We start from the raw sequence: 72,089 nt of genomic DNA, 5'->3' as shown, positions 1-72,089 counted from the left end.
AGACTTTTACCCAGTCATCAGTCACCTGACTGGGTCTCAAGGCATAAAAGGCCGCCTCCCCCGCCCTTGTGGCGTTAAGCCCTGAGGTATAAGGGCTGAGGAGACGCTGTTTGGATGTGGCGAGTGACAGTAGTATCCAGCAGAGAAACCAGCAGAGGAGAGAGAGATCCCAGGAGCAGTTAAACAGTGTCCTGAGAGGTGCGTGTGCCTGTGCCTTTTAGACTTTTACCCAGTCATCAGTCACCTGACTGGGTCTCAAGGCATAAAAGGCCGCCTCCCCCGCCCTTGTGGCGTTAAGCCCTGAGGTATAAGGGCTGAGGAGACGCTGTTTGGATGTGGCGAGTGACAGTAGTATCCAGCAGAGAAACCAGCAGAGGAGAGAGAGATCCCAGGAGCAGTTAAACAGTGTCCTGAGAGGTGCGTGTGCCTGTGCCTTTTAGACTTTTACCCAGTCATCAGTCACCTGACTGGGTCTCAAGGCATAAAAGGCCGCCTCCCCCGCCCTTGTGGCGTTAAGCCCTGAGGTATAAGGGCTGAGGAGACGCTGTTTGGATGTGGCGAGTGACAGTAGTATCCAGCAGAGAAACCAGCAGAGGAGAGAGAGATCCCAGGAGCAGTTAAACAGTGTCCTGAGAGGTGCGTGTGCCTGTGCCTTTTAGACTTTTACCCAGTCATCAGTCACCTGACTGGGTCTCAAGGCATAAAAGGCCGCCTCCCCCGCCCTTGTGGCGTTAAGCCCTGAGGTATAAGGGCTGAGAAGACGCTGTTTGGATGTGGGAGTGACAGTAGTATCCAGCAGAGAAACCAGCAGAGGAGAGAGAGATCCCAGGAGCAGTTAAACAGTGTCCTGAGAGGTGCGTGTGCCTGTGCCTTTTAGACTTTTACCCAGTCATCAGTCACCTGACTGGGTCTCAAGGCATAAAAGGCCGCCTCCCCCGCCCTTGTGGCGTTAAGCCCTGAGGTATAAGGGCTGAGGAGACGCTGTTTGGATGTGGCGAGTGACAGTAGTATCCAGCAGAGAAACCAGCAGAGGAGAGAGAGATCCCAGGAGCAGTTAAACAGTGTCCTGAGAGGTGCGTGTGCCTGTGCCTTTTAGACTTTTACCCAGTCATCAGTCACCTGACTGGGTCTCAAGGCATAAAAGGCCGCCTCCCCCGCCCTTGTGGCGTTAAGCCCTGAGGTATAAGGGCTGAGGAGACGCTGTTTGGATGTGGCGAGTGACAGTAGTATCCAGCAGAGAAACCAGCAGAGGAGAGAGAGATCCCAGGAGCAGTTAAACAGTGTCCTGAGAGGTGCGTGTGCCTGTGCCTTTTAGACTTTTACCCAGTCATCAGTCACCTGACTGGGTCTCAAGGCATAAAAGGCCGCCTCCCCCGCCCTTGTGGCGTTAAGCCCTGAGGTATAAGGGCTGAGAAGACGCTGTTTGGCTGTTTGGCGAGTTAGGCGATGGATCCATCAATTCTGGTTGCCTCAACAACACTAAGGACTCGAGCTCAATTCAAGCGCGTGGTCCCGCTTGAACCTCCAAAGCCCCCGGCGAAAAAATGCCATCAGAAGCAGGTGAGCCAATATTTTTCATGTAACTCGCCCACAGACAATTTTGGTCACCTGAAAGAATCCATTCCCCATTCATATGATAATGACAATGTGTTCATTGGCCCAGCCGAAGTAAAGTCTTATTCGAAGTCTCCTGGATCCAACTCCCACTTAAACCCTGACGTTACGTTGGATATCTTGCAGGTTACACATCATACACCCAATTTGGCTCAGAAAAGATCTAAGACGCGCCGTATGTCAAGCCACGAACTACTACCGACGTGTGATTCGCTTGAAAAATGCAACCACGCCACTGTGGACTTACCGGTGGGATCGGATCCCTCCCTTGTAGGCTGCGATGAGGCGAGCGAATCCCCTCGGGAGTCGCGGAGTCCAATGGTGGAGATGATGCGAGGCGCCCCCTCCCTGGAGGCGCGCTCGCGGGCGCCGGCGGTTGCTTCCGGCGAGTTCGCCGTGGATGAGGGGCGGTGCCGTTCGGTGGCTCCGGAGGAGGAAGCGGAGGATGTCGGGGACCGTGACTCTCTAGCGGAGGCTGTGGATTCTGCTGATCTAGCGGAGGCGAGCCCCAGCAGTCGGGTCGTTGCGGAGCCTGGTAAGTGTTCGAACTGCTTCAATGAAGGCGAAGGACTTTCTGTCGCGGAGGCACATCGTGGTAACGACGTGTTGGTGATTAATCATGAAGGCATACTGCCCATAAAGTACAATCAACTACAATCGAACACACCAACACTCTCGCTAATACGCCCACCCGCAATCAATCCGACTGATGTTGGATTGACTGATGTTCAAGCTTTGACTGTTGACATCCTATCAGGTGACAAACTATGGGTCGGCGACTCGGTGCCTGCCACCTCAGACAGGAGAAACTCGCTGGAGGTGGTATCATCAGTGTTAAAGAACCTGATATTAATGAACAAATCGTACTCAAATAAACATTCTGTCACATCCACCCCTAAGTTTGTTGCAATGTCGGAGACTCCCCAGGAAAGGTGTCGTCCGAACATCACGACTTTAAATAGTCGTAGTTGGGAGTATGGCAAGAGTATGAATCACAAAGTCCTTGACCTTGTAACCCCAGATGAGTCAGTCTCGCCAATGCAAAATATAATAGCAGACTCACAAAAAAGACTCCCGATGCATGGTGGATCAAATCCTAACCCCAGACAGAATTCCCAGCATCAAATCACAAACGAGTCAAACAATGAAGGCTCTGTGAATGATTCGACTACAAAAGACTCCTCATTTATTGAACGCCCGTTTCCGAAAATTAGACGGGAAAGGAATCGACATGGACACGTAAAACGTAACACACAAGGAAAAGGCAGGGAGAATCAGCCAGCCCCATGCGTGCATGTACCAGCAAATGAGCTTTTAATTGCCCTAAATTCGGCAATGGCGATTTCATTAACACCTTTTACAAAGTTATATGAATCACTAAATGAAAATATAAAAGATATTTCGACCCTAACAGCCATGCTGAATTCAAAAGTGATGCACCTGGAGTCATTACAGTCCGCCCAAAAATCTAAATACGAGGAACAAAATCACACCATATTAGTGGGACTAAAGTCCTTAAATGAAGTCAAACTAAATGATAACATCGATAAAAAACTCTTTGCAGAAGTTGCAAGGGAAGCCTTGTCTCTCTTTCGAAAACCGGAAAGTGGACAAACCTGGGAAGTGCAAATTCCGGGAAATGATATAACACAATCAACAAAGTCAAAGGAAGGCTCTCGTGAAAAGGATAAATTCAATTGTGACAAATTATCCAAAAAGCCGACTTCTAAAAGGCAAGACTCCGAAAGCCAAGCAGAAGGATCTGGAGAAAAAGAGAAAACAGCCTTGCCCCCTTTGCGTGATGTAGGTTGTTTCCTAGTGGAACCGTTGGCCGGGCCCCTAGCCAACTGCACTACATCGACAAGAGATAAGCCGGATGATGCTAATACCCTGATATGTCCTTTAACACTGCTTTTCTACAATCGAAAAATATTACGAATCCAGCGTTACTGGACGCCCAACAAGCTTCCAGTTCCATGCAGCCCGCGTCTGAGGTGTCACAAGCCAGTGACCCATGTATTCAACCTCCGTCCGTGGTGATGCCGGGCATGCTCTTTCCAATTTTTAGGAGTCAGGATGCAGAAACGCACTTGAAATCCCATGTGACCGCAAAAAAACCACAAGCTTGTTTGGAGAAAAAACAGAAGAATTTGCCGGCACGGAAAAAAGGGTGCTCGCAAATTCTTACGTAACCTAAACATGTTCAAACTGGTGGATAAGGCTATTACCTCGAGCTTGAAATTAGCCGATACGATTAATGAGAAGGTACTCGTACGCTCAATCGAAACGGTAAAGGAACCTGGTACTATTGAAAGCTTATCATGCCAAGAGGACCACTCAATTCAGATTGAGTTATTGGATCTTTCCACATATGAGGAGACTGATCCAACAAGTGACTCCGGTCCAAGTGAGCCGCCAGACATTGAAGTTCCACAGAAAGGAAGTATCACTGGTTTAATGATTGCTCCAAAATGTGACGTTCCTCATCGACAGAATGATACTCAAATATCGCACAAAAGTTGCGCTGTCCCTGGGAGCAATAACCCGCTATCGTGTCCATTTGACCTCTCAAAACTGAGGCGATGCGAGATTATTCCTAACATAACTGGAGACGGGGTAAGGGCCAGTGTACCCAGGAGTCCGGTCTTTAAAACACTTCAAGAGAGACGGGAAGGTCAGCGTATGAATAAATCACAGAATACGTTCGTGCCCAGCAAAATCAACCGCATTGGCTTGAATGGAGCCAACCAAATGGAACGAAGCGGTGTCTCCCTCCCTACTTTCGCCACTGAATTCCGATGTCCTCGACTGGAAATGTCCTTCGATCACCTTCCATTGCCAAAAAAAAGCGATTCTATGGCTGAACAAAGGCAAGAACAAATGGGTGAGAAAGAATCATCGATTCTAGTCAAACTAACGTTGGAAAGTCTATCTAGTGGAGATAACTTAATTTTGAATAGATCTAACGTATTAAAATTATTACACCATATTCCCCGTCTTCGGTCGCTTGATTCAAAGGACATACAAACGGTAGAATTTCCAGATGAGATCCGTACAGACCTAGTGATCCTTCATTTAAATTCCCACATAATAGCGAATGAAATTTTGGAGGCTGAAGAAGACCTGCTATCGATGGGTTTTGATTTATATAAAGTGGAGGACGTCGAAAGCAGTGCAAATGAACAGAGACTGAAAGGCCCCCGAGATGCACGGGCCCCTCAGACAGATACACAACGGCCCAGTCTAATAGTACGAAATGCAAAGGTATCTAATTACTCTCAACGGCTGCCGCAGAAGCAAAACGAAAAACTGCAGCCGCAGAGGCAAAATGAAGAACTCCGAAATGTTTGTCACAAGGAAGTCATAAACCTGAACGATGAGCTCCTCGAGGAGAGTGAGCCAAAGAGAATGACCCCGATGGAGAAAATCAAAATAACAATAGCAAACAGAACTCCAGTTCCTGGGGTAATGGCCCTGAATACAAATAATCAGGTAGAAAATGAGGCCCCGCAGGAATGGTCTTGGTTAACTTCAGCCCTGCATATTGAAAAGAACAGCTAACGTTCGATCCTGAATCAGGCTCAAGACTGTTCGTTTGCATCTTGGAACACTCGCGGCTTTTTTCATCTGTTTAACACCCCATGGTCTGACGACCTACAGGTGATATGTCTGCAAGAAACTTGGTTGCGCGAATCTACATTGTTACCTGATTTTGAAGTTGCACTGAATCCAGCCTCGAAGGGTGAAAAAGGACGCCCGGTAGCAGGGTTATTAACCCTGATCAAACGATTGTCCGGTTACCGCCTAATTAAATCAACAAACCACACGCCCTACATCCAAGTATGCGAGTTAAAGAAATCCACTGACAAATCTTCGTCAGATGACACATTAAATATAATTAATATTTATTGGAATCATCAAGCGGCGGGGACTCATTCTTTTATCGATCAAGTTTCCGTAATAATCGACAACTTGCGGGAATCTTCAAGTGGTTCAGGCATTATGCTCTGCGGTGACTTAAACATCGACTTTTTTACACCGCAGAGCGAAGCTAAAAGACGCCTCGCACAATCTTGGTTGGAAGAACTGAATATAAGAGGGTTGGAGATGTTAAACGGACACATACAGGGAGATACGCCACCTAAAGCCACGTGGCAAAATGGAACTCAACGTTCAATCATCGATTACATTTTTGTCTCTGATAAACTTCAGGATCGAATAAAATCTTTGAATGTCTGTAAAATGATGAACAGCGACCATGACATGTTGGTAACAAAATTCGACAACAAACTTGCAACACAAAGACAAAAATGGGGTTTTAACACCTTAGTCGAACCGAACAGACTACGCTTAAGACTAGAAGAACAGGATGTCGCCAAGATTTATACTCAATTTAAATCGCACCCAACAGACATCGAATATGCTCCGATTTTGATGCAATTCAAATCTAAGATCAATGGAATGAAAAATCGCAGTTTCCAAAGAAATCACTCCTTTGATTTAGCAGTGTTACTACGAAAGAGATCAATGCGAGCAGAAATCAGGAAGAACAATAAAGGTCCAGCAGAAGAAAAATCGCTAAAAAACAAGGCAACTATACAGCGCTACAAAAACTGGATTAAATCCCACCGAGCCATTCTATATCAAAATGACGCTGAGGCAATGTTACGTACGTTATTATCCAAGAACAGCAGGGATTTCTGGCGAGTAATAAACGAATTGGAAGCACCACAGAAGGCGTTAGTTACATGTCAAGTAACGGAAGAAGACTGGATCAAGCATTTTACCACGTTATATGCTAAACCTCGCACTCCAGAAAGGCTACCACTATCCACACTATTAAAGTGGAACCTGACTTTTTCAAAAGCTGAAATCCGGGAAGTCATAATGAATGAAAAAACTCAAGAGCACCGGGACCAGATGGACTGACGAATCTTATGATTAAACAGTTCCCTGCCAATGGACGGATTTGTGCTCCGATTTGTTCATACGAATAAATCTAGAGAAACGAGTGCCGACTTCCAGGAAAACTAGTATCATAGTACCAATATTCAAAAAGGGGAACAGAGCGCTACCAAACAACTATCGCACTTTGGCACTGCTTGGTGTGTTAGGTAAAATATACGCATCGTTATTGCAAAAGAAATTGATTAAATGGGCTCAATCGGCGCAAAAAGTCGATGAGAGACAAGCGGGGTTTGTGAAACAAGTAGGGTGCTCATTGAATTTGCTGATCTTGAATCTGCTAAAGATGGAAGCTCTGAGGACAAACACTAGAGTCTACGTGGCCTTTGTTGATTTCTCGATGGCGTTCGATATGATTGATCGCAATGTGCTGTGGCAGAAATTGGAAACCTGGGAGTGTCCAGAAGATCTTCTCGCAGCGATCAAAGAACTTCATACTGACACTTCGATCGCCATTCGCCTCGATCAAAAAGGTGCTTTATTGCCCAACATCAACACCTATAACGTGGTCCAACAATACGTAGACAAGAACCGTTTAAAAATCAACCCGTCAAAAACAGAAATTCTGGTGTTTGAAAATCTACGATCTAGTCGGAATCAAAAGAGACTAAAATATCGGTGGAGTGTAAATCAGGTCAAGCTAGAGTCATCAACCTCCGTAAAATATCTGGGAATGATCCTTAACTCTAGCATTTGTGATGACCCGTGGGTAATTGACTCCAAGAGGAAATGCGGGCAGCTGGCATGTCAAGCACTAGTAATCCACAAAAAATATGGCCGCCTTTCCATACGTCCAGTGAGGAATTTTTACGAACAAAAAGTGGTCCCTATCTTGTCTTACGGTGCATAAAATGCTTTTGGCGGCCCTCCATCTCATTGGGCCTCTTTAGAACATATGTTTTGGTCAAAAGCACTGAGTCTGCCAATAGGCATTTCTACATCGTGTATAAGATACGAACTTGCTCTCGTGTCACTACACGCACGGATCTGTAGGAACCAACTGGTGTTGTTACGAAAATCTAAACCCGAAGTTGGAATTCCCCAATTCAAGATCTTCCATAAAGCAAGCGATGGTGTTACCAACATATGGTCGCAATGGACAAAACGAGGTGAAGACTTGTTGTCTGGGTTTAACATCAATGCACAATCTCTCTGCGTTAACCCAGCTGGTTCCAAAGTAAAGATCTGGCGCGCAGATTGGATAACAACAAGTAACGAGCGCCTTTCCGCAAGTGCGATGAAAGATGCGCCGGCTGAAGCCAGAAGGTATAATTCGTTGCTTCCCTACATAAGTCTATTCCCAAATCCAAATGCACGAAGACTTTACATGCTATTTAGGCTGAACGCCTTCCTAACGAAGGATCGACTCAAACTGAAAGCAAGAGAAACTGACGTAAATGTAATCTGTCGTATCTGCGGTAAAGATATGGAATCCCTGAAACACCTCGTCTTATTCTGTTTGGCTCTAAAAAACGAAAGATCTATTCATCTGGGAGAATGGGCTTCAAATCACCAAGCATTGAGTGCCGAAGATTGGTGGCAGAAAATGTGGAACGGAAAGGACCGGAAACTAATCATGCCCCTGACCTCATTTTTGTCAGTAATCGAAGAGTTGCTAAAGAAATTTATGCCAAAAATGTAAATGAATTCATGTGATTTTTAGATTTGTGATTAGTAAGAAAATTCGATTTGTCATTTAAGCCAGAGAAAAAGACAGAGAAATGGACGAAGGCTACAGGGGCACTTTTAAGTAAAGCCGTGATAATTGTAAAAGTGTGAATGCGGAATCGTTGTGAAAACATTTTAAAGGTTTGATTTTCAAACCAATAAAAAATAAAAAAAAAATAAAAATATCTGAAATCAAACACTCAAGGGCAGCTGTGAGAATGAGCTGTCTGCTGCCCCCCCCACACCCTTCCAATCACTCCCCTTGCATGCAAGTACTAAACCCCACATCAGGATTTCAATTGCCTAAAAATGTATGCATATGAATACAAACAGGGGTATCCTGTGATTCCCTCGAATATAAAGCATCGAATGCAAAAGCCTCGAAAAAAAATGCATCGCAATATTTTTTTCTGTAGGTAAAGTTTTTTTTAAATTAAAATGGGTTTTAAGGGGTTTTAAGGGGTAAAAAATGGGCGAGACCCCCCATTAAAAAAATGAAAAAAAATAGCATTTTTTCGATGCATTTTTTTCGAGGCATTTGCATTCGATGCTTTGGATGTCGAGGCTGTGACTAGGAACCGAATACAGGTGCTAGCAATGAAACGCAGCCCAGGCGCCCTTTAACATCGGTGCCCTGCTCTGTCCGGCCATAGCTCACTAGGTCAGCCAGGTCTATTCAGCATAACCCAACATTTTGGAGTTTGGAGGGAGGAAGTGCAGGTGTGTAAATGTGTTCCCTGAATGAGAGCACCTGAAATAATCCAGGTTTTGCCCGGTGATTCCCATTAGAACTTTAAAAAAAAAAAAAGAATGGGTTGAAACTACATTTCACAGCAGAAACGTCGGAAAAATGATTGGGTAAAGGTTTGGAATTTACGCTCCGCTCTGCAGGGAACACATGGAGCGCTCCAAGAGAAGCCTGGGCGCCATCAGCGCACGGGAACATTTTGTAACAGGTGTAGATGCTGGCTGACCCCAAAGAAAAAATAGGGGGGCTCTCAATATAGGCCAGCATCGCCCCACTTTCAAGCAGGTTCTGCCCAAACCAGGTCATGATGTTTGTCTCCTGTCAGTCCCAACAGCACAGGCCATCATTGCCCGTGTAAAAACACGTCTTCATGCTGCTGGCGCTCCAAAAAAGCCGTTTCTCAACAATATATGCATGTGCTGCCTATCCTTCATGCTGCTAGTGATCAGTGCTGCCTATCCTTCATGCTGCTAGCGATCAGTGTTGCCTATCCTACATGCTGCTAGTGATCAAATGAAATCCTGCTGTCTGTCTCAATATATGGCTGTGCTGCCTATCCTACATGCTGCTGGTGATCAAATGAAATTCTGCAGTCTGTCTCAATATATGCCTGTGCTGCCTATCTTACATGCTGCTAGTGATCAAATGAAATCCTGCAGTCTGTCTCAATATACGACTGTGCTGCATATCCTACATGCTGTTTGTAATCAAATAAAATTCTGCGTTCTGTTTCAATATACGCCAATGTTGCCTATCTCAAATGAAATTGAGCAGTCTGTTTCAATATACGCCTGTGCTGCCTTTCTTACATGCCGTTTGTGATCAAATGAAATTCTGCAGTGTGTCTAAATATACGCCTGTGCTGCCTATCTTACATGCTGCTAGTGATCAAATGAAATCCTGCAGTCTGTCTCAATATACGACTGTGCTGCATATCCTACATGCTGTTTGTAATCAAATAAAATTCTGCGTTCTGTTTCAATATACGCCAATGTTGCCTATCTCAAATGAAATTGAGCAGTCTGTTTCAATATACGCCTGTGCTGCCTTTCTTACATGCCGTTTGTGATCAAATGAAATTCTGCAGTGTGTCTAAATATACGCCTGTGCTGCCTATCTTACATGCTGCTAGTGATCAAAAGATATCCTGCAGTCTGTCTCAATATACGCCTGTGCTGCTCATGCTGCTAGTGATCAAAAGATATCCTGCAGTCTGTCTCAATATACGCCTGTGCTGCTCATGCTGCTAGTGATCAAAATATATCCTGCAGTCTGTCTCAATATACGCCTGTGCTGCCTATCTTACATGCTGCTAGTGATCAAAAGATATCCTGCAGTCTGTCTCAATATACGCCTGTGCTGCTCATGCTGCTAGTGATCAAAATATATCCTGCAGTCTGTCTCAATATACGCCTGTGCTGCCTATTTTACGTGCTGCTAGTGCTCCAAAAAGGTGTTTCTCAACAATATATGCCTCTACTGCCTATCCTACATGCTACTAGTGATCAAATGATATCCTGCAGTCTGTCTCAATATATGCCTGTGCTGCCTATCTTACATGCTGCTAGTGATCAAATGGTATCAGGTAATATTATCCCCATATATATATATATATATATATATGGTCGCCGTAAATAATATCGCCGGGAAAAGGTCGCGGCGATATTATATGGGTGACCATATATATGGGGACAGGGGCAAAAAAAAAATTTAAAAAAAGAAAAAAAAAGTTTGAGAGTTGCAGGGGTGTCCCCCGCATGTTCCATGCAATAATGTAGTGGCGACATCATTACATGGAACCGATCAAATGAAATCCTACAGTCTGTCTCAATATACGCCTGTGCTGCCTATTGTACGTGCTGCTAGTGATCAAAAGATATCCTGCAGTCTATCTCAATATATGCTTGTGCTGCCTATCCTACATGCTACTAGTGATCAAAGGATATCATGCAGCCTGTCTCAATTTATGTTGGTGCTGCCTATCCTGATCAAATGCAATCCTGCAGTTTGTCTCAATATATGCCAGGGCTGCCGATCTGACACGCTACTAGTGATCAAATGAAATCCTGCAGTCTGTCTCAATATATGCTGGTGCGGACTATCCTACATGCTGTTAGTGATCAAATTAAATCCTGCAGTGTTTCTCAATATCTCTGAGATCAATGTTTCTCCTTCTCCTCTTTCTCTCCCGACATTCATGATAAACTATCTTCCTGCCTTTCTGCTATCAAATCCTGGATGTCCTCTCACTTCCTTACTCTTAACGCTGATAAAACTGAACTCCTCTTCTTCCCTGCCAATACTCTTCCTCCACCCTCCCCTCCCGCCTTCATTCTCTTTCCCCCCTCCCAGCTCTCCTTCTCTCCACATGCCCGTAATCTTGGTCTTCATATTGACTCTCTCCTCTCTCTATCTCACCACATTTCTCTTACTGCCAAGTCTTGTCGCTTTCACCTCTACAACATCTGTAAAATCCGACCCCTCCTTACCTTTCATGCTACTAAACTTTTAATTACCTCCCTTATCTTCTCCAGACTCTTCTATTGTTCCTCCCTTCTCTTTGGACTCCCCTCTTCTCACCTCGCCCCACTCAAATCCAACTACCTGTCAGCCATCCGCTCCCTCTGCCTTCTCTCACCTCTTGATTCTATCTCCTCTTCTCTCACCTCTTTAGGCTGGCTCTCTTTTTACTCCCAGCTCAAATTCAAGTTCCTCTGTCTTGTTTTCAAATCCCTCTATGGTCTTGCCCCCCCTACCTCTCCTCCCTTCTCACTTTCTATACCCCTTCTCGCTCTCTCCGCTCTGCTAATCTCTTCCTACTCTCTCCTCCACCTCCTCCCTGTGCCTCCTCCCGCTTCCGATCTTTCCAACTCCTTGCTCCCTTCCATTGGAACCTCCTCCCCCTTCAAATCTGCTCTTCCCCTTCCTTCCCTTCCTTTCGCTCTTCTCTCAAATCTTATCTTTTCCACTCACTTCCCTAACACCCTTCATTTCCTCTCGCTCTTTCCCCTCCCCCTCTTTCATCACCTCCTACCACTACTCTCCCTATCCCGCCCTACCTCCTTCCCCCCACTTCCTCCTCCCTTCTAGTCCTGCTCTTCTCTCTCCTCTTCCTCTCACACTCATACATTCCCTGTTGCTCCTGATCTTACCCCGCTAACATCTCCCTTTCCCTCTCTCTCCTCTGCCCCTCCATACTCCCTCCTCACCTCTGCATTATTGTAAATTGTTCTTTACACTGTTTTCAAGTTATGATTCAATTTCTATATTATGCTTGATGTATTTTGCGTGTTGTCATGTAAAGTACTTTGGATTAAAGGGCTATATAAATTCAATAAAATACAAATACAAATACAAATACAAAATATGATTGTGCAGCCTATCTTACATGCTGCTAGTGATCAAATGAAATCCTGCAGTCTGTCTCAATATACGTCGGTGCTGCCTATCTTACATGCTGCTAGCGATCAAATGAAATCCAGCAGTGTTTCTGAATAAATGCTTGTGCTGCCTATCTTACATGCTGCTAGTGATCAATTGAAATCCTGCAATCTGTCTCAATATATACCATTGCTGCCTATTGTGCATGCTACTAGTGATCAAATGAAATCCTGCGGCCTGTCTCAATATATGCCTGTGCTGCCTATCCTACATGCTGCTAGTGATCAAATGAAATCCTGCAGTCTGTCGCAATATTTGCCTGTGCTGCCTATCCTTCATGCTGCTAGTGATCAAAAGATATCCTGCAGTTTGTCTCAATATATGCTTGTGCTGCCTATCCTACATGCTACTAGTGATCAAAGGATATCCTGCAGTCTGTCTCAATTTATGTTGGTGCTGCCTATCCTGATCAAATGCAATCCTGCAATGTGTCTCAATATATGCCAGGGCTGCCGATCTGACACGCTACTAGTGATAAAATGAAATCCTGCAGTCTGTCTCAATATATGCTGGTGCGGACTATCCTACATGCTGTTAGTGATCAAATTAAATCCTGCAGTCTGTCTCAATATTTGCCTGTGCTGCCTATCTTAGATGCTGCTAGTGATCAAATGGAATCCTGCAGTCTATCTCAATGTACGCCTGTGCTGCCTATCCTACATGCTGCTAGTCATCAGTGCTGCCTATCCTACATGCTGCTAGTGATCAAATGATATTGTGCAGTCTGTCTCAATATACGTCTGTGCTGCCTATCTTACATGCTGCTAGCAAACAAATGAAAACCTGCAGTCTGTCTCAATATACTTATTTCCTGCCTGTCTTACATGCTGCTAGTGATCAAATGAAATCCTGCAGTCTGTCTCAATATACGTCGGTGCTGCCTATCCTACATGCTGCTAGTGATCAAATGAAATCCTGCAGTCTGTCGCAATATATGCCAGTGCTGCCTATCTTAAATGCTGCTATTGATCAAATGAAATTCTGCAGTCTGTCTCAATATACGCATGTGCTGCTAATCTTATATGCTGCTAGTGATCAAATGAAATCCTGCAGTCTGTTTCAATATATGCCTGTGCTGCCTATCTTACACGCTGTTAGTGAACAAATGAAATCCTGCCGCCTGACTCAATATACACCGGTGCTGCCTATCTTACATGCTGCTAGTGATCAAACAAAATCCTGCAGTCTATCTCAATATACGCCTCTGCTGCCTATTTTACATGCTGCTAGTGATCAAATGAAATCCCACAGTGTTTCTCAATATACGCCTCTGCTGCCTATCTTACATGCTGCTAGTGATCAAATGAAATCCTGCAGTCTGTGTCAATATACGCCTGGCTGCCTATCTTACATGCAGCTAGTGATCAAATAAAATCCTGCAGTCTGTCTCAATATATGCCGCTGCTGCCTATCGTACGTGCTGCTAGTGATCAAATGAAATCCTGTGGTCTGTCTCAATATATGCCTGTGCTGCCTAACTTACATGCTGCTAGTGATCAAATGACATCCTGCAGTCTGTGTCAATTTACGCCTGTGTCGCCTATCTTACATGCTGCTAGTGATCAAATGAAATCCTGCAGTCTCTCTCAATATATGCCTGTGCTGCCTATCCCACATGCTGCTAGTGATCAAAGGAAATCTGGCAGTCTCTCTCAAAATATGCCTGTCCTCCCTATCCTACATGCTACTAGTTATCAAAAGATATCCTGCAGCCTGTCTCAATATATATTGGTGCTGCCTATCCTGATGAAATTAAATCCTGCAGCCTGTCTCAATATATGCTATTGCTGCCCATCTTACATGCTGCTAGTGATCAAATGAAATACTGCAGTCTGTCTCAATATATGCCTGTGCTGCCTATCTTACATGCTGCTAGTGATCAAATGAAATCCTGCTGTCTGTCTCAATATATGCCTGTGCTGCCCATCATACAAGCTGCTAGTGATCAAATGATATCCTGCAGTCTGTCTCAATATATGCTGGTGCTGCCTATCGTACATGCTGCTAGTGATCAAATGAAATCCTGCCATCTGTCTCAATATATGCCGGTGCTGCCTATCGTACATGCTGCTAGTGATCAAATGAAATCCTGCGGTCTGTCTCAACATACGCCTGTGCTGCCTATTTTACGTGCTGCTAGTGATCAAATGATATCCTGCAGTTTGTCTCAATATGCGCCAGTGCTGCCTATCTTACATGCTGCTAGTGATCAGATGAAATCCTGCAGTCTGTCTCAATATATGCCTGTGCTGCCCATCGTACAAGCTGCTAGCGATCAAATGAAATCCTGCAGTGTTTCTGAATAAATGCTTGTGCTGCCTATCTTACATGCTGCTAGTGATCAAATGAAATCCTGCGGCTTGTCTCAATATATGCCTGTGCTGCCTATCCTACATGCTGCTAGTGATTAAATGATATTGTGCAGTCTGTCTCAATATACACCTGTGCTGCCTATCCTACATGCTGCTAGTGATCAAATGAAATCCTGCAGTCTGTCTCAACATACGGCTGTGCTGCATAGCATACATGCTGCTAGTGATTAAACAAAACCCTGCAGTCTGTCTCAATATACGCCTGTGCTGCCTAGCTTACATGATGCTAGTGATCAAATGAAATCCTGCAGTCTGTCGCAATATATGCCGGTGCTGCCTATCTTAAATGCTGCTATTGATCAAATGAAATACTGCAGTCTGTCTCAATATCCGCATGTGCTGCCTATCTTACACACTGTTAGTGATCAAATGAAATCCTGCCGCCTGACTCAATATACACCGGTGCTGCCTATCTTACATGCTGCTAGTGATCAAACGAAATCCTGCAGTCTATCACAATATACGCCTCTGCTGCCTATTTTGCATGCTGCTAGTGATCAAATGAAATCCCGCAGTGTTTCCCAATATACGCCTCTGCTGCCTATCTTACATGCTGCTAGTGATCAAATAAAATCATGCAGTCTGTCTCAATATATGCCGCTGCTGCCTATCGTACATGGTGCTAGTGATCAAATGATATCCTGCGGTCTGTCTCAATATACACCGGTGCTGCCTATCGTACGTGCTGCTAGTGATCAAATGAAATCCTGCGGTCTGTCTCAATATATGCCTGTGCTGCCTATCTTACATGCTGCTAGTGATCAAATTACATCCTGCAGTCTGTGTCAATTTACGCCTGTGTCGCCTATCTTACATGCTGCTAGTGATCAAATGAAATCCTGCAGTCTCTCTCAAAATATGCCTGTTCTCCCTATCCTACATGCTTCTAGTTATCAAAAGATATTCTGCAGTGTGTCTCAATATATATATGTGCTGCCTATCCTGATGAAATGAAATCCTGCAGCCTGTCTCAATATATGCCTAGGCTGCCTATCTTATATACTGCTTGTGATCAAATGAAATACTGCAGTCTCTCTCTATATATGCCTGTGCTGCCTATCCTACATGCTGCCAGTGATCAAATGAAATCCTGCAGTTCCTCCAAATATATGCCTGTGCTGCCTATCATACGTGCTGCTAGGGATCAAATGATATCTTACAGTCTGTCTCAATATAGCCCTGTGCTGCCTATCTTATATGCTGCTAACGATCAAATGAAATCCTGCAGTGTTTCTCAATATATGCTTGTGCTGCCTATCTTACATGCTGCTAGTGATCAAAAGACATCCTTCAGTTTGTCACAATATATGCCTGTGCAGCCTATCCTACATGCTGCTAGTGATTAAAAGATATCCTTCAGTTTGTCTCAATATATGCCAGTGCTGCCTATCCTACATGCTGCTAGTGATCAAATGAAATCCTGCAGTCTGTCTCAATATATGTTGGTGCTGCCTATCCTGATGAAATGAACTCCTGCAGTCTGTCTCCATATATGCTAATGCTGCCTATCTTACATGCTGCTAGTGATCAAATAAAATCCTGCAGTCTGTCTCAATATATGCCTGTGCTTCTTATCTTGCATGCTGCTAGTGATCAAATGAAATCCTGGAGTCTGTCTCAATATATGTCTGTGCTGCCTAGCTCACATGCTGCAAGTGATCAAATGAAATACTGCAGTGTTTCTCAATATATGCCTGTGCTTCCTATCTTAAATGCTGCTAGTGCTCAAATGAAATCATGCAGTTTGTTTCAATATATGCCTGTGCTGCCTATCTTACATGCTGTTAGTGATCAAATGAAATCCTGCAGTCTGTCTCTATATACATATGTGCTGCCTATCTTACATGCTGCTAGTGATCAAATGAAATCCTGCCGTTTGTCTCAATACATGTCTGTGCTGCCTATCTTACATGCTGCTAGCGATCAAATGAAATCCTGCAGTGTTTCTCAATATATGCTGGTGCTGCCTATCTTACATGCTGCTAGTGATCAAATGAAATCCTGCAGTCTGTCTCAATATATGCCTTTGTTGCCTGTTGTACATGCTGCTAGTGATCAAATGAAATCCTGCGGTCTGTCTCAATATACGCCTGTGCTGCCCATTTTACGTGCTGCTAGTGATCAAATGATATCCTGCAGTCTTTCTCAATATATGCCTGTGATGCCTATCCTTCATGCTGCTAGTGATCAAAGGTTATCCTGCACTCTGTCTCAATTTATGTTGGTGCTGCCTATCCTGAAGAAATGCAATCCTGCAGTTTGTCTCAATATATTCCTGGGCTGCCTCTCCTACATGCTGCTAGTGATGCAATGATATTGTGCAGTCTGTCTCAATATACACCTCTGATGCCTATCTTACATGCTGCTAGTGATATGTGTGCCTCTCCTACATGCTGCTAGTGACCAAATCATATTGTGCAGTCTGTCTCAGTATACGCCTCTGCTGCCTATTTTAAATGCTACTAGTGATATGTGCTGCCTATCTTACATGCTGCTAGTGATCAAATAAAATCCTTCACCCTGTCTCAATATATTGCTGTGCTGCCTATTCTACATGCTGCCAGTGATCAAATTAAATCCTGCGGTCCGTCCCAATATACGCCTGTGCTGCCTATCATACGTGCTGCTAGGGATCAAATGATATCTTACAGTCTGTCTCAATATAGCCCTGTGCTGCCTATCTTACATGCTGTTAGTGATCAAATGAAATCCTGCAGTCTGTCTCAATATACGTGTGTGCTGCCTATCGTATATGCTGCTAACGATCAAATGAAATCCTGCAGTGTTTCTCAATATATGCGTGTGCTACCTATCTTACATGCTGCTAGTGATCAAAAGATATCCTTCAGTTTGTCACAATATATGCCAGTGCTGCCTATCCTACATGCTGCTAGTGATCAAAGGATATCGTGCAGTCTGTCTCAATATATGTTGGTGCTGTCTATCCTGATGAAATGAACTCCTGCAGTCTGTCTCCATATATGCTAATGCTGCCTATCTTACATGCTGCTAGTGATCAAATAAAATCCTGCAGTCTGTCTCAATATATGCCTGGCTGCCTATCTTACATGCTGCTAGTGATCAAATGAAATACTGCAGTGTTTCTCAATACATGCCTGTGCTTCCTATCCTACATGCTGTTAGTGATCAAATGATATTGTGCAGTCTGTCTCAATATATGCCTGTTCTGCCTATCTTACATGCTGGGAGCAGCGTATACGTCTTGAGGTGCCTTTCCTTGTATCCAGACAGTGCATTGGTTGTTTACTGCCTTTTTCAATGGCTATTGATTCCTGCTATGTAGGGTTGCGGATAAGCCAAAGAGCTTCTTGTACTTCTGTGTCCCTGCAGTGGATGGTTGCCGAAATTCATTTCTTAAAAAATCTTTTAGAATAACAGAAACTAACATGATTGATTCTTTTTTAAAATTTTTGTGCTTCTTTTACGCTCTTTTCTTAATTTGTATCTCTGTATTTTGTAATTTTATTGTGTTTTAAAAATATGATTTATATTTTGTTAAAGGTTACTTGTTAACCAAATAACAATAAATAAATAAGTCTCAATTCTTCTACAAATTGCTGTGTGGATCTAATTGGATGTGAGGTGCCCTAGTGCCAGGAATGATAAATACCATTTTCATTGGATAGGAGAATACTAAAGACTGGCATTTTGCACGTGGTTGGTTCATGGACAGGTGGTGGGAGCAGTGCTCAAGGTGAGGTGTCTGAAAAACAAGGCTAAGACTTACCAATGGTAACTTGTTAGCCTGACCTGTGGATCACATAATAGAGGAACCATAATGTAAGTGGCCCGTAAGGCTTTGAGAGAATATGTACGCCAGCGTGGTGTGAGTGTGTAACCCGCTTGGTACTTACCCTGATGGTCGTGTGGATATAGTTCAGATCGAACGTAAGTGTTGGTAGAAGATAGCACTCCTTTAATGGAAGCTGTGGAAATTGACATTGACATGATCATAGATTCTACTAAAGGTTGGTGCAAGCACAGCGTGGTGCCGGAAAGAGGGAGATCAGTTGGCCATTGTCATTCCGCCTACACTAATTATGCCGATGTCTCATAGGCAATGAGGGTGAGTGTTGAAAATAAATAGTGTTAGTGACTATTAGGGTCTACAAGATATGATTGGCATGATCCCCACGTGTGTTTGCAGAGTCGATGATTGGGGTGCAGGGCACTTTTTTCTTTGCATATAAATGTTATAGTGGTATTGTTAATATATGACCTTGTTTGTTTCCCGCATTAGAGCATTAATGGAGTGTTCTACAATAGAACAGTGCAAATCGCAGCTGGGTCTGGCGACAGCAATTACAGCACAGGTACAACACAGGTACAAAACAGTACAATACATTGCATTACAATATATTTCTTAATAGGTTTCATATGTTAGTTCCTATAGTGTCATAGTGACATTGCCAGATAGAGAAAATATCAAAAACCCAATTTCTCAGTTGATATCATATCAAAAACCAGAAATGCACACATATATTGACTCCTGGAATACATTAAAAATATCGATAATGGCAGCATATTGACGCAAGTGGTGGGCATTGGACTGAGAACAATCAATTGAAAAATATAACTTTATAAGAACACATTAATTTCATGCTCGGCATTCAGGCCATCCTTGGTGGACCTGTATTTACAGGTACACTTGGATTACATTTGTCGTAGGAATAAGGTATGGTTGCCCTCGCGTTTGTTGCATTTGGCTCTCATCAGGCCTATGAATTTGATCTCTCTTTTATCTGACAGTTGGTGGCAGTGCTGTGGTAGGGGCAGCCTGGGATCCTGGTTGGTGAGAGTTGCCGGGTGTTCCCTTATTCTGATTCTTAGTTGTCTTACGGTGCTCCCCATATAGAGTTTCTGGCATATGCATATGATTGCATAGGTCACATAGGTGGTATTGTAGTTAATGAATTCCCTTATGATGATTTCTCCAGCTTGCTTTGGAATAATCTGTCACAATTCTCATGTGCATATTTGCACATGTTGCATGTTCCACAGAGATGGAAGCCTGGTAAGGTTCTCAGCCAGTGGGTGCCTTTCACTGTATCAGAGCTTTCGCTACACAAATGAAGGGCAGAGCAGATTCCTAACAGATGGTGCTCTGGTATACACGGATTTCAGCTTAAGATTGATATGGTTTAGTACATCTTTGTCCATGCATAGGAGATACCAATGTTTCTGTACTATTCTGTACACTGTGCGGCCATCTTTCTAGTACGGTGTTATAATATCCGTGATGGTTTTCATGTTAGGAAAGTCATGAGGTCTCGGTTGCAATAGCTCAGGTCTTGTCCGTTCTTTAATCTTGTCAAGGGATTTCTTAACCAGAGCGGGTGAGTATCCTCATTCCTGGAATCTCATGGACAGCAGTGCACATTCTGCATCTGCGTGTTGCACCTCACTGCAGTTCCTATGGCTTCCTATAGCTTTCCGAAATGTTCTTGTCTGTATTTTGTTTTCTACCATGTAGATATGTAAGTCTAGGAAATCTACTGCTGGTTCATTGCAGTGCCCCGTTAGGCGCAGCCCAAAGGGGTGTGTGTTTAGGTGTTCTATATAACTGTTGAACAGTATTGGTGTGCCATTCTACATAATTAAAATGTTGTCAAGATATCTTCTCCAGAGGATTACACATTGTGTAAAGTAATTGTTGTTGAGTGCATGCGCATCCTCATACTGAACCATAAAATTGTTTGCAGGAAGGGGGCATATTTGGCCCCCATGGCAACACTTTAATTTGGGCATATTATTCTTCGTTAAACAGAAAGATGTTGTTGTCAAGTGTGACTTGGAGAAAGGATTCACACTTGACAACAACATCTTTCTGTTGTACTACGTGGATGTAAACCAATAGTGGCTTGTTTAACGTGCATTCTCCCAATCAGGAGTACTGTCATGTGTCATGTGTCTGAGTGACTTTCACCGTGGAGTGGTCTCTTTTCGAAACAGAGACTGAGCCTTCTCAGGGCCGGTGTGAGATGGCTTGCCCATCCCCCATTGCCCAGCCTCCTCCCTAGAAGCTGCAGCCATTTGCCCAGCTGTTCTCTTGCATGTTTCATTTTGCCTGCTGTTGGTCTGTGGGGATGTCTGGGGTATACGGCAATAATGGTGAGCTGCTGCTTCATTTGTGCCTGTGTTTGGTCCATCGTACAATGCAATAACACGGGCCATAGGGCTACATGGTGGCATTTGCTGGGTGTTTTCTACAGCCCTGGCAGACAATGGTAACAGTAAAATGTTTTTACAAGCAGATCGAAGCCTGCGTGTTGTTACTTTACGTTTTGACCGCAGGAAAAACAGGCCTATGGAATGAACAGAATGGTGTACGATACAAACAACCTTGAATTAGACCCGGCTTTTGACCGGAAGCCAGTGACGCTAGGCCAGCAACAGGGCAGAATGAGAAAGCTTGGGCATGCCCAGTGCCAAACGAGCTGCCGAGTTTTGAAGAGTCTGGAGTCTCAGGAACAAAAAATCAGGCTGTCCCAAAATAATTCTGTTACAATTATTCCAGAGAGCCCATAATAAATGATGTGACCACCGTATAGCGGTAAGTATGCAACAAGAAAGGCATAACCTTCCTCAGCATTTTCAGCCTATGAAAACTAGGGTTACAAACCAAGGCAATCTGAGCCTTGCATGAGCCAGAAGAAAGAAAGTTTTCCCTAGGCTTTTCATGCAGGCATTAGGCGCCGGACACGGGCCAAGAGAGTGAAGCCAGAACTCAGAGTTCCAAAAAAGACTAAGGAGTTTTGGTACCAAACACAAGGACCTCAGTATTCTCCCCGTTTAACTTCAGCCAGCTCTCCTTTGTGATTTATGTAGAACTCCCAGATGAGAAATGGTGGGCATCATGAAAAAACATGGAGGACGTTATTACAATCAGTTCATACAGGTGGCACTTACATTTTCCAACCTACAAGCACCGGCACAAGCAGCAGACGTATGTTACGCTCACATGATATCCCCGGGGGCGTCTGGAAGGCTCTGAGATCTGGAACCCTGGATGCATAGTTGCCCAGTACTGAATAATGAATCTTAGTTATTTGTAGGGTGAGCTATCCGTCCTGCGTTTCTTGTGCAGGGGCGCTTGACATTTGTTGGTGAGCTGCCCGAGTTGCTTCACTGGTGCAGTATGCCTTCCTTGGGCCCAGGCTTGCTGTGACCCCGAATCTGCTGGTAGGCAGGTAGGTTTGTTAATTTTAAGTCTTCTGTTTATGGTGGGAATTCGTTAATGTCTTTATCGCCTTCTTTTCAGGTGCGAAGGTCTTGATGCTGGTGTGCGGGATGGAGAGTCACGTTTCTAGGTAAGAGAAAGCGCGAAGCGCAGCGCCTTTATTGTATTTTAAAGCTAACCTATATTTTCTTCTTCTTCTCCTCACAGGCCGCTGTGGTGCTGCGAGTGGATGAGAGCGCGATGAAAAACAGGCCCCAGAATCCGTTAAGGTAAGTACAGTGCTGTGCGGTTGTTTAATATTGAAAGCAAACCTGAATATGTCTCTTTTCCTTTGCAAATGTTGCTGTGGTGCTCTGGATGGAAGCGTGACGTAGCGCAATGGAATTCAGGTAAGACTGATGGAATTCGATGTTTTGGAAGCGCGCATTCTAATATTGTTTTTCCCTTTCTCGTTATTTCAGGTCGCAATGTTCGAACAGCAGCTGTGGTAGCGGTTCACCGGAAGTCCTTAAGCCAGTACTCACAGGTGAGTGATGTTTCTTCTTCTCTCGGTTTCCACAGATTGCAGCCCAGTTGAGATGCTGAGTGCTGGATGGTGTTTCCTCAGGTAAGACAGAATAATCTTGTTCTTGTTCTTGCAGGACTACAGGAAGATGCTGAAGACCAGGAGCTGGACACGGTGAGCGTCACGCTGCTGGTTGCAGAATAACACAAAGCGTGTTCTGCAGTCAGGGTGTGGTTTATATAGCCCAGGTAAAGTAGTACCAGGGAAAGTAGTTCCAGGCCTGCTACACCCAAAACACTAGACCGCATGGCTTGGTTCTTAGAACTAGACTGTGTGGGTGCTTCCATGTTGGATTTAAAGGCTCATGTACATAAATGGGACTTAGTTTGAACAGCCTTCCTTCCTACAAATGAGCCTGGTGCCAAAGGCGCCAGGACTGGCTCCAGGAGCACGTTTGCAGTGTTTTAAGGCCCTCGGGGTTCTGGTGGGAGCCTGCTTGTGGCACAACTTGTGCCCCCTCACAGTGGTCATTACAACATATGACCGTTTCTCGGCATGGCCGGTTACTGCACACGCTACATCCTGCACTATGCGTCCCTTTCTGAGCCCCTGAGAAGATTGCTGCAAAAAAACTCCACGTTTGAATGGTCAAAGGACTGTCAGAAGGCGTTCGACTCCATCAAGATGGCCCTAGCTGAAGCGTGCCGCCTGGCATACTTTGACCCCAATTGGCACACGGAAATAATGGTCCTTAGATACAGGGGTCTGAATTTTCTGAGTGACTCTTGTCTGATTGCAATGACACTTATGATTCTCTCTCTCCCTGTTCATCATTTGTTTCATAATCCATGTTGTGGATCTCAAACATAAACAACAGTCTTAGAGGCTAACAAACAAGGTCCGCCCATGGGATGCGTAATGACAATAAGAGAGTGGGCCGGGCTTCCCAATACGCATGTGCCTGGTAACGAGCACAGCGTGAAACACATGCGCAAGTACGTGCACAGTCCTGAGGTATCCACAACCCCCAATCGCGGCACCCCGCTCTGACCTGGATGGAGGGGCCGAGGCGTCTGCCTCCTGGTGTGCGGAGCAGGCGGCTGGATCAGCTGTTAATGCACCGCTCGAAACTCCCACAGGCAGGGACGGAGCAGCGCTTCAAAAACGTGGAAGCGCTTCTTCGAGAAAACGTGGCCGTCTTAATAAAATAAGCGAGGGTGGCGGTCAGAACACCTGGGTCATCCTCGTCGCCAGTGTTAAATGAGGCATGACACCAGGAATGACTTTTGAAAGGTTTAATAGAATATGCCGCAACAGGCAGCAGACGCACCCATGTAAGACAGATGCCCTACGACTCAACTGACAAATCCTAAAGTAAACATTCTAAACAGAACACATACATAACTATGTGCTGACGAATGTGATTACATCATATGAAATTGTGAGCCAGAGGGACTCTGCACTCACTGAGAATATACTACAAGCACAACAACTTGCTTTCATTCACTGCTTTCCCGCAACATGCCTCAAATCAAGAGATTATATTTAAGTTTGACAGGGTTTCTTTTGCAGGATTAATCCTTGCTGCTGAAGCCCTTGACCGCCTTGTGCATGCTCACGCCTCGTTGTTGGGGTGCGTCATATGCGTGCGTAAGATAAGCGCGTGCGAGAACGTGCATGTTTGTCAGAAAGGCTGGAGTTTTTGAGGTGTTTAGACCTTTTGCTGCAGTTACTTCCATGACCTCTATGCAACCCTGCCCTCTGCCTGTGGGTTAGTGTCATAAGGTCAACAGGAGGAGCCATATGTCAGGAACGGTCTGAAGGCCCTTTTCATCATCTCTGAATACTAGGCCAGGTGTGTGGACTGTCTGAGCTGTGAAATGCGAACATGCTTTGCAAAGTCCTGCAGCCAAATGGCTGTTATGTCCGCCTTGCGTCCCTCTACGCGGTGACGCACGGCGTCCAATAAAAGCCCCGCCCCCGCTCCATGGATGCAGTTCCGGGGTAGACCATCAGCCAAGTTTGTCCGTGTTTTCAATGCTCCTGCCGGAGCTGCGCAAGCAAGGCCTTCCTGCGCGGGGCCCTTATCCCTGTCTCTCGCCGACGCTTTGGCTGAGACAGGACTTAACACTGGCAACAAGACACGTGAACCCGACGGCACACATGCACAGCAGCTGATCGCACCATCAAGCGACAGCAATTTTTTGTAAACATGGTGGGGGATGGGGAGGGTGCACACAAAACCCCATCCACCCAAAACAAAAAAAAATCGTTTTTAAAAGCTGTTCCTTTGCTGATGGGCCTCATAAACCTCTCCTGATCCACTCACAACGCTGGTTCAGCCCCAACACGCAGCCGCACAGCACCAGGAGCCATCAATACTGCGCAACAGGATCCTGGCAGGGGGGAAGGAACTCCACTCACACCCCACACGTGGACAAATACAAGGAAGGCCGAAGACCATCACAAGGGCTTGGTGAGGTGAGAAATCGACCCCCACATGTGACAAAGTGAAGCCCAGTCATGGCGACCGGCACATCCACCGCCAGGCCCGGCAAAACATCCAGACTGGCTGCAAACCTGTCGGGGTCCACACCGCAAGCCCGCCCACAAGGTGGCTCCTCAGTGATGATCCATCCTTTTGACCCTTACACTGACCCATCATCGGTTGGCCCAAGATGGCAACTGTGGCTACAAAAGTTTGAGATGGCAATGGAGTGCAAGGACATTACCACTGCAAGAAAGATGTGGTCACACCTATTGTTGAACGTGGGGGATGAAGTGTTACGCATCTTCAATTCTCTGAAAATAGATGATGGCCTGGATGTCTACCAGCAAGCAAAGGACGCCCTCACGGCCCATTTTCTCCCACAGCTCAACCCAGATTATGAGACATTCATATTCTGTACAACAATCCAGCTGGAAGAGGAGACGCTAGACGCATACCACACCAGACTCCGGAAGCTGGCAATATCGTGTGAGTTCACAGACATCGAGAAGGAAATCCGAAGACAGCTCATCAACCTTATCCAATCAGAAAAACTGAGAAGGATGGTACTGAGTGAGAAGGGCATTTCGCTGACCCGAATCCTGGAGCTGGGCCGCCAGAGGGAACTAGCTCACGCCAGAGCAGTGCACATGGGCACAACCCTTTAGAAACTACAGCCAGTCCTCACATCGGCCATTGTGGCCCAGATCACAAATCGCCAACCTACGAGGGAGGAGACCAGTGGAAACTACACGCACTCCAGTTGGCAGCCCCGATCCCAGGGACCCACGAAATGTGGGTGGTGCGGAGGGCCTCGCCACGGAAGACGCAACTGCCCGGCCCAGGGGACCACATGCAGCGCATGCGGCAGGAAAGAACATTATGCCAAGGTATGCAGGTCATCAGGCGCACAGCAACAGACACCACAAGCACCACAGGAAAGGAGTGGGAGTAAGAAAAAGAAACAGGCCAGCGCCCAGCGAATCGAAACCACAAACTCCTCCACGGAGGAAGAAGGTGATGACGCAGCACGTGCCCAACAAGACTCTGTGAACGAACAGTGGAAGAAAGGGAGAAAAGTCTACCTGGTGTCAGCCCTCAACCATGGAAATGCCACGCCAAGGAAGAAGCTCAGAAGACGAAAATGTCAGGTGGCGATCCAGAACCAGAAGGTACTGATGACAATAGACACCGAGGCCTCGGTAAACGTAATGCCACTGACCATGTTCAGGACACTCCAGCCCCAACCTGACCTGAAAGCGACAGACACGCTACTATTTGCATATGGGTGCAAGACCCCACTACCCATAGTAGGCAGGTTCCGTACCACCATCAAACACGGCGAGAAGGCGCTACAATCAAAAATCTATGTGGTGAATGTGGCCATCGAATGCCTCCTGAGTGGAGACGCAGCTGAAGACCTGGGGCTGGTGAGCTTCATCTGTGAAGTGACTGACTCACGAGAGGTCGAGAACGTGCTAGAAAAATACCCCAACCTACTCAAGGGGATAGGATGCATGAAGGGAAAATCGATCAGACTACACATTGACGGGTCAGTCCAACCAAGAGCAGTACGACATAGAAGGACGCCATTCCACATGCGCGACCAAGTGGAGAAAGAGCCAAGGGCACTGGAGAAAGCTGGCATAATCGAAGAAGTGACGGGGCCCATGCCTTGGGTCTCCCCCATGGTGGTCACGAAGAAGCTAAAACAAACTGGCAAGGTCAGAATATGCATAGACATGCGCCTACCAAACGCAGCAATCAAGCGGGAGCGCCATATTACCCCGACACTGGACGAGATAGTGGCAGTCCTTACTGGGTCCAGGATATTCTCCAAGGTAGTCCTGAATGCTGGCTATCACCAGTTGAAGCTACACCGGGACTCTCGGTACATAACAACTTTCTCAATGCACTAAGCCGGTCAAGTGGCACAGCGAGTAGAGCGCTCGCTTTGACATCCGTGCAGAGCTTGCTAACGCAGGTTCGAATCCCGGCGGGGCCAAACTCAGCCTTTCATCCGTCCGAGGTCGACAAATGAGCACCACACACCGTGGGTAGTAATAAGCAGCGCTCAGATACCTGAGGGTTCGTTGCGCTATATAAATGCCAAATTATTATTATTATTATTATTGGCCTACGCAGGTACAAGCGCCTGAGTTTTGGAATCTCTTAGGCAACGAGGTCTTCCAGCAAACAATACATGAGGTGATCTGTGACATACCGGGGGTCCTAAATGTCAGCGACGACATTCTGATTCATGCCAGCAACAGAGAGAAAAACATGAAAAGCCTCCACATGCTCCTTGGCAGGTTAGAAAGCGCAGGACTGACGATTCATAAAGAAAAATGTGAATTCCTGAAGGAGGAGATATCATTCTTTGGATACACGTTCAATAGCACAGGCATCTCAGCGGACCCACAAAAAGTGGCGGACATCCAAGCTGCTACCCCCCCCCCCCACCATGCCAACTGAGGTGCGTAGTTTCCTAGGAATGGCCACCTACTGCGGGAGGTTCATCCCAAATCTGGCCACGCTCTCGGAGCCCCTTTGAGAACTCACAAAGGCCAGCACAAAGTGGGAGTGGGGACCTGCCTGCCAAGAGGCGTTCAAGCACATAAAAGCATCATTGGCAGTCGACACCACGATGGCCTATTATGACACAGCACTTCCAACTGAACTGTACGTGGACGCAAACCCTGTGGACCTAGGGGCCATCCTCACACAAGTGATGAAAACGGGTGAACAGAGGCCGATTGCCTATGCCTCCAGGGCACTAACACCGATGGAGCAACGATACTCCCACATCGAAAAAGAGGCAATAGCCATGCTATGGGGTTGCCGACACTTCCACCTATATCTGTACGGCTGAAAATTCACAACCTAGACAGGCCACAAACCACTGCTCCCCATATACATGGGCCTGTCCTCTCACCCTCCGGCCCGGATCGCCAAATGGCTAATGCACCTCCAACAATATAACTTCGAACTGGCATATCAGCCTGGCAGTGGAAACCCGGCAGACTTCCTGTCAAGACACCCGAGAGCGGCAACACCCAAAGAAATCCACGTGGCGGAGGAGACGGAAGAACACATCTGCCAGGTGATACACACCATGATGCCTCGAGCAATCAGCCTGGACGACATAGTGGAGGCCACACAAAAGGACCCCTGCTGCAACCTGATAAAGGACAGAATCATCTCAGGGGAATGGAGGTTGTTCCTACAAAACATCCACAAGACAGCAGCGGCGAAAGACTTCCTCACAGGGGTCTTCACGATCCGGCAGGACCTCTCCATCACGGAAGAAGGACTCATCCTCTGCGGAACTTGAGGCGGGCCAAGCAGTCCGATCACCGAGTGGGCGATCAAGTGGTCATGGTGAGGAATCCATCCAAATCCAAACTGGACACCCGCTATGATGCAGCCCCGTGGACAATCAGTAGACGGCAAGGCACAATGATAACCGCAAAAAGGGGGCGACGGCAGGTGACGAGAAATGCGTCATGGTTTAAGGCAGTGCCAAGGAAATTGTGGACAGATGGCAAGTGTCCCCCAGAAGAAGAAGAGGATCCGCTGCGGGACGAAGGACCCGAGGACCCGCACGGCGAAGAAAGCATGAATGGAGGAGCCGAGGAACTACTGAGCGAACCAGAACTGGGCGAGCAGGGCAATGAAGGTGAGCAGCCCGAGGGGACACTGCGGCCCAGTTCCAGGGGTGGCAGATATGGGTGGCCTCCAGCCAGGCTCAGAGACTATGAGTGGTAGATGATCTCCCCCCCAAGGGACTCGAAAAAAGGGGGCAGCCCGTTGGCTGAGAAATGTATGTTTTGTTGTGCTCAGTTAAAATAAAGGAGGAATGTTATGTCTGCCTTGCGTCCCGCTACGCTGTGTCGCAAGGCGTCCATAAAAAGCCCTGCCCCCGCTCCGCGGAGGCAGTTCTGGGGCAGACCATCAGCCAAGTGTGTCCGTGTCTTGAATGCTCCTGCCGGAGCTGCGCAAGCGAGGCCTTCCCGCGCCGGGCCCTTATCCCTGTCTCTCGCCGACGCTTCGGCTGAGGCAGGACTTAACAATGGCCTTGTTATTTTTAAAGTGATTTCACGAGGGTCGCATCCGCCTCCTCCTTTCACCCTGGTGCCTATAAATGCAAATAGCAGCAGAAAAACGCCAACACTATTGGCTTTGCCAATGCGTGTGTACTAGTGCTATTGCAGTACACCTCTTCAAGGTCCGGATGCATTTTGTACTACATGTGTCCCTACCTTGATACAAACAGAATACCCCAAATGCACTTAATCACCTTTTTATATATTACAAATAGCGTGTAGTTGCATTATTGTTTACATGTAAGTTTAGCCATATACCGACTGTGAGCATACCACTTAAAAATGTCAATAAAATACAATCTTTCACAATTGTTAATTGAAAATTATTCACAAAAACAAAGTCACCACATTGTCTTTTCACACCGTAAAATAACCTACACTAATGCCACAACTATTGGCGTTGCCCGTGCTTATTTCCCAGTCCTCTGCAGTGTGATATTTGCCCTCTCTTGGACAAGCAATAAAGATATATGCGTGTCTACGCAGAGTTGTTAATGGCCCAGTAAATTGAACACAGCTGCCATTCTCATCTACTGAAAACTAGGCCATGCGTTTATATCCTCCTATTGGCTAAAATGCAAACAGGCATATGTTTAATGTGTTTGTTGTTTGAGGGGGAAAAGGAGGGATGCTGTGTACGTGGTACACGAAGCGCGCATGCGCGGCCCAGCGGGCCGGCGCATGCGCACTAGTTAATAAAGGCGGTGCCCGGGCAGTTCGCGCCGGAGCGCCGGAACAAGCAGACGTCTCCGGCGTGTGTTCTTGCGCGCCGCCTACGCGCGCTGGTGTCCCGACCCAGGGAGGCCCGCACACCACCACAGGGCTTCCCCCAGGGCACAACAATGAGAACTTCCTCAAATTTCCCATCCCTGGACTTTGGACCCCACCCCCGCACATCCACCGCCCCCCCCCCCTGTTGCGACCTTACCAATGGTGAAAGGCGCTATACAAATGACGCATTACATTATATCACATGATTTTTTCCTGGAAAAGCAGCAGAGATACAGGAAGGTGGGTGCCACACCATTCAATATGTGCCTCTTTCACTGAGTGGATGAGTCAAGTGCCATCCGCTGACACCTGGGGGGGAAGAGCGGGAGGAGCCAGGAAACCCTTAGGGTCACCTGATTGTTCAAGGATGGTCGGAAGAGATTCAGGGAGGCAGGTGGCACACATCTGGAATAACATGCCAGCACCCAAATGAGAGACGTGCTGCTCATGGTATTTTCACTCCTGAAGCAGCACTTGCTGAGAGAACTGGGAGGCCAACATTGCTCATGTTCACATCAAGCCACCATCTAATGCTCGTTCCACACCCCTGTCACGAGTCACTCTGGAGTGCATGCAGCAGTACATGCACTGGCATTGCAGAACAAGGAGGCTACACTTTCATTTCCTCCCATTGGCTCGGAGCAGAATGGGGGAGGGGTGCAGATCTCATCTACCAAAGGGCAGGGAAGAGCAACAGACAGAATACCGGAAGAGCAGTAGAAGATTGGAAATCCCAGGCCTCTATCTCTGCTGCCCCCATCCACTGATGGGTCGGAAAGCAATGGTGACGGCAGGGATCGAAATTAAGATTCGAAAAGCAGGCGCAAAATGCAGCTCCGGGGTACGCAGCATTCAACAGTGACCAGGAGCTACCACTGGGGAACCAGGAGCTAGTACATAGCGTTTGGCAAATCTAACTTACAGTCAAGATGCAAACGTATCATTTATTACATTATCTGAGCAGTGTCTTTGGGTCACTGTTGGGGAACTGAAGGAGAGATGTGCCGTGCAGTCTTTTGTCTCTCTCTACCCTTCAAAACCATCAGGCATCCATAGAGTCTGAGCAGAGTCTTTGGGTCTTCGGGGATGCCGGTGTAACGACAAAAAATGTTCATCGTCGAAAAATGCTTAGGGTGCTACTCCGCAAGCATGAATTTCAATGGCAAAGCAAAATCCGACGGTACATGTAACGTCGCATTTTGCTTACCCTTCAGAAAATGCTTTCTGTTCTACGGGGCAGCGCTACATTAACCCTATGTTACCAATGTTTGCTTACCTGTCAGAAAATGCTTTCTGACGGCAGCCTAAGCAAAATCTGACGGCAGCCTAAGCAAATTCTGATGGCAGCCTAAGCAAATTCTGACGGCACGTAAAATGTCATTTTCTGCTGCCCTGCAAAGCCGCCTGTGAGGAATTGTGCCAACTTAACCCTATGGTGGCTTGGCGCCGTCCTTCCTGGACAAATAGCACTGTGCCTCATTCTTTTTAACTCTATGTTGCCTCATTTAGGCAGCCTAAGCAAATTCTGACAGCAGCCTAAGCAAATTCTGACGGCAGCCTAAGCAAAATCTGACAGAAGGTAAAATGACATTTTCTGCTGTACTGCAAAGCCGCCTGTGAGGAATTGTGCCAACATAACCCTATGGTGGCTTGGCGCCGTCCTCCTGGGCAACTGGCACTGTGCCTCATCATTTTTAAACCTATGTTGCCTCATTTAGGCAGCCTAAGCAAATTCTGACGGCAGCCTAAGCAAAATCGGACGGCAGGTAAAATGACATTTTCTGCTGTCCTGCAAAGCCACCTGTGAGGAATTGTGCCAACTTAAGCCTATGGTGGCATGGCGCCATCCTTCCTGGGCAACTGGCGCTGTGCCTCATCATTTTTAACCACATGTTGTCTCATTTAGGCAGTCTAATAAAAAAATCTGACGGCATCCTAAGCACATTCTGATGGCAGCCTAAGCAAAATCTGACAGCACGTAAAATGGCATTTTCTGTTGCCCTGCAAAGCCGCCTGTGAGGAATTGTGCCAACTTAACCCTATGGTGGCTTGGCGCCGGCCTTCCCGGCCAACTGGAGTTGTGCCTCAGCATTTTTAATGCTATGATGCCTCATTTAGGCAGCCTAAGCAAATTCTGATGGCAGCCTAAGCAAATTCTGATTGCAGCCTAAGCAAAATCTGACGGCACGTAAAATAGCATTTTCTGCTGCCCTGAAAAGCCGCCTGTGAGGAATTGTGCCCACTTAACCCTATGGTGGCTTGGTGCCATCCTTTCTGGGCAACTGCAGCTGTGCCTCATCATTTATAACCCTATGTTGCCTCATTTAGGCAGCCTAAGCAAATTCTGACAGCTGCCCAAGCAAAATCTGACGGAATGTAAAATGGCATTTTCTGCTGCCATGCAAAGCCGCTTGTGAGGAATTGTGCCAACTTAACCCTATGGTGGCTTGGCGCCGTCCTTCCTGGGCAACTGGAGCTGTGCCTCATAATTTTTAACCCTATGTTGCCTCATTTAGGCAGCCTAAGCAAAATCTGATGGCAGCCTAAGCAAATTCTGACGGCAGCCTGAGCTAAATCTGACAGCACGTAAAATGGCATTTTCTGCTGCCCTGCAAAGCCGCCTGTGAGGAATTGTGCCAATTTTACCATATGGTGGCTTGGCGCCGTCCTTCCCGGGCAACTGGAGCTGTGCCTCATCATTTTTAACCCTATGTTGGGATAATCTGGCAGCGCATCCGCTGTGGATTTGCGGGTATTGAGTCCTTTCATTTTTTCTTTTATTCTTTTAGAGTATTAAGGCTGTTTTTGCTTAGAAGTTTACACATTTTACTGGTAATGTGATGATTGTTTTGTAAAGGTAAATTTTAACCAAACACAATAAAAAATGTTTTATTGAGTCCTTTCCTTTCATCAGCTGTACAACCTGCAGGCTTGTCTGGGCCTATTTGTAATTCCAAGAGCCTCCACCCCCACCTGTGGTGTTCTCTATTGTGGTGGTTGCCCTCCTCGGGCTTTCATTTTGCCTTAAAGTTTAGCCTCCCTGGTGCTTTTATTCTGGTTCTGGGCCTCTCGGGCACCTCGAGCCTCATGGGGGGTGAAAACCCTTTCTGTAATGTCTTTGAGGCCCGGTCTTGTCGTGATGAGGTGCTGGTGGGTCTCCTTCCTTCTCCCTTGGGCCTCCTTTTGTGGGACCTCTGTTCTGCAGCTACTTGGGGATTCTCTCCTCGTGGAGGTCCAGACGGCTATACCTGGTGGGTTGTCTCTCTCTCCTGGACCAGGTCTGCGGGGCCCCTAGTCCTTTACTTCCCCCTCTTTTAGGTGGCAATGTCTCCCAGGGGTGTCAGCTTTGCCCCTCTTGATACTAGAGGCTTCATCTCCTGTGGTTGTCACCGTTTGTCTGGTTAGGCGGGCCTGACACCCCCTCCCCCTGGAAGCTCCACCTTAGCTCCTTTATCCTGCTCTGGGGAACCAGGGTGTCTGGCGTCACTCTTGTGGGCCCTTGATCGGATCTCCCCGGGGCCTCCAGGGTGTGGTGCCATGGCACATCCTGGCCTCAATCTTCTCCTGGATGGTTGGTGTGGTGGTGGTTGTGAGGTAGTCCTCTGGGGATAGCTGACTGCTCTGTGGCCCGGAGCCTCCTCCCTCCCTTGCTATGTTCTACGGTATCTTCCTCTGTGTGTTCGCTTTAATGGAGGGGCCTCACCTGTTGCACTCTTCGGGGTTGCACTTGTCAGGATCCTTATAAGGCTACATGGGTGCTCCTGCTATCCCCCTGTTGCTCTCCTCTACGCTTGCCCCTTCAAGGCTCCTGCTGACCCCCTGTTGCTCTCCTCTACGCTTGCCCATTCAATGCTCCTGCTGTCCCCCTGTTGCTCTCCTCTACGCTTGCCCCTTCAAGGCTCCTGCTGTCCCCCTGTTGCTCACCTCTACGCTTGTCCTAATGAGGCTCCTCAGGTGCTCCTGCTATCCCCCTGTTGCTCTCCTCTATGCTTGTCCTTATGAGGCTCCCCGGTGCTCCTGCTATCCGCCTGCTGCTCTCCTCTACGCTTGCCCCTTCAAGGCTCCTGCTGTCCCCCTGTTGCTCTCCTCTACGCTTGCCCCTTCAAGGCTCCTGCTGTCCCCCTGTTGCTCTCCTCTACACTTGCCCCTTCAAGGCTCCTGCTGTCCCCCTGTTTCTCTCCTCTACGCTTGCCCCTTCAAGGCTCCTGCTGACTCCCTGTTGCTCTCCTCTACGCTTGCCCCTTCAAGGTACCTGCGATCCCCCTGTAGCTCTCCTCCACGCTTGTCCCTTCAAGGCTCCTGCTATCCCCCTGTTGCTCTCCTCTACGCTTGTCCTAATGAGGCTCCACAGGTGCTCCTGCTATCCCCCTGCTGCTCTGCTCTACACTTGCCCCTTCAAGGCTCCTGCTGTCCCCCTGTTGCTCACCGCTACGCTTGCCCCTTGAAGGCTCCTGCTGGGCCCCTGTTGCTCACCTCTACGCTTGCCCCTTCAAGCCTCCGGCTATCCCCCTGTTGCTCTCATCTACGCTTGTCCCTTCAAGACTCAGGGCTGGCTCCAGCTGCTTTCCCACTCATAAGGCACTGGATGGAGGGAGAGGCTCTTTGCAAACAAAACTAGCTGCTTAGGTGCTGCAGGCAGATTAAAGTACCTGAATTGCCTGGGCCTCCCTTTCAGGGCCTGACAAAGGAGATGAGTAGTGCCTTTGAAGGGTTATTCTTGCCAAAACTACGCAATGGGATGCTAATGAACCTGCTAATAAAACAACTACCCTTTTGTGAGGGTCCAATAAGTAATGATATTGAGAATTGATTTCTAATACTTTAAGGCAGCAGTATTCAAACTTTGGCTCGCGGCCCTGTGGGGGGCTGCGGCCGCATCCCTGGGGGGCTGTGAGAGCCCAGCATGAAATGTAAAAAAAAAAAATATATATATATTTGACGTCCTGACAGCTTTGAGTGCCGTCCTCGTTGAAAAGTGGAATTATCTTTTCCTTTTGTTTTGAATATTTATTTATTTATTTATTTGATTGGAAGAAATGGGTAGGGTCGGCGCACATGGTCAGGGAGCCTAGCCACTGTGATGGGAGCAGGTGGGGGATTATACTGGGAGTAGGGTGTAGTGACGATGCGCAATACATACTGTCCATTTGGCATTTTTTTGGGGGCCCGGTCTGCCCAAATTTTGCTCAGGGGGGGCCAGGCCTAAAAAGTTTGACGACCACTGGCCTAGTGGATTTTTAATGTGAGGCAACTTCTTTGATTGGCATGCTCGTCAGAGTCTCATATACAAAAAATCCAGTGTGCTCGTGTATGGACATCACACATTTTGCAGCTATCTCTATAAAAAAAATAACACCAACACAGAGGGGCGGGGCAGGACGTCCCAAACGATTTATTGTTTGCTCAGGGGGGCCTTGGCATAAAAAGTTTTAAGACCACTGCTTTAAGGAATGTAGAAAGCACACTGTGTTGTGATATGCACTTAGTTAAAAGGCCACACCATTTTTAAAATGTTCATATGTAGGCCACCCCCATCAGGTTTTGACCATGGCCATCATGCAAAACACGCCCCCAAATGAGTCCCCATCCCTTACTTTCTTACCCCACTTAACGCCCTAGGAGTACTTGAAGCAGGGTATGTGTAACATATAAAACATTCTTGCAGAGGGCTGGTTGTGGGTTCTCTGGATTCGTGCTCAAACACCACCTGGAGACTGTATGGGAACCTGGCGCATAAAGTGTTGCTAAGTAGCACAAACCAGGTGAAAAGTGCACTTCCCTCTCGTGCAATTATCACACCATTGACGAGAAGTCCTATCCCGCCTCCCCTCACTGAAGCAATTACACTCATGCTGAAACCAACGCTACAACTGACTGCACACTACACATCCCATCTTGCAAAACCACTACTATCTGGACTATTGGAGACACTCACTGCCATCCTTGCATCCCTCATGGCCACATCGTATGTGACTGACTGCCTCTGTACTCAAAACCCTTTCCGACTGAAGCACTCCTCCTTTACCTGACAATCATTAACTGCTCCCAACAGGACACAACTGTATTAGTTCCGGAGGCAAGTGGCCTTCATAGAATCATAGATGGCTAGTCAAACCTTCCGATTGGGTTTATAGCTCTTTGGTGAATATTAGCCAATTATGAGAGCCGTTCTGTTTGGAATATGAGGCACACTGTGACAAATAAACATCCAGTGCACCAGTGGTGCAGGGATGAATATCTGTTTCTAAACCATCAAACAACCCCACAACATCTAGTACACAATGAGGGATCTGAACAGATTGGAAACATAAGTAAATGATAAACCTTCTTCAATTTTGGTAACATGGACGGAGTGGCAGGCTTATCTGCGAATAGTCGTGGACCGTTGGTTAGTTGCAACACAGCGAAAATACAATTATTACCCAATGTCTTTGCTTTGGGTAATAATCGCTTTGTGAAAGCGAGGTGAGTGGAAAGCATCTAAAAGTTCCTTTGAGCCTGTTTTTTCCATTTAATTGTATTAATCTGTGCTCTGTGCCTCAGTGAATCCCTCTCCCTGCCTTCCCCACCCGCTTCCTCTTCCTGAACCCGCCCGTCTCCCAGCCCACCCACCTCCCTGATTGGTCAGATGATTGGTGAGATCACTAGTCTTAACTGAAATGAGGTTCGTGACCTACTATCCGCCAGTTGTCGCTGTGTACCCCCACCCTTATTTCCCTCGTCGTCACTGTGTGCCCACAACCCCTTAGGTCCCAACGTTTCACTGTGTGCCTAGACCCCCTGGTTCCCATCTCGTCACTGCCCCTCCAACAACCTCTGGTCCAGTGTGATTCCCCCAGCTTCTCGCCTGGTCCCCCAAGAAATCGCTATCTACTCCATGCCCCTCTCGTGTCCCATGTTGTCCCTGTGTATTCCCAGGCCCTCTGGTCGCCCTTGATGTCGCTGTATAACCCCAGGCCCTCCAGTCCTGTGATGTCTCTCTGTACCCTCTGGCCCCCTGCATGCTGTTGCCGTTTGCCCCTACACCTGGTCCCCTGCGATGCTGCTGTGTACCCAACCCCTCAGGTCCTCGTTTGCAGTTCCCAGGCATGCCCTCCTATCTGTGCCCTAGCACCTGCACTGTCTAGGTGTCTCTAGATCGAGTGCAGTAGCCAGTCTTCACATTTTGTGATGTTCATGCACTGTGGGAGTGTCTTTGCTTTCTCCCTCTTTCCCTCCCGCATTGCGCTTAGACGCTGTGTGCATGAAACATCATATCATATCAGCATGCTCTCTACTCTACACCATCACACAATTAGGGTGCACCTATACCCCTCGATCAATTCGGCCTAGCTGCTCACATACGACCACTACCCACAAACACCTCATCACTCTAATAAAATGCAGTTATTTCCCATGACAAACCAGCCTAGCTGCACACATAAGCGTCATACAGGGCAAACGCAGCCAGAACCCAGTCTGGGTGGCCACCCACCAGATTGCACACATTCAACTGATATCATCAATGCCACACCTAATGCTAAAATGCAGCTACCATCAGGCAATTACATCAGCTCCACACATAACTGGTGCACCCATGCACCCTACAACACTTACTCTCTCAACTGACCTGGACTGTGGTCCCCGAGGGCGTTCAACCTACCAGCACTTTGAGGTCATACCAATGATATAGAGCGCTATATAAATGCAAAAGAAAAAAACATAACAATAGGGGCCCAAGAGTGTCAGGCTGTTTGCCTAGACATACACCCCAGTCTGCTGAGTGTCATATAACGGATTCAAAATATATATACTGTATGACCTATGAATTATATCTTCTTTAGCACTACCAAGGAGTTCTCCAGGCTGAAGTTTGAAGGCACAGCTAAATAGTTCCTACTGAACAGTATGTGATGTCCCATCCCACTCTGTTACTCCTGTCAGCAAGCATAGATATACAAGCCCCCATTTGCTTTATTGGCCCACATTCTGTATAGTTATAGGCCATTTATAGCTGGAGAAGTTAAGCTGATTTGATCAATGTTAACACAAAAAAGCTCACCATCTGAGACTCACCATTACTGGATTCTGCTGTGTGATCTCACAGACCCTGCTGGAGATTGATACCTACATCTGTTACTTTGCATCCCCTCCAGGCCGCACTGCGAGCACTCGGTTCTCGCTGCATCTACGGAGGTAGAGGCGGAGCCACGGACGATCACGTGACGCTGTCACGTGTCAATGCTGGGAGGTTCAAATTTCGCGCACAGCCACCCTTACTGCGTAAGCCATGGTGGAAGAAGGGCTGGTGCTGTTTGACTGCTGGGCGTGGACGACTCCTGGCCGATGGGACACAGTGAGTCCATATTAAACTATTGAGAAACTTGCTTACTAACCATCATATATGCAAGTGTAACTGTTGGGTTTTTCTGTAGCCAGGATACATTGACACTACCATTCATCCTACAGGGTGCATTCAATGTGCATATGCATATTGAGAGATAAGAAGAGTCATCGACTGGCGATGTTCTATCGACCCTAAGCACCCATACGCTGTGCTTTTTTGTGCTCGGCAAGAACTTCTTCCTGTCATTTGTTTCCTATAGCAGAGACGGCGGGGCTCGTTTTGATGTTTACATTTCGACAAGCTCTTTGATCTGGTTTCTCAGGACTAACTGCTAAAGAAGTGGCACTTGATGATCTAATCCTGGGGCTGTCTTCTTCTTCTGTCAATATAACCAGTCCAGAGACTGCAGGGCTCTTGTTCTATTCTTTGCTCCTACGAGTCCTTCGATCTGGTGTTCTGGTGTTCTCTATTGACTGTCCTAGGTTTTACTTCATTCTTCTAACATGAGGTTTGGCTTGCGAAGTCAAAAAGGATCCGCAATGTACCCGGATGCTATTATGCCAGACCCGGTGGGTAGTAGCTACCCTCCTCCACCAGGGGCCAAGTGCTGGTCACCCTCCATTGGCCAATTAACATCCTCAACCTCTCTCTGTGCTCTGACACTGCCTTCTCAAATTCCTTTGCCCTCAAAAGAGGATTTGTCATCTACCTTCTCTACGGCCCAGCAATTACCATCAACCCATAATGAGTATTGTCCAATGGCTTCTACTCACAAAGCGTTGATTCATAACCCTGAGATTGTGGGTGCATTTATTATTCCCCCTATTCCTAATGGGAAACTGCTCCCCAAAACTCCCAAACAACAAAAATCAATTTAGCCTATCCTGGGACAAACGTTTATTGACAATTATATCTTGAGAGCAACCTCTACTAGTACGGAAATTAAATTGCCCAAAGCCTTTATAGGTAAATCTATTCTGGACCATTCAGCAATGACCACCCATGTTTTTTTGGGTGGTAACAACAATATTACCGATATTAGCATTATTGAATATGCAGACAAAGCTATGGACCTGCCAGCTGCTGGTGAAACCCATTCAAGCACTATCCCACAGATCAGGGGCGGTTTTTCCCAAAATACTCCAACTGCCTTAATGAACATCATTGAAGGATCAGAAGCAAACAAAGTAAATTCCACAGTGGATGTAAACTATTGGGACGATAACCTGAGGCATGAGAAATCACCAAGATTGCATCATACCCTTAAAGATCTGGATGAACGCATTCGCCTCACTCATCCGACAGTTTCTGCTTTGAATGTGGTGCTCAGCTGATTTGTTGACTTGTACGACAACCTTTGGGCGGAACTAAAGAACCCTCAAAGATTAATAACTGAAATCAACTCTAAAATTGACTGCATTGGCACTGAAATCCTTGTAGAATTAACCAACAAAGTGGATTGAATTGGAACTGAACTGTCCCAGAAATGAACTGCGCAGGTCCAGTCACTGGGCTCATATGGTGGACCAACCCCTTCTTCGGCCTCGCAGACACCTCCACCAACAACTGTGATAATAGAAATCTCGGACAATGTGGCCATCGTGGAGGCTCCTACTATGGCTTTAATACCGATGCCACCTGATGTAGAAGGCTCTGACTGCCCTATAAGGGCTATTTCTTCTTCCCCATCAGGCAATCTCCAACAGAACTCTTCTAATTCGAATTCTACTGCTAGCCATGCTGTCACTGCTGCTATTGCCTCCACCCAGGATGGAAGTCCCAAGAGCAGAGCCTCCAAACAAAATCTGGAACCACGCAAACCGCGATCTATCAAGCGGAAAATAGTTACAAAACGCCCCAACTTACTGTTTGCAAAACTCCTGCACTCTCTCTATTCAGACCTAACCTAGGGACTGTCCCTGAGGGGCTGGGTAATTCTGCTGTTACCGCTCTGAAACCCAAATTGATCGACTCCACTGCTCAAACTGACAGTCTTACTTCGGCCAATGAGCATGTTCCTCGCATTATACAAATATGCAATTCAGACAATCCTTTGGAGCCCGTGAGGAATGCTGGGGCTGATATCCTTTATACTTCCCCGAACACATCGCTGTCTCTCACTTCGGCTCTGCATCGGGATGTGCCCCTGGTAAATCCAGGACCTTTGAAGAAGTCCTTGCAACGCTCCCTGTGGATCAGCCCAAAAGCTCCACTAATGCCCAACGACCTGCCGATGTAAAGTCTGCTCGACCACTTCAGCTCCTAATTTGGGCTCCCCCCCCAGGCTATCTCTGTGGCAAATAATCAACCTATTAATTCCCTGATCCCTGTATCTCCTCTGGACTTGGGGATAGGGTGGGGGAAGTTCCAGGCAGACAATATTCCCCCAGTTTCTTTATACCCATTTATTTCAGCTGGCATAAGAGACTTGGTGGATCGGCTCCATAAACCATCCTCTAGGCCCCCGCAACTTGATACTCCTAACTCACAAGGTGCAAATTTAAAAGGTCCCCAAAGCCATCTTTTGGACACTCTACAGTGGTAACACCGCAATAACTCCTCCAACAAGAAACCACTGCACCTGATTAAAATTCAGAGTCGGTTGGAGCTGGAATTACCAATTTGCCTAAACAGATGCAATGTCCTGACCATCTTTGCAGAAATACCTGCCCTACCTTAATTTCTTCTAAGAACATTGCCAGGTTGGCCTTCCCTGATTGAGAGTGCCAAGATACTAGCTTGCTTCTGCTTTCTTCTCCCTTAGTTGAGGAACTTATCCTTACTCAAATTGAGCCCCTGAGGGATCTGGGCTTCGAGGTGGAATCTAGACTGTCTTGGGATATGGAACTTCAGGTGCCTTCTACTTCCCAGTTTACTTCTAAACCGTCTGCGGCCCATTTACGTGGGCCTCAAAAAAAGTCAGATGCAAAGAATTTACCAAAACATCAGGACTCAGGTGTGGACTGGGCTACCATCATCTCGACCCTGTGGCAAAAACCTGTTCCCTAGGCACTCCTACTCCCGGACCGATCCAACTGGCACCATGGACTTATGTCTCAAGTCGTGGAACTCTAGAGGCAACCTTCACCTATTCACCAAGCTGGACTGCCTGTTGCTGTTGAGAGATGCTAACATTGTCTGTTTACAAGAGACCTGGATGACTTCGACCACATACCTAGATGGCTACCAAATTTTTGATCAGCTTGCTAGATACAACTTGGGGGTTAGACCATCAGGGGGCCTACTGCATTGGTCCTAAGGGTATTGCTCTTGTGGGGGATTTAAACTGTGATTGTGTATTCGAGAAAACCCCATGGGAAATCTGTGACTTAAATATGGTGAATCCAGGCTGTTCTAAGAAATAACAAGCAGGCTATATATGGTATGCTTGGTTGGGTAAAGTTGGCTTACAACTCCTGGTGGGCCATTTAAAACCTCAATCTGACGATACCACCTTGCACACCTGGCGGCGTGGAGTTTTAATCTCCATGCTTGTTTATATCTTTGTCGATGATTACCTATGCAATAGATGCTCACAGTTTGAAGTCTACATGAATAATTGGAGCGACCATGATATCCTAACAGCCATCTTTAAGTTAAACTATTCTCACGGGTCCTGATTAAGGCAAATGTGGGTGCATTTTGGTCCATTGTTAATGGTCAAAATATTCATCCAGCCACTGCCTTATTAAATCCTATTTCGGAACAAGGATGGCTGGATTTATATAACAATAGATTTGCCCATAAACCATCGCAGAGAGATTATAATTTTATAGACCATACACCTACTTGCCCCACGCTTAAATGCAAGCCCTCTATTCAGATTAACACCGTTTTGGACTTAATTAAAAAATGTAAAAGATCTAGAACACCAGGTCCCAATGGGCTAACCAATAATACATTCAAGTCTGACCCTAATTTATGGTCTAAATCAGAAAAACCAATGTGGTGAGGAATGGCAAGCATACATTTTTTGAAAGAGCACAGGCAGACCTTTTCAAGGGTCGGTGACTTTTGCAGGTTACAAAAGTGTGCGGTGCCTAAAGCAGCGACTTAATGTAGGGCATATTTGGGAAATGAAAGGGGTGTGTTACAAAGGCCACCAGCAAATGGGTCAAAACGTTATGAAAACCACACAAACACAAGAAATGTTATACCTTCCTGCGTTCCCAAACTTGTTCCAATGTAAATGGTACCTCACATGTGTGGGTGCACCTACCTGGGCGCCAAGGGGAAAGCCGAAAACACCCCTAACCCCAAGTCTTTTCCGACAGCTGAATTTCACGATTTTTCCAGATGGGCACACCATACGGATATGGGCCTCGGGGGTCCAAGCCACCAAGGAAAACAGGGAACCCCATGCAATTCCGAAAAGAGGACACCCGTGGGAATCTGCAGAGGTCTGACTTGCGCAAATCAGCCCAGAATGTATTACCCATAAACCCGGCAAAGTCCGAAATGTGGCAAAAAAACCCAATTTTCCGCACATTTCACTACGCTCGCCCACCGAAACACGCCGCCAAGAACACATGGCCTACCGTCCTGCGTTCCCACAGGAGTTCCGTTGAAAACGGTACCACACATGTGTGGGTGCACCTACCTGGACCCCAAGGGGAAAGCCTAAAACACTGGTAACCCCAACTCTTTTCGCACAGCAGGATTGCAGGATTTTGACTAATATGCACACCATACAGATTTGGGCCTAGGGTGTCCAAGCCACCGAAGAAAATTCAGAACACCATGCATTTCTGAAAAGAGGACACCCGTGGGAATGCACAGAGGTCTGACTTGCACGAAGCGGCCCAGAATTGAATTTCCCTGGGGGGCAGATAAGGGGGGTTCTCATGCAGGGAGGGCTGCATGACATGACCCCAAGTCCATTTTGGGTGGGGGGCCACCCCTTTCCATAAAAAAAAATCCTGGTGGATTTTCTTTTTCTGACCTCCACCCCTGGTCACCCATCTGCCCCCAGGGGTCTCCATACATGTTGCCCCATGCTTTGGGGCCTCGGGAGGGGGAGGGGGCCGGTTACCTAGTAAGCAGCCCCCTGTACTGAAAAGATATCCCTGGTGTCTAGTGGCATTGCTGCCCACGGATCGAGCACCCTGCGCCTGATCCGGGAGCAGCAATGCTTACACAAATGGTGTTGTTGGAAAGAGGAGAATCTCCCCTTTCCAACAACACCATCACCAAACAAATCCCTGGTGTCTAGGGTACCCAACCCCCTCCCCTTTCCCCCTTCCCGTAGTATTTTTTTGTTGCCGGTTTATTTTATCCCCCCCGGGGGCAGATGGTCACCCATCCACCCCCAGGGTTCTCCATACATGTGGCCCCATGCTTTGGTGCCTCGGTGGTAGGGGGCCGCTTACCTAGTAAGCAGCCCCCTCTCCCACTGTACTGAAAAGACATCCCTGGTGTATAGTGGCATTGCTGCCCATGGATCGAGCGATCTGCGCCCGATCCGTGAGCAGCAATGCTTACACAAAGTGTGTCCTTGGAGAATCTCCCCTTTCCAACGACACCTGCCTCGATCTCTGGCTTGAAATGCAGCCGGAGATCGAGGCAGAGGAAGAAGGGCACTCACCTTCTCTCTTCACCGCGACAGCCGAAAATGACTGCTGCTGTGAATTTCCTTTCAGTTTCACACCAGCCTGCATTTTGCATGCCGACGTGAAACTGAAGGTAATCCAGACCCCTGGGTGTGTGGGGGGACATAGCCCGGGAGTTGGATTACAGTTTTGAGCGATCCCTGCTTTGCAGGGATCGCTCAAAACAGAGTGCTAAAAAGGACAAGCTATCTCGTCCTTGGCACTACGGAGGTAATGTCAAGGATGAGATATCTCATCCATGGCACTGTAGGGGTTAAACTGCGGGCACATGCATGTGTTTGGGGGTTTGTATTTTGTGTGGGAGTGGCCGTGGTGATGAGGTTTGTGGGGAGTAGATGCAGACCAGCAGGGAACATAGTTCCACTACTTCTTTTCCTACACTTTGACCACTGCCTGTGTATCACTAACGTCATCCTACGTGGCAAAACTTAAATACCTACAGGTCTAAACGAATCATCTAGGTATACGATCCATACTCATCTGGGCAGTGAAAAAAAGTGATAGGCTTCTTAACATCCGTTGCGGCAACTAATCCCTTCCCTAAAATATGTCACTATGAACGTCACTAAATATACAACGTTTATTGGCTGCACAACTATAGGACCCTTAATCATGCGGTCCTCTATAATCAGTTACTTTCCAACCTCTGTCAGTAACCTCCCAACCTGCGTTAGCAGCGTACAGGCTGAGCGTCCAGGTGCAGATAAGCTAGTCTTAACCCCAGCTTCCCAACAATTAACATGACCATCCATCATCACCTCAGTGGTCTGCTGTCAATAAGGGCTTTGAACTTGTGCGTGGAAATGGTCCTTGCTACCGTAGAATTCAGGGGAGTGAAGGCACACTCTGCCCTCGTGCGTAGGTGTGACCATCATGCTCTTCCGACTTCTTCTCCCCACGCGACTAAAGACCACGAAATTGAGCTTTCAGGATATTAAAATGCTTTTTTCTAATAGACCTATGACGTCTTGTTTCCGTCCATGCCTTCTGAACAGAAGCTTCGTTCTTTCACACAATTTGTATCCAATATCAGCTCTCCCCAGTCTGATAAGGCCTTGGCTTCTTGGCTCATCCAACCACGCCTTTCTGAGTTTTCGCCTGTAATTCACTTGTTTTTCTGATTGCGACAAATGAAAAAAGCAACCTTCCTTCTTTTGCTCAGCAATGCTATTATACATAGTGGGAACATCCATCCTTTACTGACTCCAATAAATATATGTACATGTTGGCGCATGCCGCACTCTATTCACTATAAAGCTAGCCTCAAGGATACTTCATCTGCTTGCGTTTCTTTGCATATTTACACACGTGAAATTGCTTGGTATCATCATTACTTCTCTAGCATAAGCTTCTTCATCTTGATCCCAAGAGGTCATTCATCTCGATACTTTCTTGATGCCTTATAGAATTGTCAACAGCCTCTGGTTTCTGCATCTCTTCTCTATATACGTCAGCTTTGCATTTGTGTGATGTCATTATTTCTCTTTGTATCTTCAATTTGTCCTGCCTTCTTCTGGACTATCACTCGGGCAGCCATCATACTGTCTCATATGCTGGTATGGTTGTCTCAAATGGAACCTTGCATCCAGGATTCTCCTTGGCATTTGCAGTTCAAAGGGCTTTGTACGTGTGTCATAATCTGGTGTCCAGCAGATAGGCAATATGGCAGTTCTGAGGTTGTTTTCTCCTTTGTTCTCTGTCCCAGGTGCTCGTACAATAATTGGAGCCTGTGAGTGCATTAAAGGTTTATGGGATATTGTTATTCCTATCTCATTAACTAAGTAAACTTCCACAAACCTCCCCAAACTAGAAACTGTTGAGCTGCCTCGAGGATGGAGAACGGGATGCTGAGATGCTTACCAAGTGCAGAGTGAGGCAGTTAAAGGAAGTGTGGCAAGGAAGCAGTATCTCCAGGTGTCAAGGGTCCTCTGTCTGTTACACAGGGGCAGCACAAACTCATGCATCCCTGTAGGGTTATGGTACCTGCACTATAGTAATACACAGGCCACTGTAACCCCTCAGAGATAGAGGGTTAGGGTGCATTTGATTGGATTGGCACAGGGAGGTAGGGTAACTGGAAAAAGAGTTAGGTAGAGCTGTGTGGAAAGCAAGGGGGAAGTAGGGTAAGGAACAAGTTACTTACCTGTAACTGTTCTTTTCCAGCATGCGTCTGGCATGGATTCACATGCTCATGAATATTCTCTGTTGTCAGGCTGGGAATTCTCGGTATAAGAAAAAACAGTTTCACCTTTGTTTATAAACTGTCTTTCTCCTATAAACCAATGACTGAGCTCTGGGTCATACTGCCCCCAGCCAATGACTGCTCTCTCCCTAAACCCCTCATCTGGCAGCCATCTTCAGATTTGGTAGCATGTAAAGCCAAAGTATGACCAAGAAGAGCCGCAGAGGGCCAGAAGGGAGGGTTTTCATTTGAATCCATGCCAGACCCATGCTGGAGAGCAACAGTTACAGGTAAGTAACTTGTTCTTTCGCCAGCATGGGGTCTGGCATGGATTCACATGCTCATGAAGAATACATAGCAGTACATACATACACAACCACAGGAGGTGGCAATGATCAACAGAAGGAATTACTCTTAGCTCCTCACCTTCAAACAACCAGGTTACGTAGCACTGCTTGGCCGACTCTGGAGTTCTCTCTGAAATCCCTGTCATTGCAGTAGAATTTTGTGAAGGTGTGGATAGACCTCCATGTAGCAGCCCTGCAGATATCCAGCAGGGGCAAACCAGACAGGAACGCAGTTGTTGCAGCGATCGCTCTGGCGGAGTGAGCTCTCGGAAGGACAGCCAGAAGTTGGTTTGCTGACCAGTGACAATAAGTGATGCAGCCGGAGAGCCATCTGGAGATGGAAGCCTTGGACAAGGCCTTCCCATGGTTCACAGGACCATGGGAAGGCCTTGAGAAGTCTGAGAAGTCTTCTTGAAACTCTTTGTGCGGGACACATAAAACTGCAGCCCTCGAGCCACATCAGCGAGTGCAAAGTCTTTTAAGCCGGCGACGAAGGCGTTGGAAAAAACACAGGCAACACCAAAGGTTCGTTGAGATGAAATTCGGATGGAAACTTGGCCATGAGGAGAGGTGCGTCCGAAGCACCACCCGCATCTTTTGGAAAGTGAATGAAGGCTGCTTGCAGGACAGGGCCTGGATCTCACCTACTCTCCTGGCAGAGGTGATGGGCACAAGGAAACCTGTCTTCCATAGGCTCAATTGGAGCCCCCGTGAGCCTAGTCTGCACCACTTTGTGTTCCCATGGCGGGGCAGTGCCTTCACCGGCGGGAACGATCAGAACAGTTCCTTGATGATCTCCTTGACTAGACGGTGTGACCAAATCGAAGACTGTCCTGAAGCCCTGGTGTAGCGGGAGATAGCCTCCAGATGCACCAGGTTGGCAGCGTGCGCTAACCCCAACATAGCCAATGACAACAAGTTGGAAGGACTTGTGAGGCCATGACCCTCAGAAGTTTAATCTGCGATTGGCACAACGTCGCGAAATGCTTCCATCTGTGTCTGTAACACTTCAGAGTCCACAACTCTCTGGCTTTGGTGAGGACCTCCCTGCAGTCTGCAGGCAGCTCCTAACCACCAAACTGGAATGCTGGAGGAGCCAGGGCTTCAGGTTCAGTGATCCTGGGCTCTGGTGCAGGATTGCACCTCCTTCCCTGGTGAGAAGATCCACGACCATTGGTAGCTTGACTGGAGGGGAGGCTGACATGCTGAGAAGGTCCGGGTACCAGATTTGCCTCAACCACACTGGCGCGACGAGGATCATCCTACACCGGCACCGTCTGAGTTGACTGATGACTTGTAGTAGCAGCAGCAACGAAGGGAACGCATACAGGAACAGGCCTTCCCAAAGGTAAGGTAAATGCGTTCCCCATGCTTGCTAGCGAGGGGAAGCTGATGGTGAACCTACGGCACTTGGTGTTCGTCGCTGTCGCAAACAGATTGACAGGGAACTGCCCCACTTGAGAAAGAGGTTGTCCACTTCACCCTGCTGAAGATCCCACTTGTGGCAAGAGCACAGCTCCCTGCTGAGGGAGACGTCAATGTTTTTGACTCCGCCAAGTGCAAAGGAATGCGAAACATCCCATGGTTGATGGCACAGTGACACAATTCCTGCGCCTCTCTGGAGAGAGCTGGGGATCTCGTGCCCTCCTGCTTCCGGATGTAAAACATTGTGGTGGTATTGTCTGTGAAGACCCTCACCAGTTGCCCTTGAGGGACAGAAGAAATGACTTGAGGACCCAAAGACCCAAAACACTGCCTGTAGTTCAAGGACGTTGATGTGTAGTATCTTCTCCGGTAGCCACAGGCCTCTGGCGTAGAGAAGTCAGTTGTGGGCTCCTCAGCCCTCCAGGGAAGCATCCGATGTGACTCTCTCCTGGTATGGCAGGCTCTGAAGTCTGTGACCCTGGCAATGTTGGAGCGCACGCCCAACCACCTTATCGCTCGACAGAACTTCTCATCGAGCACGATCCTGTCCTTGAAGCTTCCAGACACCTGGATCCAACGGGATTCCAGTAATTCCTGGAGTGGTTGCATGTTTACACATGAATTCTCTGTATTCGGAATCCCGACGGTGACAGTGGCACCTCTTGGTCTTGTGGCTTGACGACAAGATAGAGTGACTCCTAGAAAGCGACCTCTTCTTCATCTTATGTCGACGCTACACACTCTCATTTTCGGTGGTAGGCCACTCTGTCTCGGCCCCAGAGGACCGGATGGTCGACCTTGGCAGAGATTTTAAAGGCAGTCGGCCCAATGCGAGTTTAGCAGCCCACTCATGGACCAATTTTGGGTGCATATTGGCGCACAACTCACACTCCTCCCTGTCATGCCCTGTGATGACGCGCCAGAGGCATAACTCATGCAGGTCGATAACTGACATTTTGGAGTGGCAGTCAGAACACCGTTTGAAACCTGAAACCAGAGGCACAGACATCTTGCAGTCGAATGGAGAAAAAATGTTAGGGCGAAAATGCGTCAAAGAGTCGAAGACTTGATAACCGTGTTACTAAAGCTGCATGTCAAGCGTGTGGAAAAAAGGAACTGGGGTATGGGGGCGTAGTGACATAGTAAATATACGACGCCCATCGTCACGTCTGGAGTTGACGATCAAGCACCAACGCAAGGCAGATCGATGCGTGAGTCGAGGTCCACTACGCCCCCTGTTGAAGACTTTGTTCAGAAGAGCTGGAGAGGATAACTATCAGGTGAGGAATCTGCGGGAGAAAGGCAATCCATTGAAAAAGCAAACCAACAAGGCGGAGAGCAAGCCCTCTGAGGGCGGCTGATAGTCTACTTGGACGATATCTGCATGATGCCACAGGACGCCGAGCTGCTGCGCGAACAGGTGGAAGAGGCAGCACAATTGCAGGAGCAGCTGGGGTTTGTGGTGAACTGGGAGAAGTCGCAAGTGACCGCCATCCAAAGCATACAGTTCCACGGGTTTGTTGTAGACTCAGTGCAGGGGACGTTGAGTCTATCCTTGCAGAAAGTCAAGGACTTCAGAAAGGAAATCAAGTGGATTCTCTCCAAAGGATAAGTGCCGTTGAGGGAGTTGGGCAGCTCACTCTTCCATCCAGGCAATCTTCCCCAGCACTCTGCATTACCGAGTACCGCAGCGGCTGAAGATCCAGCGTCTGCGTATGGGCCGCTCCTACAAGCACAAGGTCCCGCTGAGCCAGGAGACAAAGACAGAGCTGTATTGGTGGATTCAGCACATGGAGGCCTGAAATGGGAAGGGCCATTTTTGGTTCTCGGTGGGACCTAGTGATAGAATCGGACACCAGCCGTGAGGGCTGGGGAGCCTGTTGAGGGGCAATGTCGACGGGGTACGCTGGACTCCCTCATAAAACAGGCTGCATATCAATTGCCTGGAACTGCAAAATGGCTCCTTTGCAATTCAGAGTCTGGCACAGGACAGATGGACATCGTCTCAGTAGTAAGGTACATTAATCGGCTGGGCGGAACAAAGTCGATGATGTTAGCAGAGATAGTCAAAGAATTCTGGCTCCTCTGTCTAGCCAGGAAGATCAGCGTGACAGAAGAATACTTGCCCGGGCCGGAGAACCAGGTAGCGGATTGGTATTCCTGGTTCCTGAGGGATTCCAGTGACTGCCAGCTAGACAAGGAAGTCTTTCGCAGCCTGATGTTATGTTATAAAAATGTTTAAAGCGTACTACCACCAAGCGCACTACCGCCACAAGGCACCTTAGCGCTAGGATATCTGCAATATGGACCCCAACTCTAACCTCAAACAGGAAAGTTTTCAGGGACAGTCCAAATGCAAGATGACCCAAAACCTGTTTCAATACAAGCGGCAGGGAATTCCATAGCCGAAACGCTGCTACCGAGAAAGCTCGGCCCCCACTCTGCAACATCTATAAGGAGGGACCACCAAAAGGCCTGCTGTCTGTGAGCAGAGAGAATTCATTTTTCCTGCAGGTATCCGTCCCAAGACCCTGCAAAGCGTGGTGAACCAGACACAATGATTTGAAATCAATACGCTTGGACACTGGAAACCAATGCAGGCGACACAGGGTGTGGGTAATGTGAGCTCCATATACGGAGCCTGTCATCACCTGAGCTGCTAGATTTTGGAGAAGCTGCCAATGCTGGATCAAGTCCCTTGGCTAGACCAGATACAGTTAGTTGCAGTAGTCGATTAGGCTGGGTATAAGGGCAGCTACCACTGGTGGATGGAGGAGAGACAGAATCAATGGATGCACCTTCCGTAGAATCCTAAACTGGAAATGACAAGCTTTACAAACTGCTGCCACTTGCTTAATCATAGACAGGGTAGCTGAGAACATCACCCCAGATTGATTTTTTACTGCCGAGACTGGAATTGGAGGACTCCCCAAAGAGGAAGGCCAAAAGGCAGACACCCAAAGTGACAGATTAGCAGAAGCGCCCACCACCAACACTTCCCTCTGATGAGCTGGACAGACCCCTGCGGGATGGACCTGTTCGCATTCAGGGTCAACCGACAACTGGTGCGCTTTTTCAGTTGGAGGCCAGACTTGGAGGCAGCCACCACAGACGCGTTCCTGCAGAAATGGGGCTCAAAGCCAGTTTATGCTTTCCCGCCATTCCCAATGATAGCAAGAACCCTAGCTCAAGCGAAGAGGCAACACATGAGGCTGGTGCTCATCACGCCAGCTTGGAGGAGTCAAGCCCTGTTCCCCGATCTGCTGAATCTGTCATGCGATGATCTGGTGTTGTTACCCAGTTGGTTGGGGATTCTTAGGGATCCGGAGGGGCTTCCCCACTCATTGAGGCTCGTGGAGACCCTTCAATTGGTAGCCTGGGTGAATTCAGGGGTGCCTGGAACGACCAAGTGCTATAGAGCAGCCTGGGCGCGATAGCGCGATTGGTGTCCGGCTAGGGACATTCAGCCGGCTTCGGCAGATGTGATTTATGTGGTTAATTGCTTGGCAGCCCTATCACGCAAGCGAAGGCATTCAGGACGTCAATACCTTCTGGTCTGCCTTCTCAGTGGGGGGCGTGCATGTAGCAGGCGCCCCTATAGGTGAGCACGCCCTGGTCATGAGGCTGCTCAAGGGAGTACAGGCCATTTGGCCTCCCAGGCCGAACAATACACATGTGTGGGACATGGTTATCGTATTGAAATTATTGCTGAGATGGCCAGACAACCACAAGCTGACCAGGAATGAGCTCTGTGCCAAGTTAGCAATGCTTCTGTGTTTAGTTGCATTCAGGAGAGTGTCAGACATAGAGGCGCTAGAACTGGACAGCAAGCACTTCACCCTGGAAGGGGTAATGTTTCATGTGAGGAAGAAGACCAAGATGGCTATCACTTCATTGTCATTTCCAAGTTTCATGGGGCAGCCCAAGATTTGCCGCGTTAGAAGTCTCATCGATATGAACCCAGGACTAATCCGCTTAGGCCCTCTTGAAAGAGCGGCCTGTTTATCACATCGCAAAAGCCTTTCAAGGTGGTGTAAGTGGCCACCTTGGCCCGGTGTGTCAAATGGATCATGTTCGAAGCAGGGGTCGCCATAGAGTGTTTTGGGGCCCACTCAGTGCAAAGGGTGATGGCCTCAAAAGTCTTTGTTAGCGGAGCGCGCCTCCGAGAAATAATGAAGTCTTCGGATTGAATCAACCTTCAATATGTTTTATTTCAAGCCTGGGATCGGGTGGCCTCGTTGGTGGTAAGTAAGCTTTCAACAAGCATATGACAAGCCTCCGTGTCTCGACTTAGAATTCAGATTTTCCAGACTAACGTCCACGAAAGTCGTAATTGTATCAAAATTCTATATTCTATGTGGCTAGTAGTTTTGACCATTGTTACTGAATACATATTCTTAAATTTCACAATTTTCATCACATTGTATCAAAAAACTCCCCCTTGTGTACAATTCAACCAGTCTGTTACAAAAGGAATGAATTGCCATTTGCAACTGTGGGTCACTTTTTCATTGGTGCCTGAGACAATTTTATGCCTCAGTCCAACCCTGGTGGCCAACCATGCTTGGATAGTGTCATAGATTCTGTTGATGTAGCTGGAGTCTTTGTCACAAATCCCTGAGAGGGGAATGAGGATTTGGGTATCATCGGCATAGTTGGTATAAGATATGTCCAGAGTATAATGTTGGGGAGACGCGTGAGCCTTGAGGGACCCCGCTGGGAACTTGAGCTGGATGGGCAGCAGTGCTTGCAGCATAGACACTGTCTGCCTGCAAGAAATTAAGAAATCCATTTGGTGGACTTGGGTGAAATGTTGGCAGCTAAAGGGAGGTGGTGGCAGAGTGTTTGGTGGCTAACCAGGTCAAACGCTGCCGATCGAGAAGAAGGAGGAGGGCTAGGTTGCCAGTGTCGTGGATATCGTTGGGTTTATTTTTCAGGTGAAGGAGGGCGGATTCTGTGCCATGGACAGTTCTGAAGCCTGACTGGTGAGGGCTGAGGATGTTGAGTTGTTTCAGGTAGGCCTGTATTTTAATGTATGATATGCTATGATATGGCATTTATAAGGTGCCTATACACAAGTGTTTCGAGGCCCGACAAGACAAGGAGGGGAAAACAGAGGGAGGACGAAACAACAATCTTACTGGGCCTTGAGTCATTTAGATCGCGCAAGTGCAGGGAAGGGGAAGGGGCGAAGTGCAAAGGGGGATGGAGAAGTGCATGTAATCAAAAGTGCAGCCAGCGGGTGGCTCAGTGCAGGTAATCATAAGTGCAGCCAACGGGTAGCTAATAAGTGCAGAGCGAAGGGGCTGTAGGGTTACAGATACAGACCCCAAGTGCTGGGGCAGTCAAAAGGCAGTGCAAGGTGCAACTGGATAGGCAGGGACCTGGGGCCAAGTTCAGAGTGTGGCCAGGTGACCAGTGCGTGGACCAGACGGGTCATCAGCAGGGGAGAGGAAGAGATAAAACAGAAGCGAAGAGGATGGTCTTGAGTTGCTTCCGGAACTGGAGGTGGTTCTGATCAAGTTTAAGAGAGGCAAGGAAGCTGTTCCAGAGGGAGGCCCCATCCGAAGAAAGAGATCTGCCCCCAAATTTCTGCTCTGAAAAGCGAATGACCCTCAGGGAGTTGGAGGCGGATGAGCGGAGAGCTCAAGAAAGGACATGTTTTGGAAGAGACAGTTGGAGGTAGTGCGGTCCCAGGCCCCAGAAAGCCTTGCGGACAATGCAGAGGGTCTTGAACTTGATCCTTGCCGCCACTGTGGGCAATGTAGGCAGCACAGTCAAGAATGTTTAGAAGGAAAGGGACAGTGGTAATGGGACGGTACTTGATGGGAATAGTAGGATCAAGGGAGGCTTTCTTGATAAGGGCGGGGAGATCTATGCTTCCTTAAGGTTTGGTGGGAGGGAACCGTTCGAGAAGGAGGAGTTGACGAATGCAGTGGTGATAGGAATGATGGCTTCTGTGCAGTCTTTGATGAGAGGTGCTGGACAGGCATCACTTTGGCAGCATGAGGATTTCAGCCCAGCAATAAGATTTGCAATTTCGGGTGCAGTGACAGCCTGGAAGCTGAAGGCAGTGTCAGTGGAGGGGTGTTGGGAAGGCCTCAGGGGGATGTTAGGTTCAGATGTCTTTGTCTTGGAGAGGATAGTGGCTCACTTCTTTTCAAATTTCACTTGGTGGGTGTCAATCTTGTGGGTGAGATAATCTTGGATATTTTGGCACCAGGTGCACCAGGTGTTCTCTTTAGTGATGTTCCAAGTTAGTGATGTTGGCAATAGGTGTCATGCATGCGCCATGGGCACATCCATTTTTGCTCCATTTGGACTTTGCTACTTAATGATTATTGTCAACTAACTACGCATACCATAATGCACCTGGCCGCAAGCATTGTTTCCTGGCCGTTCCTATTGGATTTCTATGGAACTACACCCCCCCAGAAGCCTTAGAGTCTGGTCCTGCTTCCACCAGCCCAGGAACAGAAAGGGAGGTGGCCGATTGCCTACAGGTGTGATTCGCCAGGTGAAACCAATTGGCCTGCCTCTGTGCTGGGCTAGGCAGTATATAAGGCTGCTGTCTGCAGTGGCTCAGCCTCTTGCATTGAGAGTCCTTCCTCCACCTTTCGCGATTGTCTTCGGATCCTTGTATGCTGTTCACCCTCACTCCTGCTTGGACCCTGCCTTACAGCTTGTTACACCCTGCTGCCTACAGCCCTTGGCTTTTGGGCTCCCTGCCTTGTTGCCTGCTCCACCCTGCTGCCTCCAGTCATAGCCTTCCAGGCTCCCTGCCGATCAGCCCTGCTCCTCTGGGCTCTCCACACTGCAGCTGATCACGCTCTGCTGCCTTCCAGTCTCCGCCCTTGCCCTGCCAGGCTCTCCACATTGCAGCGGATCACGCTCTGCTGCCTTCCAGTCTCCGCCCTTGCCCTGCCGGGCTCTCCACATTGCAGCGGATCACGCTCTGCTGCTTTCCAGCCTTTGCCCTTGTCCTCTGGGCTCCCTGCTCTGCAGCCTGCCTCTCTCCGGCTGCCTTTGCCCTTGTCCTATGGGCTCCCTGCTTTGCAGCCTATCTCACACCGGCTGCCTTAGCCCTTGTCCTCAGGGCCCCCTGCTTCGCAGCCTATCTCACACCGGCTGCCTTAGCCCTTGTCCTCAGGGCTCCCTGCTCTGCAGCCTGCCTCTCTCCGGCTGCCTTTGCCCTTGTCCTCGGGGCTCCCTGCTCTGCAGCCTGCCTCTCTCCGGCTGCCTTTGCCCTTGTCCTCTGGGCTCCCTGCTCTGCAGCCTTCCTCACTCCGGCTGCCGTAGCCCTTGTCCTCTGGGCTCCCTGCTCTACAGCCTACCTTTCTCCGGCCGCCAACAGCCCTTGTCCTCTGGGCTTCCTACTTGCAGCTTATCACGCTCCGCTGCCTACCCTCTACCTTTTTCCCCGCTGGGTCCTCGGCCTAGCAGCCCTCTACAGCCCTCTGCAACCTTCTACATTCGGCGGCCCTGCCCCTCAGGGTTCACTCCTTACTGCCCGGCCCTTCTGGGATCCTTGCCGTGCAGTCTGCTTTACTCTGTTGCCCTAAGCCCTTTTCCTCTGATATTTCTACCTTACCGCCCCACTCTTGTGGGCTTACTCATTGCCTTTCTGCTCCTCTGAGCGCTCCACCAACCTTTCTGTCCTCTGTTATCATATCCTGTTACTCGACTTTCCCTTCCTATCCTTCTGCTAGTTTGGTATCATCTCCTTCCCTGGATTTGTCTGTTGTATCTTCTCTTGTACTGTTTGTAGACCCTTTGTTCAGAGCTTGTCTGCTGGTTCCCATCAGTCAACCTCTGCCCCTTCCCTTGTCTCGTTTCTACATCACAGACACCCATAGCTGCTGTTCCAAGTTATGAGCAAACAGCGTGGGACTCTGTTATAGCAAACTGTGCAGAAGGCTAGAGTATTTCCAAGGTTCGTGGAATACTCTTTTCCTATTCTGCATACACCCCAAGAGGGTATTCACTCTGTACCTTTTCCCTTGCTACTCTTCCCTAATCTTCACTCCCTTTCCTTTCCACTGTGTGTGTTCCTATCTGTCCACTTATTTTCAGCACCCAAACTCTTCTGGGTGTCTTGTGCCACTCGTATTAGAGTGCCATTCGTGACAGAATGCAAGAGCCAAAAATTTCTTATTCCATTGGCCGGAAGGGCACACACAGACCAAAGATGCTTCCTTTTCGAGTTAAGAAACCTTTGCATAAACCTATGGTTTCCCTAAGGACAGCAAACAAGAAACTTAGTCTAAAGGACAGTCTCGCCTTAGAAAACAAAGATTTACAAGCACGGTACTATACCCACTGGCTAGCTGACCCTTCTTCCATGTACAATTATTATGACATTTGCGACTATGATCCGCAGTCCTTATCTGTTGCAGAGCTACAGCAAGAAAATGAATTCTTACAGATCTTATTAGACCAAACAGTGGAAAACTCTCCTGCGTCTTCTCACAAGCCTTCTAACACCGTAACAGCTAAGGACATATCACTCATTGTGAGAGAATCTAAACCAGAATACGCTGTTGCCAGTGTAATATGCGCAAGATCAGCTTGGCAAGCTCCCCAGAATGCTGGAAAACCTTATTCGACAGGACAAGGCAGTTATTATCCTGAGGGTTGTGCATCTGGTTCCGGGTACAAAAGACCTATACTAACCATCGGTTGTCCTAATACTTCCACAGTATCTATGAACCACAATAACCCTAAGGTCAGTCTTCCCATTGCTACAACCACATTTTCTGCCACACCCGCTTCTGAAGCTGTAGATCAGACTTATGATACTTACCTGCTACACAAACAACTCCTACGACTTAAAAGAAAGACCGAAGACCTTTATGATGACTTTGTTTATTTGTATCACAAGAATCTTATGAAGGGACACAAGTCACCAGACCTTTTGACACTATGTCCAACACCTGACATCTTATCTTTAGAGATCGACATGATAAGGCCTGGAGTTGCCATACAGAAAAGTATACAGACATTTACCAAGCAGATGGAAGACCTAAATATATCATATGTATCCCTTCTAGAGATTGACACAGCTCTTTCACCTTCCAGCCGCAGAAGCTCAGGTTGTTGTACTGATAGAAAAGAATTAACTCCTCCGGTGGGTCATATCACGCACACAGTCATTACACCACAAGACAAGGGTGGTCCACTGATTGAAAATCCTTCTGAGTCAAAGGATGATTCCGCCCTCACCCTTGCCTATCGTCCAGTACCCACACCTACAACCTCCTCTGCAATGACAATGGCAGCTGAAGAGACTGGCACAGTTCACACCGAGCATGCGGAAGTGGCAATCGGGGCTTGCCAAAGTGTGGCTGTGCTATCAGAAGTCACTCTCGAGAAATTAACATCTTCTGTTTCTTCGATACCCGCTGAATCGCCAGTGGTTGTGGTACCCGATCTACCAGTAGTTGCAACACCTGATTTGTCTGTAGCTGCTATAGCACTCGATCTTCCAACTGCTATTCATGATCTGCCTACTGCTGTGGTTCCTAAACCCCCGGACACATTTGAGACTCCTGAAGTCCCTACTACAGATCTTGAGGTCGCTATAGCTATTATGAATCCTGAAACTACTACTCCAGTTGTTCCTACTGGTATATCTATAGCACTAAGACTGCCAGACTTTACTCTACCAGTCTCAGGGGTTTTCCAGCCCGCTGGCTCTCTCAGGGTTCCCTCACACCTAGTTGTTACAGCCATCCAAGATCTCACCGCTGCTGTATCCTCTGAACTCTCTATGGCAAACCCTAATGTTGTCATTACTACTTCGGATGTCTTGGAAAACCTTCCTAAAGATACCAACTCTGCTGTACCTATGGCTCCACTTTCCAGCATCATACTGTTGCCCATCAAGGAAAAATCTATCTTGGAGCTTGCAGCAGTTTTTCGCAGTTCCTCTCTTCATGCACACACAGTTGGGGTCTGTGTTCCAAAGACTTCATCTTTTCTGAATTCTACATCCAAGGTTCAGAACATTGGTACCGGCTCCGTCATTCAAGACTCTCACCTTACAACTCGTTTCTGGTGCCTCATGATGTGTCTTTTTGGAGTAAGACTCTTGTACTGTGGAACAGACACTCTTCCTACAGGTCGGTCTTCAGGGAGCCTGGAGAGGGGCCTGGAGAGGGGCATACTGTCATGCATGCGCCATGGGCACATCCATTTTTGCTCCATTTGGACTTTGCTACTTAATGATTATTGTCAACTAACTACGCATACCATAATGCACCTGGCCGCAAGCATTGTTTCCTGGCCGTTCCTATTGGATTTCTATGGAACTACACCCCCCAGAAGCCTTAGAGTCTGGTCCTGCTTCCACCAGCCCAGGAACAGAAAGGGAGGTGGCCGATTGCCTACAGGTGTGATTCGCCAGGTGAAACCAATTGGCCTGCCTCTGTGCTGGGCTAGGCAGTATATAAGGCTGCTGTCTGCAGTGGCTCAGCCTCTTGCATTGAGAGTCCTTCCTCCACCTTTCGCGATTGTCTTCGGATCCTTGTATGCTGTTCACCCTCACTCCTGCTTGGACCCTGCCTTACAGCTTGTTACACCCTGCTGCCTACAGCCCTTGGCTTTTGGGCTCCCTGCCTTGTTGCCTGCTCCACCCTGCTGCCTCCAGTCATAGCCTTCCAGGCTCCCTGCTGATCAGCCCTGCTCCTCTGGGCTCTCCACACTGCAGCTGATCACGCTCTGCTGCCTTCCAGTCTCCGCCCTTGCCCTGCCAGGCTCTCCACATTGCAGCGGATCACGCTCTGCTGCCTTCCAGTCTCCGCCCTTGCCCTGCCGGGCTCTCCACATTGCAGCGGATCACGCTCTGCTGCTTTCCAGCCTTTGCCCTTGTCCTCTGGGCTCCCTGCTCTGCAGCCTGCCTCTCTCCGGCTGCCTTTGCCCTTGTCCTATGGGCTCCCTGCTTTGCAGCCTATCTCACACCGGCTGCCTTAGCCCTTGTCCTCAGGGCCCCCTGCTTCGCAGCCTATCTCACACCGGCTGCCTTAGCCCTTGTCCTCAGGGCTCCCTGCTCTGCAGCCTGCCTCTCTCCGGCTGCCTTTGCCCTTGTCCTCTGGGCTCCCTGCTCTGCAGCCTTCCTCACTCCGGCTGCCGTAGCCCTTGTCCTCTGGGCTCCCTGCTCTACAGCCTACCTTTCTCCGGCCGCCAACAGCCCTTGTCCTCTGGGCTTCCTACTTGCAGCTTATCACGCTCCGCTGCCTACCCTCTACCTTTTTCCCCGCTGGGTCCTCGGCCTAGCAGCCCTCTACAGCCCTCTGCAACCTTCTACATTCGGCGGCCCTGCCCCTCAGGGTTCACTCCTTACTGCCCGGCCCTTCTGGGATCCTTGCCGTGCAGTCTGCTTTACTCTGTTGCCCTAAGCCCTTTTCCTCTGATATTTCTACCTTACCGCCCCACTCTTGTGGGCTTACTCATTGCCTTTCTGCTCCTCCGAGCGCTCCACCAACCTTTCTGTCCTCTGTTATCATATCCTGTTACTCGACTTTCCCTTCCTATCCTTCTGCTAGTTTGCTATCATCTCCTTCCCTGGATTTGTCTGTTGTATCTTCTCTTGTACTGTTTGTAGACTCTTTGTTCAGAGCTTGTCTGCTGGTTCCCATCAGTCAACCTCTGCCCCTTCCCTTGTCTCGTTTCTACATCACAGACACCCATAGCTGCTGTTCCAAGTTATGAGCAAACAGCGTGGGACTCTGTTATAGCAAACTGTGCAGAAGGCTAGAGTATTTCCAAGGTTCGTGGAATACTCTTTTCCTATTCTGCATACACCCCAAGAGGGTATTCACTCTGTACCTTTTCCCTTGCTACTCTTCCCTACTCTTCACTCCCTTTCCTTTCCACTGTGTGTGTTCCTATCTGTCCACTTATTTTCAGCACCCAAACTCTTCTGGGTGTCTTGTGCCACTCGTATTAGAGTGCCATTCGTGACAATAGGTGTGATAGCGGTTTCAAGCTCACATAGGATGGAGACTTATTCACGAGATTGGGATTTGGCAATAGAGATTCTATTAGACAAATATGTCACTTTTGCTGTAATTCTGGATTGCTTGTATTCCTTGGAACAGTTGATAAAATGTGCATTATTGGAAGCAGAGGGGACCTTGTGCCAGGTGGTTTAGAGGGCACGCTTCTTGGCTCTCGTGGCCTGGAGACATGGTATAAACCACAAGTTTAAGTGTGTAGTTAGTTTGGCTTTCCGTGGCTTGAGTGGGGCAATGGCATTGATGGGTAACTGGAAGGCCACATTGTAGGTGCTGACCACGTCAACTTGAGAGGGGATCCTTGTGTCCGGCTAACTATCGCCCAATTTCCATTGCTCCCTTTCTGGGCAAACTCTTGGAAAAGTTGGCCATCTCTCAGCTTAACCTGTATTCCAATTCTGTTGGCTGTCTCCATGACCACCAGTCTGGCTTCAGAGCTGGCAGAAGCACAGAAACTTCTCTCCTGAACATCCTCGATCTCTCTTTTGCCTTGGACACGGTCAACCATACCATCCTGCTCAACCTTTTCTGTGATAACCTGGGTATCACTGATCAGGCTCTGACCTGGCTGACCTCTTTCCTCTCTGATTGACCCTCCCAGGTCCAACTTGGGTCCTTCCTACCATCTATCTTCCTCTGTACCTGTGGTGTTCCCCAGGGGTCTAACCTCTCGCCCTGGCTTTTCAACCAATGCCTGGCAACTCTCGCCCAATGCATTGCTATTTTCTGCTCAAATTTCCAGTGCTACGCTGACGACACTCAACTAATTTTCAGGCTGCCCTCTGCTCCCTCCTCTCATTCTCTCATCTCTGATTGCCTGACTGGCATTCAAGATTGGGGTGCCGCCAATGATCTTTGTCAGAATGCCAGCAAGATGGAGATCCTCCTCATCGGCACACCTATACCATCCTTTCCCCTCACTCTCTGGCCGGCCTCCCTTGGCCCTCACCCTACCCCCACCTGCGAGGCTAAGTACCTCAGGATCATCTTTGACTCAACACTTTCTTTCTCAGCCCACATCTTTCATGTCTCTAAAAAGTCAAACTTCCTACTGCACCTCCTCAGAGGTACTCTGCCTTTCCTCTCCTTCCCCCAGAAGCTCATGGTCTGCCAAGCTCTGGTTCTCTCTAAGTTGGACTATTGTAACAGCCTCTTTCTAAATCTACCTGCCTCTACTCTTTCCGCCCTCTGCAACTAATCCTGAATAGGACAGCGAGACTTGTCCTTGGCCTCAAGCCCTGGGATCGTATCTCTCCAGCTGTGAAATCTCTCCATTGGCTCCCAGTGGATGCAAGGATTAAATTCAAAACCCTCTGCAATGTCCACAAGGCTTTCTGGTGCCTGGGTTAAAAATACCTTCAGCTATTCCTCCACAAATACCTCCCCTCTCAAGCTCTTCGCTCCTCTACCTCCAACGCCCTCAGGGTCAGTCGTTTTTCAAAGAAACGAGCTGGGAGTAGATCTCTGTCTTCGGCTGGGGCCTCTCTCTGGAACAGCCTCCCTGCCACTCTAAAACTTGAGGAGAACCATCTCTGGTTCCGGAAGCACCTCAAGACCCTCCTCTTTGCTTCTGCCTTCGCTCCTCCTCTCCCCTGCTGATCTGTTCTCTCTTGGTACCATGCACCTGACCACACTCTGTCTTCCGGGCCCACGTACCGACTCACGCTGCCACCCTCCTGCACTGCCTCCGGGGCAACCCTTGCACTGGGGTCTGTATCTGTACCCATACAGTCCCCCCAACTTTTTCTTCCTGCACTTATCAGACCTACCCTGTCTGCTTCCTTAAACCCAGGACTTGAAAATTGCTAGCTGCACTACCACAGTTTGTTGCCTTTATTATTTATTTATTTATTACTTATCTTCTTCTCCTTTGCTCCGCACTTTCCACTTCTCCCCCCTTCCATGCACTTTTCCCCTCCCCCTCTCCCATGCACTTGCGCATTATCAATGTCACAGGGCCTTGTAAGATCGTTGTTTTGCTCTCCCGTGTTCCCCTCCCTTGTCTTGTCGTGCTCTGGAACATTTGTGTACGAGCGCAATAGAATGAAAATATCAATATCAATATCAATGGGTGCAAATGAGAGTGATGGAGGGGTGACAGTAGGGGAGAGCTTCCCATGAGAAGAGGATGAATGTGTGGATATGGTGTGAAGAGAAAGGGAGGTGCGTGTACCTAGGCATGTAAGGCAGAGGTTGGCAGGTTGTGTTAGAGCACCAGGTATGGAAGGAGTGGTGATGGGGAAGGCAAGCATAAGCATTCTGTCCGTGCCTATGCAGGGCTGTAGGGTGGTGGTTGAGAGTAGGTGTAGAGTTGGTGTTCTGGTTTCTGCAGTGGCTGTGGCATGTATTTTAGAACTGGCAGAAGTGCTGGAATGCGTGGTGCTGTGAGGTGCAATGGTGAAGCTGTGTGCGTGAGGACAAGTTTTGAGATGCTGCTGGCAGTGAACAATTGATGGCAGTGTGGCTCTACAAGGCCTTGCAGGCTGTTATGTTCAGGTCATTGAGTTCAGGGTTTGATTGTGGGAGTTTGTGGGTTCAGGCAGTGTACTAGTTATTGGAGGCAGGTGTTGTGTGCCAGTGCTGCTAGGTGCTGACAGTGTAGGTTGGGAGGTATGCAGAAGGGAAGTGTGCTGCAGGCCTATTGTGCAGCAAATTTGTGTGTGTTAGTTTTAAGGGTGTGTGTGAGTAGTGATGGTAAGAAGGGCATGTAGGAGCAGAACAGGTGGTGCAATGTGTGCAGCGGGCATATTGTGCAGCAAATGAGTGTGCGTTAGTTTTAAGGATGTGTGTGAGTAGTGATGGTAAGAAGGGCATGGGGGGCATAACAGGTGGTGCAATGCTAAGGGAGAGGCATTGGACATCAAAAATGCAGTCGGCAAGCGGCATGACTGCGTGGAGGCGGGTGAGACATGAAAGGAGGGGTGCTGTTATGGGGAAAGCGAGGTGCGTTCCACAGAATGAGAAGGAGACGCATACGGCATCTTACAGGTATTCTGGCGATCGAATATGAACGAAACAAATGCAGCAGGCCATTTCTTGGACTTTCCTTGATTAGCAGGAGGCAGGCTGGGTGCATAGATCAATGAGGGTAAGAAGATAAATTCCTCGCCACTGCTTCCATACGTCTGGATGCCTGTGTATTAATTTTAAAGTCAAACACAGAATCAGGATAAACGCCACAGGAATCAGCACGGAGGCAGTCCATGGTAGATTCTGCTGCAGCTGGCATTTTTAAATGATAATGGGAGTCCATCAGCCCAATGGACCCTGATGTCGGTGGAGCATAGCTCTCAACCTTTCGCAAGTGCTTGGAGGGTGAGAGCCTGGCTTGGCCCCTGGAGGTGGCGTCCGGCGTTAGAGGAAGTGACCTCACAGTAAGTGACATGACAGGAAGGTGTGGGATGTTCTGACACACTAGGCTCTGCCCTGCAACATCAGTGTGTACTGCTTTCATCAAAAACAACAGAATGGCCGCCAAAAAATTGCGCTAAAAATCTCTGAGAAGTGCACAGGGAAACCGGAAAAATAGGCTGCAAATCTATTTTGCCTGTGTCACTGGTAGAACAAGAAACCACACTGCCAAAACCTGTCATTGGGCTACCCACAGAGTGAAATGGGACTACCTGAAAAGGCAGTGCTTCATTGCCAGGAAAACCCAGAAGTGCTTTAAAATCCGTTTTTCCTTGGCTGTTGAAATTGCAAAATAAGGGTTCCCCAAACATCAGAAAAGATCCAACATCCTTGTTGGGTATTCACCATCACCTTATTTAAGGAATTCCCATAAGCACAATGTCAGGAGAAGCACAATCCATCACAAAAATATCTACATTCAAAAAGGTGCTTGCCTGGGAAAATATGTCAGATATGGGCGCAGTACCGCCGCCTGCCTGTGTCAAAGCTGTCATTTACTTATGCTGGCAGTTTAAAACTTTTGTCATAAAATCAAATTGTGGAAAAGAAGAGACTTGCCATCAAAAGCAATATAGGTTGCTACTATGCAATCTCTATGTTTTAAAAAGACTGGAATTAAGAGATCTGTGTGTATATTTGTTGAAAATGTAAAGTTTATTTAGAAAAGACAATTTTAAACAAAGTATTTTAAGGTGAACTGATGCCAGCCGCAGAGGACTTCAAAGTGCATTCCACAGTTTGCTCCAACAAAGGGTGCCTTCCTTTTGCTCTCTGCCCAGGAACTATCATTTAGATGTTAATGAAAGGAGGAGGGGATTTAGCTCTGCTTCTCTGGGAGGGAGACAATAGGCTTCCTGGACTGAAAGGAAATGCAAATTCAGGTGTCAACAGAAACCAACTGCCAGCAGGAAGAGGCCAGGAGAGTGCTCTGGACGCAGCAGACCCATGGAGGCGGGACCAGACATATGTATTGTAAACCACAAGGAAATATCTTTTTGAAAAAGACACATAGAGAACTGTGAAACATGTGTAAAAATCTGTAAATTATGGGTTGTTAACATGAAAATTCTGCCCACAGTTTGAAACTACTCTGAACCCTGTGCTATGTTCAGAGACAGGACTACAGATAATTCGATTTTGTAGCAATTGTGATGATGCTAGAAGTATGAAAATTCACAGGATTATGTCCAGGTGTCATGCGCATATATGTAGAAAAATGTGTACTGATCTGACACTGGGTAACCAACTAAAAGCGTGAAAAACTGTCAAATTTGAACCGAAGCTCTCACTGAGCTGGGACTCGGACGGATACTTGCTCTACTAAATCTGTGATGTAAATATGTATTGTTAGCAAGTTGGTGATATTGTAAATATGATTTATGTGAAAAATAGATTTACTGTACAGAAACAAAGGGGAGGTACTCCCTGGATTGTAAAATACTGCATCATCATGAAACCATGTGTTCCTTCTCAAATCAGGAGAGAGGACAGACCTTAACCAATAGGATTCCTAGAGGGTGTGCTTAGTATAATTTAGCCTACCCACCCCTTTGGGAAATACATAAATAGGGACAGGTTAGGACCTAGACACACACACATATTCACCCATCAACTGATTTAATGGCGAAGCACTTTGCAGGAGGAACCCAGATCCAAGACTCCAGAACTTTGAAAGCAGAGAGGCACAATTCCAAAGCTGAACCCTTCTCAGTGGCCTTCTTTAAAATCTTGAAACCTGATGTACCCCAGACTTCCAAGGGGCACACCAAATATTGAACAGCCTGGCTGGGCTGTTTCTGCTTCTTGCCAAGAAATCTTGCTAGAACCTAGAGATCCAAACCAGTAGAGCAGAGTTGTAACCTGATAGCTGCAACCCAGAACCAACCCGTCAGATCCAGTCCAGAGGCCGTGCAGTGTCCAGAGTGCCGTGCTGAGTGCAGAACCGGCTGCCTGAATCCTGTCCGGTGGGCTAGCAGAATTCCAGTCCAGAACCTTTGACCAGATCCTGACGGGCCTATTCCAAACAATAGTTGTGAGTATCTATAGCATAGAATTGTCCATAGCCAGTATTTCATCCTTAAGTAATCCTACCCATTCTATCATATCCAGAACTGCATTGTAGAAAATCTCTTTTGTTTTTCCTGAATCTTTCCATCATCCATATAGTCCTTTGATAATTGTAGTGATAATATCATCTTTGTGCTAATATAGTTGCTGAAGAAACACAAGTGTCTCGGCGGGCAAAAGTCACAACAGAGGCGCCGCTGATCTGGTGGCTGTCCCGTTAGATATCTTGTATCTTCATAGCCTCCCTAGTGTAAAGAAAATCCTTTTTTGTAATATTCAAAAGTGCACCTTTCATTTGAAAATCTTGACTCTTTCTGAGAAAAATCGACCTCTACTAAAACCTTCATAAATTCTGAACCGTGCATGCTAGAAACAAAATTTAAGTGTCAAATTATAGTTTTCCCGTAATTGCGTTTCTTGCGCACTGAAAAGTTTGCCGCAGATTTTTCGTTTGACTCAATTTCATCACGTGTAAAATAGCTATTCTTCGCATTTGACCTCAGAATTCAGTTTTCAATCTGCTAGTTATTCAATCATCATTGCTAGTGTTTACCTGAAACTATACAAAGCGGCTCCCACTAGTTTTGAATCCAATTTAGAGAAGTAAGTCAATTTTCCAGTGTTTTTCCCTTTCATTCAAAACCACATTCAAAAGCATTTGATCTGTTTGAAATCATTCCTGTTTCTCTCTATGCTTGCTGGGGGGATTGGGATTGAAACTGCATTTGTTGAGTGTGTATTTCCTGAAACCTCTGTTCTATCCTTCCATCTCTGTATTGCATATTGGGGGGAATTGGGTAGTGTGCAGGGGGAAAGAGTGACATTGCATTTGACTGAATCCACATAAAGTTTTATTCTGTGCTGCATGATTTTCTTATCCATACTCCTTCTGATTAAAGAGATTGTTGATTGTAACATCACCCAATGGTGATTATTGTATAAATTTTAAATAGTGTAATATATATATATTGTTCAAATCCATAAAATAAATCTTTTAACTTTGCGAAACAACCTGCTTCTTGGTTTAGTGAGACCGAGGGGAGGGGTTGAAAGAGTGGGGCGTGCTATAAGGGTACATCATTCAGAAATAAAAGAACTTATAGACACAAATATATAATTAAGGGTTCCAGCTGTACATTACATGCTAGGCATTGACTTAGGTGGAATGTCGGGTTGAAATCACTTACAAGATTGGGGGCTCGTCTGGGATTTCTGAATTCGATATACCACTTGTGACAGTCTAATACAGTATGCTAACTGACAGGGTACATAAATCCTGTTGGGCTACCACGCTGTGTGACACTGTGAAACGCACCCCTCAATAGGAACGCTCTAAGGAATCGGTCTGCTTTGCAAAAATAATAGAAAACTTCTCTAAGTCAGGAAGGAAATTAATATTTCCAGAATGGCAACTTTGGTAGAGATTAATATCTCTAAAGATCACCTATTGCATACATTATTTGTAAGAGGTGAACGGACAGAGCAGGATCAGAATGTGTGGTTTCAGGCAATCACAGAACAGATCACTGCAACAAGGTTAGACACATGGCAAGACCAGGGTCCATTACATATGGCCTTTAGTGAACTATATATGGCCCCTAAGGCAAAGGAAGAGCAAAACAAGATTGCCAAAATAGCGGCATATCTATACCTATGTATTGGAGCAATACAGGATAAATATGCCGAGGGCCAAGATCTGGCAAACAGGCAACTGCAGACATTAGAAAAGGCCCAAACTGATCTGGACTCTCTGAGCTGTGGCTACAGAGGAGCCAGGAATCAGAAAAAGAAAGTAGGCAGTACACAATCAAAAGAGGACATGGGTATCCTGCAGCAGGAAAAGGCAGAACAGGATACCAGAATGCTGGCCCTGCAGAAGGAGTACCAAGAAAGTTTGGACTCTCTGCTGAAGAGCCAGAAAAAGCTGGAATAACAAATACATTTCAACAGGGCATGCGCAGAGCAGGTAGTCACCCTGCAAAGCTACCTAGACAGAGAGAAGGAAGAGAGTAATACATTAATCCTGAAAGACCTGGACACCCAGGCAGAATTTGATGAAGAGCGCCAGAAAGCTGGTGCGCTTCAAAGACAGAGGGACGACCTGGCGGCACAGAGGCAGGCTCTTGCTCAGAAAAGGGACACCTTAGGCCAGGAAGTCTGTCATTTAAAAGAGAAAATACATGAAAATCACCTGGCCCTTAGGGACTGGGTGACCTCCAAAAAGAGCATGAAAGATTGATAGAGCACACCAGGGAGGTGGATGAGGTTCTAGCAAGGAAGGACCAGGACAGTATGGATAGGACTGAGGAGGTCCCCACATTCTGCCAGCCATTCCCAGGCTCGAAGAATCCGGAAGAACCTAGAAGACCAGACGGGCACCTCTGGGAGCAATGCATCTGAGTCAGAGGAGGAGTGGACCAGGGTTACCCGAACCAAGAAGGCCAATAAGGCAAAAAGGGCCTTGCTTAAGGACCCCTTAAAGCAAATCAAAGCGATAAGGAGCGTCATCACCCCTTATCATAGGAACGCAAAGTATTCTGTTTGGGAGCACTTAGAGCTCTTTGAGCAGATGATGGAAACTTTCCATTTGAAGGACAGCCAAAGCTGTATTCAATATGTGAAATGGACCTTCTCACCAGAATACTCCAGCTTCTTTGCGGGGCTGGAGGACCAACATCATTCTAGATGGTCCACCTATAGGGCGGCCATCTTGAAGCATTTTTCTGTGCATAGAAATCCTCAGGAGGCTCGCATGGCAGCCTACAACTTGCAGTGTGGGGAGGATCAGGCCCCACAAGAATTTGTGGAGGAATTAAAGCGTGCCTTTGCGCAGACCACCAGAAGGGTGCACACGGACAGCAAAGAATTTGTGAATACTTTTTACCACGCTCTCCCCAAGTACATCATGACCCAGCTAGTGAGAGATTTTCATGAGAAAAGATCACTAGACTGGGTCATTGAACAGGCCACATGAATTTATGAGGTGCAAAAGCCCATAGAAAACAAAAATAATCCTAAAAGCCCCAAACTGCCTTATGCAGTTGAAATTCAGATTGGAGAGGAAGTCACCATCCCAGGAACGACCCGACAATTCTCCCTGGAAGTGAAAGTTAAAAGAGGACAGAAATTGAAAAACCCTGACGCCTATATTCATCTAAATGCTTATTTCCAACACCAAGGGTTGGGGGTAAACCCAACACTACTAGTCAATAAAGAACATGACACCATTCCAATAGAGGTGGATAACAGTCACTTAAAGGGTATCACTCTAGCCACAGGTACCATTATTGGAGTGGTGGATGATGACCGACATTTTTCCATAGATTTAGGCAATGAACTGTTAGGACCAATACCCAAGGACTGTTTTGAGAGTGATAGTGATGACAACACAACACCAGACAGGATCTTTATTCGGCATGGGGGGAACTTCCTGGTGTACACTTCCTGCCCTTATGGTAAGGAAGATGTGACCTGTGACTTCAGGAGGGATGAGGTGATTTTCCAAGTCCATGAGGGCTGCCTTCCCCACCTGAAGCCACCAGTCCAAATCAGCACTGTGACCAGGGACTTCTCCATCCAGCTGGAGGAGGCCACTGAGATAGCAAAACCGTTAGTCTTTCCAGGCTTCATGCAGATGGTTGAAGAGAGAGTCAACCTAGCCGATGCCTGTGAGACTCTGGAGCAGAAGCAAAAGTTGAAACAAGTTTTCTTGGATTTTCAAGATCTGTTTGCGGTGGACTCATATGACTGTGGTCGCACTGACATCTACACAACAACAATCCCCACGGACCCTGGAATGACTCCAGTGTTTGTGAAGCAATATCGCTTGCCTCTCGCATCAATGGAGTCCCTTACTGAAATAATTAAGAACCTTGAGTCCCGTGGGATAATCCGTCCGGTCCACAGCACCTTCAATAATCCGGTGCTGGGGATTTTGAAGCCAAACGGCCAGTGGAGACTCTGCGCCGGCCTCAACAAATGGGTCCATACTTCCCGATGGCCTCTTCCCTACATTGACCAAGGGCTGGCGCCAGATCCATGGGTCACAGGTATTCACTGCAATAGACCTGACCAATGGGTACTGGACTGTGACTGTCAGTAGGGAGGACCAATACAAGCTGGCCTTTACCTTCGGGAACAGCAGTACACATGGACCCGGACTCCCTTCGGATACATCAACTCCAGCAATTAATTCAAACTTTTTCTACATAAAACAATGCCCGACCTGGGTGAAAGGGGTAACCTGGCCTATGTAGATGACGTTCTCATCAAAAGCTCAACTGTGGAGGAACACATAGCAGAGATCCGTTATTTTCTGACACAGTTGAGGGCTCCCGGAGCAAAACTCTCCTTTCAAAAGTCACTGTGGTGTAGAACCTGTGTAAATTTATTGGGGCATGACATTACTCCTCAGGGTCTCTGTCCCCAGGAAAAGAAAGTGGAAGCACTCCAGAAATTGAAAGACCCCACAACTCTGTGGGAACTAAGGAGCCTCCTAGGACTGACTAATTACAGTACAAAGTTCATTGAGGACTACACAGAGATCACAAGACCCCTGATTCATCTTTTGAAGGGGGGGTCAAATGGGAGTGGGGTCCAGAACAAGCCGAGGTAGTAAGACAACTCAAAAGAAGCCTCTCACAAGTGCCTTGCCTAGCTTACCCTGTCAAAAACAAGGAGTTCTTCTTGGAGACGGGGTTCTCAAATACATGCTTGACTGCAGTATTATACCAAAAGCAAGACAAGGTCAATAAAGTAATCTCCTATGCAAGTAAAACTTTATCCTCTGTGGTGGAAAAATTCAACGATTGTGAGAAGGCACTCCTGGCAACAGTGTGGGCATTGAAGAATTACCGCCCGTTCATCCAGGGGGAACACATCATAGTGGAGACTCCACACCAGCCTCTGCAATATCTCCAAAGTGACAGAATCCAGGCCGGAAATGTGAGTAATTCCTGAATTACTTCCAGGATTCTGTCAATGCAAGGCTTTCCTGTGGAGGTCACATATGGCCAAAACCTTGTGCAAGGTCTGGCTGGCTTGCATGATTGTGCCAGAGAAAACTGTCTTGCGGAAGAAAGTCTTAAAATCAAGGACAACATGGAGGCATACCTCAATTCCCCACACAAATTCTTTGAAGAAGACAAGTGTGAGGGAATGCCCACTGTCTATGTGGATGGATGCTCTTACCATGTTGACAACAACAGGGAAAAAGAACTTGTGGCTGGCGTAGGGAATGCATGGGTGAATGAGACCCCAGAATCTCCGATGGGTACAAGATTGGTCCCCGAAGTAGTCAAGTGGCAGAGTTGATGGCTGTGCATCAAGCCATCCTCACTGCTGTCCACCATCAACTCCACTGGAAAACCAGAGGCATGCTATGTGATAACAATAAACCCTTGAAACATGTGAAACATGGGAAATTAATTCAAAACATTGATGATCTGGTCACCTTGAATGGGATGACCATCTACTGGAAAAAGATCAAGGGTCATTCCAAAGTAGAGGGACCAGACAAAACTGGAAATGACCTAGCTGATCAGCTGGCCAAAACCAGAGCCATCCAAGGGGATCTACTTGAGATCGAGTCCCTGCTGGGGGAAATCCAGGTCACTGCTATCACTAGGTCCCAGACAAATGTTCACAATGAACTCTCAACTGCACAATGGAGTAAGGTGACCCCAGATGCTGATTTGATTACGGCTCAGAAGGGGGATCCAATAATTGGTAAGTTTTATCAACACATTGAGGACCCTGAGAACTTTTCCCTGACGGATACTGATTACATAGGGAAAGAGGACCTCAGAGTGTTGATGAAATGTCCAAAATTGTTCAAAATCCAAGACTGTTTGTTGGTAAGGAGATCCCTAGCTGGCCATGATCAGTTGGTGGTCCCTACCTCATTCCGAAGCCTGATGTTAAGTCACGCCCATGATGCAGCCACAGCCGATCATAGGGGGCTTCATACAACGCTTGAAATCTTAAGAGAGGTTGTATACTGGCCACACATGGGGCAGGACCTCGACCAATACTTGAAAGGGTGTCTTGTGTGTGCACAATTTCAGCCAATATCCCTCACACACCGTGCGCCTCTCCAAAAGAGGGGGATGACACTGCCATGGTCAGATTTGCAAGTCGATTTTATCGGGCCCGTGATTCGCTCCTCTAGCGGAAATAAGTACATGTTGACCGTGACATGCCTGTTTACTAAGTGGGTGGAATGTCTCCCGGCCCCAAATTGCAAGGCAGAAACAGCAGCTGCCCTGATGATCAACCACATCTTCTCGCGTTTTGGACTACCCCAAAGGATCGAGTCAGACCACTTTACTAGCGAAGTAATGACAAAGATGTGGGAGATAATTGGGGTCAAAAGGAATTTACACATTGTCTACCAACTAGCCTCTAGTGGTGCAGTTGAGAGATACAACAAAACAATTGTGAGCATATTAAAAAAGTTTGTGGCAGATTCTGGGCCAAGTTGGGATATTCGATTACCTCTTGTCCTATGGCCATCAGATCTACCCCTTCATCTGCAACTAAAATGTCACTGTTTGAGCTGATGACTGGACGCAGGATGGTGCTTCCCCAGCATCTGCTCTACAGAACCCAAGAGCAGACATTGATCAATGCCTCCACAACTCATGAGTATGCTGAAAACACCTTCAACATGCTTTGCCTATGCTCAGCGAAATCTAGAAAGATCTGCAGACAGCATGAAGACCCACTATGATTTAAAGACTACTAGAAAAGAATACCATGTAGGAGACCAGGTCTACTTATACAATTTCCAAAGGAGCCAGGCCAAACAGCGCACATTTTTGCCTACCTG

The sequence above is a fragment of the Ambystoma mexicanum genome, chromosome 6p (genome assembly GCF_040938575.1).
Source record: "Ambystoma mexicanum isolate Mex_15411 chromosome 6p, UKY_AmexF1_1, whole genome shotgun sequence".
Taxonomy (NCBI): Eukaryota; Metazoa; Chordata; class Amphibia; order Caudata; family Ambystomatidae; genus Ambystoma; species Ambystoma mexicanum.
This window is presented reverse-complemented; position numbering follows the sequence as displayed.